Source organism: Medicago sativa, chromosome 4 (assembly GCF_051527215.1).
Source record: "Medicago sativa cultivar Bolivia chromosome 4, Bolivia_mono, whole genome shotgun sequence".
NCBI classification, from domain to species: domain Eukaryota; kingdom Viridiplantae; phylum Streptophyta; class Magnoliopsida; order Fabales; family Fabaceae; genus Medicago; species Medicago sativa.
The window spans coordinates 29836499-29901409 of record NC_140752.1 but is presented as its reverse complement, the minus strand read 5'-3'; the positions used below and the strand labels follow the sequence as shown (position 1 = coordinate 29901409).

At 33.8% G+C, this 64911-nt stretch overlaps 6 protein-coding genes and 3 pseudogenes across 35 annotated transcripts; 7 read left to right on the top strand and 2 right to left on the bottom strand.

The window, feature by feature from the left end:
* Positions 1-2684: 2684 nt before the first annotated feature.
* On the top strand, positions 2685-4070 carry LOC146927649 (SSUH2-like protein). Its single transcript, XM_085700907.1, has 4 exons — positions 2685-2870; positions 3350-3412; positions 3554-3600; positions 3853-4070. The coding sequence occupies exons 1-4, from the start codon at positions 2715-2717 to the stop codon at positions 3938-3940; spliced, it is 354 nt and encodes a 117-aa protein (XP_085557033.1). The 5' UTR covers positions 2685-2714; the 3' UTR covers positions 3941-4070.
* Positions 4071-6471: 2401 nt separating this feature from the next.
* LOC146927648 (uncharacterized) lies at positions 6472-7067 on the top strand. Its single transcript, XM_085707101.1, has 2 exons — positions 6472-7007; positions 7061-7067. The coding sequence occupies exons 1-2, from the start codon at positions 6472-6474 to the stop codon at positions 7065-7067; spliced, it is 543 nt and encodes a 180-aa protein (XP_085563227.1).
* A 5455-nt stretch (positions 7068-12522) lies between these two features.
* Positions 12523-16012, top strand: LOC146927647 (pentatricopeptide repeat-containing protein At3g09040, mitochondrial-like). The gene is made up of 2 exons (XM_085700905.1): positions 12523-15686; positions 15768-16012. Exon 1 carries the CDS (start codon positions 12686-12688, stop codon positions 15560-15562), a length of 2877 nt encoding a protein of 958 aa, XP_085557031.1. The 5' UTR covers positions 12523-12685; the 3' UTR covers positions 15563-15686; positions 15768-16012.
* LOC146927646 (protein RTF1 homolog pseudogene) lies at positions 15626-21258 on the top strand (annotated as a pseudogene). 3 transcript variants are annotated; one of them, XR_015005796.1, is made up of 3 exons: positions 15626-15686; positions 15768-15816; positions 18864-21258. The product of XR_015005796.1 is annotated as a protein RTF1 homolog pseudogene, transcript variant X3 (transcript). The 3 variants fall into 3 exon arrangements; XR_015005794.1 differs by lacking the exon at positions 15626-15686 and having other exon boundaries at positions 15702-15816; XR_015005795.1 differs by lacking the exons at positions 15626-15686; positions 15768-15816 and adding an exon at positions 16643-17861.
* A 1558-nt stretch (positions 21259-22816) lies between these two features.
* LOC146927645 (serine-type endopeptidase inhibitor) lies at positions 22817-24271 on the top strand. Its single transcript, XM_085700904.1, has 2 exons — positions 22817-22882; positions 23794-24271. Exons 1-2 carry the CDS (start codon positions 22840-22842, stop codon positions 23991-23993), a joined length of 243 nt encoding a protein of 80 aa, XP_085557030.1. The 5' UTR covers positions 22817-22839; the 3' UTR covers positions 23994-24271.
* Positions 24272-28008: 3737 nt separating this feature from the next.
* LOC146927644 (pentatricopeptide repeat-containing protein At3g09040, mitochondrial pseudogene) lies at positions 28009-37031 on the bottom strand (annotated as a pseudogene). 24 transcript variants are annotated; one of them, XR_015005789.1, is made up of 9 exons: positions 33637-37011; positions 33492-33539; positions 32241-32385; positions 31110-31215; positions 30824-30931; positions 30238-30366; positions 29330-29437; positions 28761-28791; positions 28009-28248 (listed from the first exon to the last, which is right to left on the bottom strand). The product of XR_015005789.1 is annotated as a pentatricopeptide repeat-containing protein At3g09040, mitochondrial pseudogene, transcript variant X20 (transcript). The 24 variants fall into 24 exon arrangements; XR_015005786.1 differs by having other exon boundaries at positions 32241-32418; positions 33726-37011; XR_015005771.1 differs by lacking the exon at positions 31110-31215 and having other exon boundaries at positions 28704-28791; positions 32241-32418; positions 33637-37027.
* Positions 36705-40546, top strand: LOC146927643 (uncharacterized; annotated as a pseudogene). The gene is made up of 4 exons (XR_015007954.1): positions 36705-36892; positions 38587-39045; positions 39622-39754; positions 40151-40546. The product of XR_015007954.1 is annotated as an uncharacterized LOC146927643 (transcript).
* A 3349-nt stretch (positions 40547-43895) lies between these two features.
* On the top strand, positions 43896-45490 carry NDHT (Chaperone DnaJ-domain superfamily protein). Its single transcript, XM_085700900.1, has 2 exons — positions 43896-44305; positions 44985-45490. Exons 1-2 carry the CDS (start codon positions 43911-43913, stop codon positions 45400-45402), a joined length of 813 nt encoding a protein of 270 aa, XP_085557026.1. The 5' UTR covers positions 43896-43910; the 3' UTR covers positions 45403-45490.
* Positions 45491-45568: 78 nt separating this feature from the next.
* RANBPM (SPla/RYanodine receptor (SPRY) domain-containing protein) lies at positions 45569-57348 on the bottom strand. 2 transcript variants are annotated; one of them, XM_085700898.1, is made up of 10 exons: positions 56873-57348; positions 55628-55774; positions 55057-55143; positions 53814-53859; positions 52801-52877; positions 49838-50000; positions 49018-49086; positions 47810-47869; positions 46485-46571; positions 45569-46174 (listed from the first exon to the last, which is right to left on the bottom strand). In XM_085700898.1, exons 1-10 carry the CDS (start codon positions 57277-57279, stop codon positions 45899-45901), a joined length of 1419 nt encoding a protein of 472 aa, XP_085557024.1. In that variant the 5' UTR covers positions 57280-57348; the 3' UTR covers positions 45569-45898. The 2 variants fall into 2 exon arrangements, with proteins under 2 accessions (XP_085557024.1, XP_085557025.1); XM_085700899.1 differs by lacking the exon at positions 49018-49086.
* Positions 57349-64911: the final 7563 nt, after the last annotated feature.

Genomic DNA, 64911 nt, shown 5'->3' with positions numbered 1-64911 from the left:
TACGTAGTTTATGTAAACTGAGTTTACATACACCATGTACACTGAGTTTACATAAACTACGTAAACTGAGTTTACATGAACTAAAACTCAGTCTTAACTTACTTATGTAAATTCAGTTTACACAGTGTATGTAAACTTAGTGTATGTAAACTTAGTTTACTTAACTCATGTAAACTGAGTTTACATACACTACGTAAACTGAGTTTACATACACTATGTAAACTGAGTTTACATAGTTTATGTAAACTGAGTTTACATACACCAAGTAAACTGAGTTTAGGTGTATGTTATTCTTTTTTAGAATATGTACGTAAACTAAATTCACGTGAGACCTATACGTAAACTTAAATTACGTTACCTTTCTACGTAAACTTAAATCAAACAAATTGATGTAGATAGACAAACGTGAAATTAACAACAACTATAAACATCCATAAATCATAGAGCAAACGATAAACAGAAACTCGAAGAAATTTATGAAATTCACTAACTTGTATTAATCGAGTACGTATCAATGGAAGAGATGTTGATTCAATTGACGATTTTAGTAGGTATTGATTGCATATCCATGGTGGTTTGTGGGTGAAAAAGGGGTGAGGGTTCAGAATGATAGTAAAAGAAGGGTTTTTAGAAATTTAGAAGAGGGTAATTTTGGTATTATTGTAAAAAATTTAATAAATTTGGGTGTAACTATGATTATATGGGGTGAAACTAGAAAGAGTCTTTTATACTTCAAAAACAAAATGTTATTTGAAAGAGAAATCTTATCTCAAAATGAGTTTTCTTTATCTTCACTTTATTTGAATAATAATTAAAATAATTTTAACAAATATTTTTTTAAGAAATAAATTATTAAATGTATGTGAATATGGTGGTGTGTCGGTAGTGGTGCACGACAGAGCTCCAGGAACCGCCAAAATGGAGGACGATGATACTCCAATAACTTTTTGGCGGCAGATAGCGAGACTTTTAAGAATAGAAATTAATATTCAATTTTTATTATGAATTTAATTTATATTAATGTTTTAAATTAATATCAATATAATTCTTTTTAAAATTAATATTTGCTTGTTTAAATATTCAACCTTTTCCAGATTTTTTTTCTTGTTTTATTATAAATTAATTAATATCAATTATTTATATTTAAGTCAACAAATTTTATCTGATGGACTTGTATTATCATTTGAGGTGATATATTGGATCTTTAAAATAAGTTGGATGGATTATTCATCAAAATTTAAATGGATGGTTTAAGTCCAATTCATTCACTAATTTTTTATATCGAAAACATACTCTCTCTGAGGAAAGAAAAAAAAAAAAAAAAAGACTTTCACCTCTCTCTAATTTTACTCGTGCGCACCTACCCTTTTATCCAAACTTTCTCCTTTCAAGATGTAGAAGGCGGTGCGATGATGATCCGGACATCTGCATCCCACTTGTGCCGGTTCTCTTTGGCGACGGTTTTGTGTAGTGTTCTTTGTTTTCTATTGGTGGTTGTTGTTCATTTTTTGTGGTCGTTGCAGCACCGATGGCTTGTGGTGGGTGAGATCTGGTTATGTGTGGCTCAATTATGGGTTTCCAGATCCATGGTGTTTCCTGTCGTGTTCTTAACGGCGACATCTTGGCTTCAAGACGTTGTTGTCGTTGTTTATGTTCTTTTCGACGTACAAGCCTCAAACGGCTCCTAACCTTCTCTAGTTGTCCTCTTGATCGTCGTCGACTTTAAGATCTATCATGGGTCATGAAGTGGCATTGTTTTGTTGGTTGGTGGTGATTTGTTTTTAGATCTACCGCCTCCGTGTCGAGGGGTTATCGTTGTTGGTATTCGTCGTGGTTGCTTCACGTGTTGTCGACGGATGGAGTTTTGTCGTTTGTCCATCCCTCAATTTGGGTTTTGATTGGTGTCAGTTTTTATTGTGCTCGTGGTGCTTAGACCCATTGATTGACCATCCCTTGATCTGGATTTCAATTGGTTTTGGGTTACTTATGTTTGATTTAGCTAGAAATGATTGTGGATGCTTACCGCATAGTTTTAAAAATCAGACCGAAACGGCTAGTTGAACGAGTTGGACCATGAACCGGACACATGACCGGTCCGGTCCCTATATCAGACCATTCATGTAGTTGAACCGGTCAAACTTTGATTAAACCGGTCAAATTCATGTAACCCCGTGCGGACTGGTTCAATGATAATAAGTCAGCGCTTTCATATTTACAAAAATCATACGATACAAGTGACAAGCGAGAGAACCAAACTCATGTCAATTCATTGAAACAAGAAATCTTTATGCTAGTGAGCTATGCGTGGGAAGACACAATCTTTAAGCGAGAGAACCTAGCATCCACCCACCCAATCTCTTACAAACACGGACAAAGATAAAGATAATATGAGATTGAGGGACTAATTCCACGAACGAATGAAAATAAGGGATCAAAATTATAATTAAACAATGTCAACAAAAAAAAGTTAAGTTTAAAATAATAATATATACTTTATTGAGTCTAACAAAAGAGACAATCAATTATTTCGCAAATGTGGCGAATTAAGGTGCAAATAAAAAATGTTTGACACACCTTTAGCTTTGATAGGATTATGAAAATCGGAACAATTTAAGTAAATTAGGAAAAAGAACAACCACACGTGACAAACCCTCTTATTATCCATTTCTTTGCAAGATACACACACAACCACTGATCACATTCACAGGGAAAAAATGTCCTCCATCTCTGTTTGTTGCTACAATGGTGCTGTGGCTCCACCAACTTTTCTTCATAAAGCTCCACTTCAACCAATCACACTGACAAGAATTATACAACGAAGACAGAGCACAATCACTACTTCTGCTTCAAAAGGATTCTCATTTAATTCGGTTTGGACTATACCTTATACAAACTATATGGTTTTTTTTTTTCCACGAAAATGTTCTTGTAGCATTTCATTAATTAAAGTATAATCATTATAATTTCGTACAACGATAACAATCAAACATTATCCTGCTAATGTAACAAAAAAAACATTATCCTGCTAAGTATCGTCAGTATTAATCACAACACTAACGGTATTTGTCGCCGCTTTAGCAAGATCACAGACAATCTTATTTGCTTATCTTTGCACAAACTTTACACTAGAGTTTCCAAACCATATGGTTGAAAGGGTCGATGTTGTTTGGAATAATCTTTTCTGTTAACTAAGTAATTGAGCTCAAGTGTTAACAAGTTCTATCAAATGACAAATCATTCGAGAAAATATAAGTTCGATTATCAGATGAAACAATTTTAATCGGACTTTACTAAACCATGAGCTACATCAGCTTATTGTTGACTTTCATGTTTCATTGCTCCTGTGCAGATATTTTTTAAAAGTTGTAAAAGTTGCGAAGGCAAAGGGGCCATCGAATGTCCAGGATGTAAGGTGGTATTATTATTTATCAAATGTCCACAAATTAAATCCTAAACAATTTATACATTAGTAAAAATACATTGATTATTTTCATATATTGCAATTGAAGCTATGTTTTTAATTTGAATGGTTGTTTAATTTGGACTTTGACAGGGATCAGGAAAGAATAAAAAGAATGGAAATATGTTTGAACGGTGGAAGTAAGTTCTTCTCCCTTGCATTATCTTTGGTATCATAGTAATCCATCGTGATTTTGCAAAAGCTATAAGTGCGGTTTTTGGAAAATGACAATAAATCACCATGATTTTGACATATTTACTCTGACACTAAACATAGACTTTGTATTGTAATATGTGTCAATAATTGTTTTAGAAACTAAGCTTATTAGATATATATTTTATAAAGATTAAAAATATATTTAACCTTTCTAATACAATAGTATGATGGTATAGATGCTTTGGCTGCCAAGGATTTGGGTTGATCAGTTGCCCCAGCTGTGGAAAGGGAGGGTTGACCCCAGAGCAAACAGGAGAAAGATAAAGAAGCTTCAAAACAACCAACTTTTTTTTTACTAGAGTGAAGAATGCGGGGATGGTGTAAAATTACATATGAACTAGTGTGTGTGAATATAATAATTATGTTTTGATAATTTACAAGGCAAAAAGAAAAATAGAAACCATGGCAATCCAAGTCATTTATTATGAGTTTATTTACTTGAGATTCAGATGTTTTAGGATATTTATGTGAGTAATAGTAAAAGCTCTCTTGAAATCAGCTGACACATTCACAATTTTTTTTTTATATAAAACATAATAATAAAATAGAATCTTCAATTGGTTTTTATAAAAACAACTAAAAACCTTTGAAAATTGCAATCGCAACTATGAGCAAAACTGTCTTGGGTTAGAATCGATCATTTTCTAGTTACTTATGAAGAGCTAAATGATGAGACAATTAAACTTAGAAGATTGGTTTCTTCTTCTAAAAAAACCATCAAAGAACCATCTCCTTTCTTGAATCAATTTTTTTAAAAATAAAGAGATCGATAGAAGTTTAAACGACACCGAAAAGAGATGTAATGTCAAATTTGTGATCAAGATGAGGTTGTGGAGATGAAGAAATGATAAAATATTTTGGGTTTTTGCAGCATTGATGCAAGATTTGGTTGTCCGTAATAAGGTATATTTTTTTTAGCTTAATGGAAATGTTGTTGCTGATTATAGTAGTGGGTCAAGTTGTGGTGGGGTGATTCGCGGCGCAGAAGGTCTGTTTTTATTGGTATTTCAACTAAAATCCAGGCTTGTTTGTCATCATGGGTTGAAGATTGCCTTGGAGATTTGGTATAGGATGGTTGAATCAGATTCAGCAGCAGCGGTCTCGTCGTTTTAAATTGGTGTGGTAGAGATTGCCTTAGAGACTAGGTATGGCAAAATTATGGTTGAATCAGATTTAGTAGCAGCCGTCTGTCGATGTTGAACAATGAACATATGTGGCAGGGATCATCCTTACCAAATGATTATTTCACATATTGGTGGATTGCTTTCTAAGTTTTGTGACTATAAATTCAACATGTAGCCAACTACTCCCGCCGTCCCAAATTGTATGACGTTTTGGACATTTCACACGTATTAAGAAATACAATTAATATTGTGTGGAAAAAAGATATTATGAATTGTTTTACAAAATTGTCCTTAATAAATAATAGTATGGGAAAGATAAATGAAAGAATTGAAAAAAGAGAGTAATAAATAGTTAATGTTATAATAGAAAAAGTAACATTAATGTTGCATTGGTATTGTAAAGTGACATATTATTTGGGATAATTTTTTTCCCTAAAACGACATACAATTTAGGACGGAGTGAGTAATTAGCAGACATATTTGCAAAGTTAAGTTTGAATTTATCTATTAGTCTGAAGACTTTTCATGTGGTTTATGATTTTCTCACTTTAGCGTTATAAGTTCATAAGAGTGGTTCTCTTATTGCAAGGAGTTTTTAGTATTTGGCAAAAAGGAAAAGACTCATAGAATGGTGGAGGCAAATAGTGTTTTGCACATTTCCGTTAATCCATGAATAAGATATATACAAGCACATAGATCTATGGATCTCATCACCCAAACATAGATCTATGGATCTATACATAATTGGAAAAGAATTGGAATTGATTACCAATGACGAAATAAATATGTTGGCTTAACTACGTACATCCTCCGGTCACTATTATAAGCAAAAATTAACATTTTACATTCATTCATTAAATGATGTATGTGGTCTATAATAAAGACCACATATAACAATTGAATGAATCCAAAATGTAGATTTTTGCTTATAATAGTGACCGGATGGTGTAATTTAGGGGCTTGCTTAAGAATAATAAATAAAGAGGAATCTTATGTAAGTACCATGAAACATGAAATAAGGTTTGGTCCTATTAAAATCCACTCTTATTAGACGTAACTCATGTGAGTTTTACACTTTAGAATGGATATCACATAAACTCGTAAGACCTTTTCCCCAAATAAAAGAATGTGTTTTAAAGAAAATGTTATAAAGACAGTGTTCATAACGTTTTTAAAAGGTCTAACTTTTATCTAAACCACTGTTAAAGACAAACACATAATTCTGATGGTGTGAATTGTGTGTGATTTATTAACTGTTGATTAATTGACCAATAAAACTTTTCTGAATACTTTATTAATTATGTTACTTAATTGCTTATGTGTGTAATCATTTTAACTTGTTTTTGTTAGTAAAACTCTGCTGCACAAGTAAGGTTATCTGCACAAGTTAAGTAGGTTTATGTCATATGACATCAGCTAAGCATAGGCTGAGTCATTACTAAGTATTTGGCTATAAATATGTAAAAAGGATGTATGGATGGTATGAATCAAATTGCAGCATACTAAACATTGTTATTGTCCCTTCTCTTTCACTTCTTTTCCTCTAATTTCTGTTTTCTGCTTATTGCTTCTGCTGCCATTACAAAAGCTAACAGTGGTATACAGAGCAGTGTTCTTAGAGGCTGTGAGAAAAAGAAAAAAAACACACCCAGAAAACTTGTTAGAAATCAAATGGCTTCTGGTAGTAATGTTGTAATTTCTATTCCTCAATTTTCTGGGGAAAGTTATCACATATGGGTTGTCAAAATGAAATCATGTTTGAAGTCTTTTGGCTTATGGGATTATGTAGATGAAGACAAGCAGGTTCCACCACTGCAAGCTAATCCCACAGTAGCTCAAATGAAACACCATGAGGAGGAGAAATTGAAGAAGGAGAAAGCAGTTTCAGTTCTTCATTCAGCCTTGGCAGATGATGTGTTTACGGGAATCATGCATCTCGAAACAGCCAAGCAAATATGGGATGAGCTGGACGAAAGGTATGCTGGTGATGAAAGGGTAAGATCCATAAAGTTATTGACTCTTAAAAGGGAGTTTGAAATGCTGAAAATGAAGGAACATGAATCTGTCAAAGAATACACCTCAAAGCTATCTCACTTGGTGAATCAAATGAGACTTCATGGTGAGGTTGTAGATGACAGCAAAGTAGTGGAAAAGATGCTGATCAGCTTACCCGACAAATTTGAAGCCAAAGTTGCTGCTATTGAAGAGTCATGTGATCTCAAGAAACTAACTGTTTCTGAGATGGTCAGCAAATTGTCAGCTCATGAACAAAGATTCTCTATGAGAATGGATGATGTTTCTGATGGGGCTTTTCAGGCCAACCATAAGCAGTCTGGGCAGAAGAAAAGGAACTACAAACATGGTGGTGATCAACAAGGAAAGAACAAAGATGATGGTAGTTCAAGTGGATCTGCAGCAAAGAACAGGTTCCCTCCTTGTCTAACTTGTAAAAGAACAAATCACTTGACAAAAGATTGCTTTTATAAGGGAAAACCCCAAATTAAATGCAATCACTGTCATCGATGGGGTCATAGAGAGAAGTTTTGTCGATTAAAACAAAACCAATCTCAACCACAACATGCACATCAGGTTAACTTCACTGATGAACAAGCCCATGAAGATCACTTATTTATGGCCACTCATACATCTAGTTCTTCTTCAAAAGATGTATGGTATGTTGATAGTGGGTGCACAATCCACATGGCAAAAGAACCAAGTCTCTTCACCTCTTTGGACAAAGCTGTACGAACCAGAGTGAAGCTTGGAAATGGAAAAATTGTTCAGGCCAAAGGAAAAGGTATTGTTTATGTTCACACTAGCAAAGGTCCAAAATATATCCATGATGTTTTGTTGATTCCAGAACTGAGTCAAAATTTGCTAAGTGTTGCTCAGTTATTGAAGAAAGGATATTCAATTTCCTTTAAAAATAATAGTTGTGTCATAATGGATTCAACTGATTCAGAAGTTGTGAAGGTTGAAATGTGTGGAAATAGTTTTCCATTAAGTTTGAATCAAGTGAATCAAACAGCACTTGTTTCCAAGCATGATGATTCTGCACTATGGAATAAAAGATATGGTCATTTTAATTTTAATGCATTAAAATTTCTGCAATCTCATGATATGGTGAGAGACATGCCAGAAATTAATTGTATTAATGATTTATGTGATGCTTGTCAACTTGGAAAAATGCATAGAAAGTCTTTTCAGTCAACAAATGTTACACGAGCAAAGGAAAAATTGGAGCTTGTTCATACTGACTTGTGTGGTCCTATGAGTATGCCCTCTCTTAGCCACAACAAGTACTTTCTATTGTTTATTGATGATCTGACTAGGATGACATGGGTGTATTTTCTGACAAGTAAAGCTCAAACTTTTAATGTCTTCAAAAAGTTTAGAGCTATGGTGGAATCTCAAAGTGGCTGCAAAATCAAAGCTTTGAGATCTGACAATGGAAAGGAGTATACTTCCAATGAATTTAATTTGTTTTGTGAAGATATGGGCATTGTACATCAGCTGACAGTGAGCTACACACCTCAGCAAAATGGAGTCTCTGAGAGGAAAAATAGAACAGTTATGGAGATGGCAAGATGTTTGATTGCTGAAAAGAAATTACCAAAAAGTTTTTGGGCTGAAGCTGTTTATACAGCAGTGTATCTCTTGAATAGGCTTCCAACAAGGGCTGTTCAAGAGAAAACACCAATTGAGGCATGGATAGGTGTGAAGCCTTCAGCCAAACATTTGAAGATCTTTGGATCAATATGTTATGTTCATGTTGTAGCAGCAAAAAGATCCAAATTGGATGACAAAGCTGAAATGGGGATTTTTTTGGGCTATGCAGCAAGCTCTAAAGGTTATAGAGTGTACAATTTGAAGACCAAACAAATTGTGATCAGCAGAGACATTGATGTTGATGAAAATGCATATTGGGATTGGGAAAATGATGAGGTTCAAAGAAGTACAAAATCTGCTGAAAGTGCTCCTGACAAACAAGAGCACACAACAAATGAAGATGAAAATCAGATAGCTGAATCTGATTCCCCAATTCTAAAGAGCAAATCTTTGGCTGAAGTTTATGAAAATTGCAATTTTGTTGTGAATGAACCTTCTAGTTTTGAAGAAGCTTCATTGATAACAGAATGGAAAGATGCAATGAAGGAGGAGCTGCTAGCCATTAATAAAAATGGTACATGGGCACTCACTCCAAGACCCAAAGATAAAAATGTGATAGGAGTTAAATGGGTTTACCGAACCAAGTTAAATCCTGATGGTTCCATTCACAAACACAAAGCAAGGCTTGTTGTGAAAGGATATTCTCAAATGGCTGGAATTGATTATGGTGATACATTTGCACCGGTTGCTAGGCATGAAACAATTCGGTTGATTGTTGCTCTATCAGCACAATGTGGATGGAAGATCTTTCATTTGGATGTCAAATCGGCATTCTTAAATGGAATCCTGGAGGAGGAAATTTATGTTGAACAACCTGCTGGTTTTATTGTTGCAGGTCATGAAGACAGTGTTTATAGGATTCACAAAGCCTTGTATGGGCTGAAACAGGCGCCTAGAGCCTGGTACAGCAGAATTGACTCACATTTTCTGCAAAATGATTTCAAGAGGAGTCAAAATGAGCCTACACTTTATGTTAAAGATTGTGGCAATGGGAAGAGGATTATAGTTTCTCTTTATGTTGATGACTTGCTGATTACCGGTAACGACATTGATGAGATTAACAAGTTTAAGAAGAGCATGTTGCAGGTCTTTGAAATGACAGACCTGGGATTGATGAAGTATTTTTTGGGAATGGAATTGCATCAGCTTGATGATGGAATATTTCTTTCACAAAAGAAATATGCTAATGATGTGCTGAAAAAATTCAAATTGGAGAGTTGTAAATCTGTTTCAACACCTCTTGCTGTAAATGAAAAACTCTCAAAATCTGATGGAGATGCTAAGGCAGATGTTACTCAATATAGGAGTTTGATTGGTTGTCTTCTTTACTTGACTGCAACTAGACCAGATTTGATGTTCTCTACTAGTTTGCTTTCAAGGTTCATGCATTCACCAAGTGTAACACACTTAGGTGTGGGCAAAAGAGTGTTGAGGTACATAAGAGGTACTACTGATTTTGGTATCTGGTACAACAAAGGCGATGGTAAGATTGAAGGCTTTGTTGATAGTGATTGGGCTGGATCTGTTGATGATTCTAAAAGCACAAGTGGTTATGTTTTTTCACTTGGTAGTGGCGTATTTTCATGGAATTCCAAAAAACAAGATGTGGTTGCCCAATCCTCAGCTGAAGCTGAGTATATTGCTGCTGCAGCTGCATCAAATCAAGCTATTTGGATCAAAAAGGTATTAAGTGATCTGAATTATGTACAAGAGGAACCAATTGTGCTATGGTGTGACAACAAATCAGCTATCGCAATTGCCAAAAATCCAATTCAACATGGAAGAACAAAGCATATCAATGTCAAATTTCATGCTATAAGAGAAGCTGAACAGAATGGAGATGTAAAACTGCAGCACTGCAGTTCTGAAGAACAATTGGCAGACATTTTAACCAAGGCACTTCCTAGTGCCAAGTTCATGGAGCTAAGAAGCAAGCTGGGAGTATTCCAGAAAAGTTTTAAGGAGGAGTGTTGATTAATTGACCAATAAAACTTTTCTGAATACTTTATTAATTATGTTACTTAATTGCTTATGTGCGTAATCATTTTAACTTGTTTTTGTTAGTAAAACTCTGCTGCACAAGTAAGGTTATCTGCACAAGTTAAGTAGGTTTATGTCATATGACATCAACTAAGCATAGGCTGAGTCATTACTAAGTATTTGGCTATAAATATGTAAAAAGGATGTATGGATGGTATGAATCAAATTGCAGCATACTAAACATTGTTATTGTCCCTTCTCTTTCACTTCTTTTCCTCTAATTTCTGTTTTCTGCTTATTGCTTCTGCTGCCATTACAAAAGCTAACATTAACCTTGTTAAAACTTTTGCGCATTAAAATTGAACTTAAAAATAAATAAGCAGTAATAGTTATGGTAGTCATTATAGTTCCTTTATCGAAATTTCAAAATAGTCATTGATTCTCCATTCCATTAATCAAAATAGTCTTCTGTGTTAAAATGTTCGTTAATAATATCATCAGTCATTCAATATATTTTTTTTCAATAATCATTAAATATATTTATTTAGAGTTTTTCTAATTACACCCTGTATAATCCTGGTTACACCGCAGGATGACAAAATTATCCTTGTATAAAATTTATTTTTTCATAAAGCCTCTTCCTCCTTTCTTGGTTACACCCCAAAACCCATCTTCCGTCTTTCCTTCTTCAAGCACATTTATCTCTTCTATGCAAGATCTCAAAGAAAATTCGAACCAAATAAGGTTAGCAAGTTGTGTTCTTCGATCGATTATGTTTTCCTTGTCATGGTTTCCCTAATTCTAAGCTTTTTCTGGGTTCAATTTGTGTTTTTCTTGTTTATGGATTCTACTGTAATTTAATCTAAAACTCAGTTTAAGTAGGTTCATGTAAACTTAGTTTAAGCAGGTCAATGTAAACTTAGTTTAAGTGTACATGCTTAAACTCAATTTAAATAGGTCATGTAAACTTAGTTTAAGTAGATCATGTAAACTGAGTTTAAGTTTACATCTAAAAGTTCAACCTTGTTCAATGATTATACGTAATCTCAGTTAGTATTTACATGTATACTTAGGTTTTAAATGATTCTATGTAATCTCAGTTTAAGTAGGTCATGTAAACTTAGTTTAAGTAGGTTATGTAAACTAAATTTACATGAACCTACTTAAACTGAATTTAAGTTAACCTCAACATGTAAATTGAAATTGTCGTACAGTGCAGTTGAACAAGAAGAAGAAGAAGAAGAAAAATTGAAACTAGTATTATTGAAAAAGAAAAAGAAATTCACTTACTTATATGCAATCAAATATGAATGAAAAATATTTTGATTCACTTTTTAATCTTCCACAGAGATTGATTGAACATCAGGATTGTTTGATCGTTTGAGGGTGAAAGAGAGTGACAATAAATGAAATCAAAGTTTTAAAAGAATTTATATAAAAGGGCAATTTTGGTATTATCAAAAACTTTTAAGAAAATTTAGGTGTAACCAGAAATATATGGGATGTGAATAGAAAAATTCATTTATTTATTGTCGTATCAATCGTAGAAAATTAGTTTTCATCAATAAAATGTGTTATCAATGAGTATTTTGAAATTTCCATTGTTGTGCCACCGAAATGACTATTATTCGATAGGTCAAATACCTCCGTGGGTCCTTTAAGTTTCACGTTTGTTTCAGATAGGTCCTTTAAGTTTCTAAGGTTTCAGATTGGTCCTTTAAGTTTCGAGTTTGTTTCGGATAGGTCCTTTCTGTCAACCTCCGTTAAGGCAAAGTTGTTATGTCCGTTAAGCAAAAGTTAATATGTCCGTTAAGTGGGTGAGGTGGTTCTCTCTAACACTTGGCATCAATTTTTCCCCAACCAGATCAACTTTGGCTTAATGAAGGTTGATAGAAAGGACCTATCTGAAACAAACTCGAAACTTAAAGGACCTATTTGAAACCTTAGAAATTTAAAGGATTTATCTGAAACAAACTCGAAACTTAAAGGACCTATCTTAACATTTGAAATTTAAAGGATCTATCTGAAACAAACATGAAACTTAAAGGACCCGGAAGATATTTGGCCTATTCGATACATAAAGTCATAAACTCGTGCGGCTGCATTAGTGGAAAACGAATACCCGCCGCCGAGCAAAGGAACTGTGATTCTGGGAACACATCAAACAAACGAATGAATCATTCATCCAACTGTAATTACCTTCATTAGTTACATACCTACAGCAGATACAACATAGATGCGCGTAGCAGTTAGAGCAAAATGTTTACTCACTACTCATCATTTCAGCTTCATCATTCACCCTCCAATTTCCCAATTCTTCAAAACCAACCATGTCCTCCACTACCAAATTCCCAAGCTCATTCACTCTCAATTCCACTCCAATACCCACGTGGCATTTGAAACCGTTACAACAAATTCAAATTCCCTCATTTCCACATACTCACGCCAAGGCTTATACCTCAAAGTTCTTCAAACTTACACTTCATTGATAAACTCATCTCAACAACCAAACCAATCAACATTCTCAACAACATTATCATCATGTACAAAACTCGAAAACCTCGAATTCGGAAAATTACTTCATACCTCCATTATAAAAAACGGATTCGAATCTGATCCAGTAATCGCATGCCACCTCATTCATTTCTACGCGAAATGCAAATGTTTGAGCTCAGCTCGAACATTATTCGATTCTGTGTCGAGGTTACATACCCTCGACACAGCTACATTAACTGCTTTAATTGGCGGTTATGTTCGTGTTGGTTTGAACGATGACGCACTCCAACTGTTTGATGAAATGCGGAGTAGTTTTGTTTTGGATGAGTTGGTGATTGTGACGGTTTTGAATGCGTCTGTGAATTTAGGGAAGTTGGATTACGCTTGTAAATTGTTTGATGAGATGGATGGTTGTAGTAATGTTGTTGCGTGGAATGTTATGATTTCTGCTCATGGTAAGAGAGGTTATTATAAGGAGGCGGTTGAATTTTATCGCAAAATGAGGATGAATGGTGTGATATCTTCGAGGTCTACATTGGCGAGTATTTTGAGTGCGGTTGCTGGTTTGGGTGATTTAGGGAGTGGTTTGTTGGTTCATGGTGAAGCGGTTAAATTAGGGTTTGAGTCGAGTGTTTATGTGGCGAGTTCGTTGATTAATATGTATGGGAAATGTGACATGTTGTATGATGCAAAGAAAGTGTTTGATGTTGTGTGTGATAGAAATGTTGTTATGTGGAATACAATTCTTGGAGTTTATGCACAGAATGGTAGTTTAAGTGATGTTATGGAGTTGTTCTCTGAGATGATGGGGTGTGGAAATGACCCGGATGAGTTTACGTACTCTAGCATTTTGAATTCATGTGCGTGCTTCGAATTCTTAGATATCGGTCGTCAGTTGCATTCAACTATTATCAAGAAAAGGTTTACGGATAACTTATGTGTGAACAATGCGTTGGTAGATATGTATGCTAAGGCTGGGGCTTTGAAGGAAGCACGAAAACAATTTGAGCGCATGAAATATCGAGATAATATTTCGTGGAATGCCATTCTTGTTGGATACGTACAAGAAGAGGAAACTGAAGCTTTCAACATGTTTCGGAGAATGAATCAGCATGGCGTAGTACCGGACGAGGTATGCATGGCCAGTATTCTCAGTGCTTGTGGAAATATTAAGGTACTAGAAGCAGGACTGCAGTTCCATGGCCTTTCAGTTAAGTTGGGTTTAGACACAAACCTTTTCGCTGGAAGTTCTCTTATTGACATGTATTCCAAGTGTGGGGAAATTGAAGATGCGCGTAAAGTTTATTCTTGCATGCCCGAGTGGAGTGTGGTCTCAATGAATGCTCTGATTGCAGGATATGCTATAAAAGATACAAAAGAAGCAATTAATCTTCTGCATGAGATGCAGATATTGGGATTGAAGCCATCTGAAATCACATTTGCCTCCCTCATAGATTGTTGTAAGGAGTCTCCTAAGGTGATTTTAGGGATGCAGATTCATTGTGCTATATTAAAGAGTGGTCTTTTATGTGGTAGTGAATTCTTAGGTACCTCTTTGTTGGGCATGTATATGGATTCACAGATGTTAGCCGAAGCAAACATTCTTTTCTCGGAATTATCTAACCTTAAGAGCATTGTACTGTGGACAGCTTTAATATCTGGACATACTCAAAATGATTGCAGTGATCAGGCCTTAAACTTGTATCGAGAAATGCGTGACAACAATATCTTACCAGACCAAGCAACATTTGTTACCGTTCTGCGAGCCTGTGCACTCTTATCCTCGCTGCAAGACGGTCAAGAGATACATTCTCTGATTTTCCATACTGGTTTTGACTTAGATGAATTAACCAGCAGTGCCCTTGTAGATATGTATGCTAAATGTGGAGATGTAAAAAGTTCTGCAAAAGTTTTCAAAGAATTGCCTATAAAAAAAGATGTGATTTCTTGGAATTCAATGATTGTTGGGTTTGCGAAAAATGGTTATGCGGAAAGGGCATTGAAGGTCTTTGATGAGATGACTTTATCATCTGTTTCACCGGATGATGTCACATTCCTTGGAGTGCTCACTGCCTGTAGTCATAGAGGGCTGGTTTCTGAGGGTCGACAAATTTTTGACAACATGATAAACTATTACGGCATTCAGCCAAGAGTAGATCACTACGCTTGCATGGTTGATCTACTTGGTCGATGTGGTTTTCTTGAAGAAGCTGAAGAGTTCATTGACAAACTAGATGTTGAACCCAATGCAATGATTTGGGCTAATTTATTGGGTGCTTGCAGTATACATGGAGATGAAAAAAGGGGACTGAGAGCGGCTGAGAAACTTATCGAGTTAGAACCGCAAAATTCTTCTCCATATGTACTACTTTCTAATATGCATGCTGGATCAGGACATTGGGGTGAAGCTAAATCTCTAAGGAGAACAATGGTGCAGAATGAAGTCCAAAAAACGCCCGGGTGTAGCTGGATTGTAGTTGACAAAACGAAAAACTTGTTTGTCGCCAGCGATATGTCACATCCTAGTTCTGATGAAATTTCACATGCTTTGAAGCACCTGGCAGCACTAATGAGAGACAACAGATTGCAGGAAGATGGAATTTCACAGGCCAGTTAAATTTAGTTGCTCAAAGGAATGGGAAAAGAGAGAAAAGATGGAAATAACTCTTCTTTATGTTATTTTTAAAGTGTTTCTTGTTTGTGGAAAGGAAAAGAAAAGAAATGAATAACCATTTACAAAGGTTGAATAGAGTGTATTCTTATAGTTTTTTTTTTGTAAATAGGTAGACATCATTTACATTATGTGATGCTTATTTGAACAGGAGATTCTGTTTCATCTTTGCTTGGACTGGTTTCTTTCAGCCTCCTGAGGTCAGCTGCTTTAATTTTTGATTTTTAATATCATTTTTTTTGGTTACTCTTCTCTTATATGGTTAATATCATATGATTTTTAATATCATTTGATATCAATGGCTGGCTTTAATTATGAATTATCTTTGAAGCTTTACATTTTGATATTTATCATTGGTTGATATGATGCTATATGATATATTTACTATTTTTATTGTCTCTGAAATGCCTTCATTTACAACAAATTCAAATTCCCTCGTTGCCACATACTCACGCCAAAACTAGTTCCAAAAAGTTCTTCAAAATTACAACCCCTCATTGTTCCAACTTGAATTATTTCGAACAATTTGTTATTTGGCAGAGCTCATCAACCATTTGAGTAGAGTCAATTGATTTCAATAGAATTTTTTTTTACATTAAAATATTTTATGAAAAATTCTAGTCTCTTTTATTTTTTTGGACAAGAATGAAAAGTTATACTACCTCTGTCCCTAATTATAAGACTTTTTAAGAAAAAAATTGTCCCTTTTTATAATACCCCTTTGGTATTTTCATTTATTTACCAACATACACTTTTTTATTTTGCATCTTTTTTTTTTTAATCAACAATAAATATTATGTTGAAAACATAAATTAACTCTCTCTTAAGGATAAAATTGTAAAAACAATAATAATTATATACAAATTTAATACTACAACCAACTTTCTTGATCTCTGTAATTTTTGCAAAAAACTCCTATATTTAGGGACAGAGGTGGTAGTTAATAGACAAAGCTAAAAGTATTGTACTTAGCATGTATTCCTTGATCTCAAATATAAGCCAAGATTACTTTATTTCGGATACATTGAATAATCGATGTATCGTTTACAATATAGATCTGATATATTAATTAAGGGGGCTGCTAACTTACACCCACCTAAAAGGTGCAAGTTAGCAACCTACACCCACTTGATTATTTACACTCATTTTTATAAGTATTATTAAGATGCAAGTTAGCAACCTTCACTAATTTACATCCACTTTCATCATTCCAAATATTATTTCCTTAAAAGTTTGTCTTTATTACATGTTTTGTACCTTAAGTATGTCATTGTCTTTTTTGTTTCTTTTTTTAAGGATCTTTTTTAAGCTAGTTACAAAATTGTCCTTCTATTTAAAATTAATTAGAATATAAACAAAAAGGTGTTTTAGTAAATTATAAGTGGGTGCAGCTTGCTAACTTACACCTTAGTGTTTTTAGGTGGGTGTAAGTTAGCAGCCCCATTAATTAAACAATAAATATACAAAATGAATATTTGTTTATAATTGAGATCAAAGTGAATATAAATTTGTATTCAAACGAATTAAACTTTCACTAAACAAAACATTGTGCTTATTTAGCATGCATAATTTTTATACGCAATGCTATTGGAACGCACCGTTTTGATAATAATGAGACACCTACATTTTTCAACTCAAATTTTGTGCTACAAAAATTCTCATCTATATTAAAAAAAAGTTCATTTTTACAAAACTTAAAAATAAAAAGAAAAGGTGACAACAAAAACATTTTTCACCGTATAAATATGTTGAATGGTGTAGGTTATCTAAATGGTGTGTTCCAATAGTTATATTTTTTCAATTTTGCTTTACGACCACTTAAACTTTTCTTAAAACAAACGGAATCCACAATCTAATTCATCAATAAAAATTGATAGCATTTTATATAACATGATAATAATGTAGACAATAAAATGTATAAATATTTTTTTTTAACACTTTAGAAAAATATATCTCATATAATTTCAGTAATACAAACATGCACTCCCATTAGATAATAGACTATTTTGTTGGAAGAAGCAGTCAAACAATATGTGTGGAATTTGTACGTAACTATAGGAGTTAGTTTCCAGAAATAGTGAGTTCTAATTATTTTACGGAGTTTTGATTGCATGAATTTCGTATCTCAAATAACTCTTGTTGAATGTTGTTATAATATATACAACCATAACATTTTTTACTTTTTATGTTCTTGAGCCATTCCTTGTGAGCTTGGTATTCCATTACACATTTGCCTCTTGCTAAGGTTTGTTTATCTTTTGTTTTTCTTTCTCTTTTGCCATATTTGCTTCACTTTTATTGAATGCATGCATATATTGCAACATTTCTATATACTTCAATGTTAAATTTTGATACCGTCAAAAAAATACAATCAATCATATGTGTGACTTTAGATGTAATTATGATCAACGCCGAACTTTAAAAGGTGGATGTTTCATATAAATTGCAACATTTATATATATTCTTCAATGTTAATGTTGAACGTTTTTTTTTTTTTTTTGAGGGATGTTAACGTTGAACGTTAAAACGTGTATATTTCATATATATTGCGACATTTACAATTTACATATATGTTCAATGTTTAATTTTGATATTGTCAAACAAGTGCAATCAAATATATATTTTAGAAGTAATTTTGATTAATGTTAAATATTTTTTAAGAATCTGAGAATTATGATAGATTAACTTTGCAAAAAAGTATTTACATGGATAATGTACATGAATAAAATCCAACTTCAATACTAATGTCTAGGGAAGACTAAATTTATTTATTAGTATATATGCATTTGGTTAGTGGTTCCCTCGATGAGTGTGTATAGAAAAATATATGTTGAGAGAAGTCAAGTCGTTATATTGATTATAGTTATCTTAAGAGATTAGTCTCTGCAATTACATATTATGAATATGATATCGTTACAACCAACACGCGTTGGCTCAATTGGTAAGGAACGGGTCACTTCCTTGCAGAAGGTTGTGTGTTCGATTCCCTCTGCCGATGTGAGGGCAGTGTTGGTGGATGATCTGTAAGTACCTCTATAAGTGCCCTTTGGGCCCGGAGGCATGCCCTGACCCTGGTGGTGACCGGAGCCGAACCCACCTAAATTTTTTGTAACCAAAAAAAAAAAATGATATCGTTACAAACTAGATGGCCTTCATTATAATCAAATAAAAAGAAGTTTATTTCAATGATTTTCGAAACTCCAAAGTGAAAAACTAATTGCATATTTGTGGATGTCTTGCATAACAGGAAAACCGATATATAATAACTTGAACTGCACACCACAAGAAAATAGAGGATGGCAGACTTGGAAAACATGCTTCTAGAGGCAGCAGGTGTGACAAAGCGACAAAAGCTTCGAAACACGAGACAGACACACGAGGATGCATCATTATCTGATAATGAAAGTGATTCCAAAGAGGAAGATTCCGATAAAGGTGTTGGTAATGGAAACAAAAGGCCAAAAACAATCACATCTCAAGTTCCATTGAAGAAGAGGTTAGAATTGGAAACTACCAAAAGAGGTAGCAATGAAGACAAAAACAAAGGAGAAGGAATCGAATTGACGGATCGTGAAGATGGTGTTAGAGAAGATGATAGCAGTGAAGAATCTGAGGGTATTGGTAGTGATCTTTACAAGAATGAAGATGACAAAAAAAGGCATGCTAAGATGACAGAACTCGAAAGAGAAATGATTTTATCTGAAAGAGCAACCAAAAAAGGCGATAAAGAGCTAAAAGAGAAAATGATCATGAGAATGAAGAGAGAAAACAATAATTCATCTGCAAGAGCTTCTAGTTCTAATAATCAATCATCACCTCTTCCTTCGTCTACCAAGATTCGTTCTTCAGCTAGACATGCCGAGAAAACAGCTGCAAAAGGCGATGCCTTAAGCGAATTGCGCGCGAAAAGAATGAAGCAACAAATCACAGACAATCATGGAAAATCAGAAGTGAAGAAAAAGAAGACAGAAACATTGGACACTAGTCCAAGTAGCTCAAGTGAAAGTGAGTGTGTTGTGAGATCTGAAAGTGAAAAAGAATCTTCTTCTGATGATGGCGAATTAGTTGACAGGGATGATGATAAGAACATGGATGAATTAGATAAACCATCATTTGAAGATATCAAAGAAATTACCATAAAGAGGTCAAGGCTTGTGAAATGGTTGAATGAACCATTTTTTGAGGAACTAGTAGTTGGTTGTTTCGTCCGAGTTGGTATAGGAAAATCGGAAAATGTACCTGTTTATAGACTCTGCATGGTTCAAAAAGTTGATTGCGGTGATCCAAATAAACACTACAAAGTAGAAAATAAAGTGACTCATAAGTACTTAGTTTGTGTTTGGGGAAGTGAAAATTCTGCTAAAAAAATTCAAGTTGCTGTAGTTTCTGAATCTGCACCATTAGAGAAAGAGTTCAAATATTGGATTAGAGAAGTTGAGAGAACATGTAGCTATATGCCAGGTAAGGTAAATATAATGGAAAAGAAGGAAGCTATAAAAAGAACAAACACATATGTTTACTCGGCTGCTACGGTGAAACAAATGTTGGAGGAGAAAAAAACTGCACCCTCTAGGCCATTGAATGTTGCAGTCGAAAAGGATCGGTTGAAGAGGCAGTTTGAATTAGCGGAAAGTAAAAACGACGAGGCATGGATGGAGAGGATACAAACAAAGTTGACGGAATTGAAAGCACTGCGTCGTGCGAGAGAGAACGATGTTAAGGCTATTCGGCTTGAAGAGATTAACAGAAAGAATCGCATTGAGAATTATAAAATCTTGTCTGAGCATAGAAATATGATGAATGCGAATTTGAAAGCGGGAGAAGAAGGGTATGATCCTTTTTCTAGAAGTTGGACAAGGTCAAGAAACTACTACAAAGAATATCAAGGTAAAGAAGAAAAGGACGATAAAATAGTTGGTGTCGAGGCTACAAAAGAATCATTGAAAGAAGCTGCTAATGCAGGAAAGTTAACTGATACTATTGCTCCTGTGGATGTTGAAACAGAATCAAATATGTTGCATGATTTTAAGTTGGAAATTTCATTGGCTGAACTTCAGAAATTTGGTAGTGGAGAAGAACAAAGAAGAAATGCGTTTTTTGCAAGGAAACAAAAAATTGAAGCAACAATTGGTTATCAAGTACCTGAAAATGATGGGAGAAAACATCATCTTACATTAACTATTAGTGACTATAAGAGAAGAATGGGGCTTCTTTGACTAAGAAGTTTTATGCTAATGCAACTAATTATTAGTGGCAATTTAATTTCATTATTTTACTAGACTGTTTGTAAAATCAGCATTGCTATTCATCACGACATGCTTTGTCCCGACGCTTTCCCGAACAGTACAATGCCACAATAAAAGGGAGGGCCCACAATACATGGGAGGGTATTCTTGTAATTAAGGGAAAAACATTTAGTTGAAATAAGCTTGTCGGGACTATTTCGGGAACAAGCTTGTCGGGACATGCAGCATTATTCTTGTAAAATTTACATTTAGTAGTAAATTTGCAAAAATAAAATTTATTAATTTAGCGGTCCACCTGCCACCTATGCTACAAGTGAGAACTCTAATTTTCATTCCTTGTTTGAATTGTCAAATCTCTTACTCATACTCAATCAAATGCATCAGCTCTTACAAGTACCTTAAGCGCGAAGGCTTGAATTTGTGTTTATGTATTATCATAAAGTTTTTCTCTATAAGCTACTGGTAGGTATTTTTCATTGAGTCAAATATAAACAAATACAATTGAAAAAGAAAAAAAAAATTATGGATGAGTATCATCGAAAATTTGAAAGCAATTTTAGAGAAATAATATTTTGACATCAAATAATGTATGTTAAATACGGTGTCAACTAATTGTGTGTATTTTTTGAATATTGAATGTATAGGAGATAAAAAGGCCAATTCTATGATGACATGTGGACTGAACGTCCACCGCATTGAAGCACAATGCTTGGAGGAACACGCCAACATCAATGCACCATGTCACATTCAAGCACGCCTCCACGCGACGATCACCATACACGTGTCCTCTAACCGCTCCTTAATCACACGCCGCAAAATTCGGAGACGATTATCCTCACGCACGCCTATATAAGGGTGACTTAGCTTCACCCTCAAGGTATGATTTACTTTTCACCACACTTTTTACACACTCTTTCTCAATTCCATTATTGACTTGAGTGTTGGAGTGTTAATGTGCCCGCAAGCACCTTTCGTTACACCGCGAAGATTCATCACCATCGTACCGGAGCACTTTCCGCCACCGTTGCCTCTCATCCATCCTCACCGGATAGATCAGGTAGGGAGAGAGATAAAGGTAAATACATACTATGTCACATATTGGGATTTGGGTGTCATTATTTTCATGCACTTCGTTTTATTCTTCGCATCAATCAAATGATCAGGGTTAATTGGATGTTATATGCAATTCTTGAATCAGATAGGACTAGAATAATGACAAAGCTCTCTCAACAGATTACATTTTGATGTTGTTGCTCTAAGCTCCAAGGGGATGAATCTTGAGTCAAATAGAACTACAATAATGACAAAGATCTCTCAACAGATTAAATTTGATGTTGTAGCTTCTAAGTCCCAAGGGGTTGAATTTGAGACTTCTAACAAAGTTTAAAGACACTCATGTTATCACATCTGATCTAATTTACACTCGAAGATGGTTTGCATTTTATTTGTATATGTAGATGAAGCGACAATCACAATTATAAATTCACACACACAAATTAAAAGATTCCTATGTTCGACCCAAGATTCATCTCCATAGTATGAGTTTTGCTACATAGCTTTTGTTATCTTCTCTTTTGTTGTTCTTTATTTTGGTCCTATGACCTTTGTAGCTCCTTGAATTCTATACTTGCACACCTTGTGGCGGACATAATTCTATGTCAGTTGTAATATATCTCATTTTAACTTCTTAAAAAAAAATGTTTTTTTAAATTCTTTTTTATAAAGGTAAATGCATAAAGAAATTTCTTATCCTACCATATTGATTTTATAGGATAAAATTTTCATTAATGGATTTAGGATAAAGATATGACTTTTGCTTCAGCGGTTTAGTTAGACTTTAGAGCTTGTCCATGCGACTATCCTTTATATTTTTAATTCAATAATCAATAGACGATTTCCTATTGTATACGTATGTTATTAAATTTTATGCTATAAATATGAGACTTAAGTTTCATCAGTTTTACCAAAAACAACAAAATGGCTTTAAAGGTTGCAACTATCCTTCTTGTCTTCGTTTGTGGTAAATCTTGCACTCACTTCTCTTTCTTTCAACACAATGTTTTTGTTTCTTTTAGCCATTTATGGTAAACTTTGTTTAGATATAGACATATGTTGCACTAAATTTAGATTAACATTAAGACTAACTTGCTAATTATTCCCCTAAACTTAATGCATACATCTCGAGTTTATGTGATATACTTTATTTAAGATGTGGTCAAATTTTTTAAGGGACTACAAATTTGATTATGAAGTTTATTCTGTGTAAGTTTCTAAATAAGGTTAAACAACTATAACTAAACCGGTGCACTGTCCCCGTGAGCATATCTCCGTTGGCAGGGACATGCATTGTTATATGCAAGGGTCGGGGTTCGAACCCCGGACACCCCACTTATTCACTTTGAAAAAGGTGAATTCTAACCACTAGTCTACCTGACAAAAAAAACTAAACCGGTGCACTGTTTCTAAATAACAATCCTTCTTAGAAAGTGGGTACAGTTTTTTCGCTATTCTTAAATAATAATTTTGCATAAAAAAAAAAACTTAAAAAAGTTTTTGCTTGGCATAAATATGATATGTTTAACTAAATATGCTTCTTTTAAAAAAAGGTCTTATTATTAAGTAATTAAGGTTATATAACATAAACAGAAACTCAAGATAGGCTGGATCATTAACTTCATACCTAATTAAGTTGGACACAATTGGTTCTCTTACGTACTTCCCTTGTTCTTCAATATATGTGCTGAAGATGAAACCTATACAATATTCAACAACAACAAAAAAATAATAGTTTTTTTTTTGAAAGAAAAATATAAAAATATTTGAAAGCTATACTTCTGTGAGATTGCTCATTTGAGTAATTTTTTCTTTCTGAAAATAAAAATAAATTGATCAAATAAAAAAAGTAATCTAATTTTCTTGTTTATGATCCAGGTGCAATTCTTTTAGGAGGCAACCTGAAAAATGTCGATGCACAAAAAATTTGCCCACAATTTTGCTATGATTCAGTTGCATACATGACTTGCCCTTATACAGGTGATAAACACCTCGATCCAGCATGCAATTGTTGCATTGCATCAACTGGATGTGTACTTTATGAAGCAGATGGAACTCGTATTTGTACTGCTGATTGAAATATGGTTGTGATGTGAATGTCTATTCACATACATAACTATTAACTACGTAGCACTTTTCTGAATTTCAATAAATATGTTGTAATATGTGTGATAAAAAAAATTGTAATCATTTGAAAGCATATGGAACTCCTATTTGTATGTAATATGGATATGGATATGGATGGATGTGATGTGAATGTGCATTCACATACACAAAGATCACTTCTGAATTTCAATAATTATGTTGTAATATGTGTGATAAAAAATTATAATAAATTGTATTTATGAAAATACAACAACTCTAGGCTTTAATTTCATGCTTTATGTCTTCAATATTATCATTTTTATTTTGTAAAAAAAATGTCTCTAATAATTCATTGTGTTTTGAGTCCAATATTGGATACAAAACCTCAATTTCAAGGTCTTTGAACATAGCTCGGTTAATAGTTAAGCTAGAGTATGTTGGTGTTGAGGTTTCAACCTTTGATTTTTCACTTATCTCCTTCAAAGAATGAATTTCTAACCACTATAGTGTTAAAAAAGAAATTCACGGAACAATCTCAACCGGAAAAAAAAGTACATAGACCAAACCGACAATGTCTAAAACAAATATTACTCTTTATTTATTTCGTTTTCCAACTAGTATAGCGAAAATACTATTTTCATTACATAATTAATTGTTTCAAATTAATACAATAAAAAATCGATTTTTCTATTCACACCCCATATATTTGTGGTTACACCCAAATTTTCTTAAAAGTTTATAATAATACCAAAATTGTCCTTTTATAAATTCTCTTAAAACTGATTTCATTCATTGTCACTTTAAAATTTCACCCTCTTTCACCCACAAACGATCAAACAATTCTGATGTTCAGTCAATATCTGTGGAAGATTAAAGAGTGAATCAAAACATCTTTCATCCATACTCGATTGCATATAAGTAAATGAATTTATTCTTATTGTCCTTTTATAAATTCTCTTAAAACCTTGATTTCATTCATTGTCACTTTAAAATTTCACCCTCTTTCACCCACAAACGATCAAACAATTCTGATGTTCAGTCAATATCTGTGGAAGATTAAAGAGTGAATCAAAACATCTTTCATCCATACTCGATTGCATATAAGTAAATGAATTTATTCTTTTTTTCAATAATGTTAGTTTCAAAAAAATTCTTCTTGTTCAACTGCATTGTACGATGGTTTCAATTTACATTATTGAGATTAACTTATATTCAGTTTGAGTAGGTCCATGTAAACTTAGTTTACATGACCTACTTAAACTGAGTTAAGTATGTACACTTAAACTCGGTTTACATGACCTTCTTAAACTAAGTTTACATGACCTACTTAAACTGAGTTTAAGATTAAATTAGTAGAATCAAGTCTTCTCCATTGTTAACCCATGACAAGAAAAACACAAATTGAACCCATAAAAGCTTAGAATGAGGGAACCCATGACAAGAAAAACATAATCGATCGTAGAACACAACTTGGTAATCTTATTTACTTCGAATTTTCTTTGAAATCTTGCATAGAAGGGATAAATCTGCTTGAAGAAGGAAAGACAGAAGAGGGGTTTTGGGGTGTAACCAAGAAAGAAGGAAGAGGCTTTTTGAAAATGAAATTTTATGCAAGGGTAATTTTGTCATTCCAGGGTGTAACCAGGATTACACAGGGTGTAATTAGAAAAACTCTAAAAAATCATCATTCAAACATAATATCTACTTTTTAATTTAAAAAATATCTAAAAGTATTCCAATTATAATTATATAGTAGAGATCAATTTCTATGGAATGAACTTTTAGCCATACATTCATTTAAATTACATCATATTTGCAAGACTCATAGAATATGGTAACTAAAGTTAGCACACCGTCGAAAAACAATTCGATCGATTTCTCATGGACATGGAAGACAATGGTAGGGCAGGGGAGAATGGATTGAGGTGAGACCACGCTGTTGAGAAGCAATTCGATCGATTTCTCATGGACATGGAAGACAACAACATGGCAGGGGAGAATGGACTGAGGTGAGACCACGTCGTCGAAAAGCAATTCGATCAATTTCTCATGGACATGGATGACAACGACATTTCAGTCGGCATGGAGGTTTCATGTCCAATTATTGAATAGATTCACAACAACAGGAAAGGGATAGGAGGTTAGGAAGAATCAATAGAGGCTTAGGGTTTTCCCTAGTGCAAAACGCGATGAGTATAATGTAGTCAAAATCGTTCATCGTGCTAGGGCTTCAACTTTTAGGGGGTGATCACGAACACATAAGGCTTTTTACTTTTTGAGGGTAGTTGTTTTTTTTAGCTTTTTACTTTTTGAGGGAAGTTGTTGTTACCCCTGTCCCTACCAGTGCACTTGAGTGTGTATCAGTTTGTCTCGTGTTCGAGTACGTCATCTTTTGAACAAAGTATTACTCAAATTTTTGTCACTTTACTTTTGAGTATTGACTAATGAACAATTTAGTAATGTTAGTTTGTGATATATTGTGCTAGAACATTGAACACATATATGAATCTAGTTTGTATAATTTTGTTTCTAACAATGAGCATTTGTTTACTCTTGAATTATTATTCATTTTTATTTGAGTCTAACATATATTATTGAAAATAAATTTTACGGATTTGAATTTATCTCAAACTCATTAAAAAAATATTAAGTTTGTGGCAAATCTGTAAAAAAAAATAAGCTTATAAACTCGTCCGAAAATAAGGGTTTGCTTAATTCCGTCCGGAAATCGTTGGAAAATTTAACTTAAAACTGTTTGAAAATCGTATGAAGTTTTAATTGAATTCCATCCGAATTGTGTAGGAAAAGTTTAACTTCATTCCGTTCGAAAGTCGTAGGAAATTAAACTTAATTTCGTCCAAAATTCGTTGGAAGTTTAGTCCAATATCCCACAAACTTAAATTTTAGAGTTTGTGTGAAAACCGTACGATATCCGTCTGAAATATATTTGGGATGGAATTTGGGACGGAACTATGATTTACGCCGCGGCTTTTTCGGACAATGCCCTGTCTGTTCGAATATCGTCCTAAAACATATTTTCTTCCGAACTCCGTGGGAAATGTCCGTAAATTTCGTCCCAAAACCGTACGAAATTCAGTTTGAAAATGACCTTTTTTTTAGTAGTGTCGGGTTTGCTCGATATGTCTACAAAATTGATAAAGCTTTAAATAATGTCTATTTTGGTCATTATAGAATGCTTATGAATGTGGCTTGGTATGATAGGTTTGATAAGCATGTTAGAGGGAACAAGGGAGGAGATAGTGATAGGTGATAAGAAGTCAATTGTGGTGGGAAAGGATGTGACGTATGCAACCTTAGTTTCCAATAAGGTTAAGATGGATATTATGAGAGAGGAGTGGGAGGGATGCACAAACTTGTGAAGGTTTTACTGAAAAATACGAAATGATGTTTGTGTTCCGGTGTTACAACATACTATTTCAGATGTGGGGTTTACGGAATTTATGGTTGTCCCAATGAGACGGGATAATAGTTTTTTGTATCACAAGGCTAACATGGAGGAGATGTCTGTTTTCAACGAAGAAGCAGTTTTTTTGGTAATTTTTTTTATAATTGTTGTGAAAAAAATAAATGTGGTGGAAGATTTTTGAATTGATGGGAAAAAATCACTAGTACAAAAAACACTTTTTAAGTGGGGTGAAAAAGACTTTTTAAGTGGGTTGGGGATCCCACTTATAGGTGGCCGACTTAATAACTATTTTGATTTTAAGTCAGAGGAATCATTCGACTTAAAAACATTTTATTAAGTTAGGTCACCCCACTTAAAATATGTTTATTAAGTCTGGTCACCCACTTAAAATATGTTTATTAAGTCGAGTTTTCCCACTTAAAAAGGCTCAAAAAGGATAAAAAAAAATCACAGTATTTAAGTCTATGATGTGATCCCACTTAATAACCTGTTTAAATTTTTTTTTTAGTATCAATTACCATTGTATATATGATTATAATTTTGAATTTAACAAATTAATCTACAATTTCATACACGACCACTAATATAAAATATCACTAGATCAAATTTCATACCATACGGTAAACAAATTCAAAGTTACAAAATCATTCATTAATACCAGAAATCTAAGACGTAAGCTGATAATTGATTGTCATTATTCCAAAGCATGTTCATTGGTAGACATATAAATTACATCAAAGTCTTTCAAGAATCAAACTTGCACAACATTCTCGAATATTCATAATTTCATCATCAGTCAACGGGTTTTGGTCTCCAAAAACCTGAAGAAAAAAAAAACAATTATAATATCATATTAACTTACTAAATAAAAAAAAACATTAATTATAATTTTTAACTTAATGTGGGAGTCTCCCATGTTGGCTTTCTCGGATTTCTCAAACCACTCATCTTATTATACCCCGCAATAGCACTACAATATAAAAATGTTTGACCCAAAGAGCAACTTGGGAATAACCCAAAGAGTAAAGAGCCTTCACTAGAACAAAATACATCATAATTAAATGAGAAATGATATTTTGACATCCAATTTTCAACAACTTTTAGGGACAACTCTCTTTCATACTCTCATTACACTTTTATTCTCTCTCTTCCTTTTTCTCTCTCTATTGTCATTGTCGAATAAGAATAGAGGAAAAAGGTTGCCCCTAAAAGTTGTTGAAAATCGGATGTCAAAATATCATTCCTCTAATTAAATTTCATAAATTGAATTATTAACTCGTTAAAATGTTTGACCCTCTCAGAAATAACAACAGAACCATCAGAGCTGCAATACCCCAGAAAAGGCCAATCTGTTCATAATGTTCCTGTTCAAACATAACCAACATGTGGGCCATTAATACTAGCATTACACTCACACATAAGAGCTTAATTTATTAATAAAACCATGTAGTAAATTATAAAGAATAGAGATATAAATTATAATTAAGCACATCAGATTGCTAATAGCATTACATTTTTTTTTTTTTTTGAAAGATGCTAATAGCATTACATTGAAATTTGAATGACACGATTAGCGTAGGTACTGGATAAACAAGCAATCTTACATTCGATTATTTCTTATAGAGATAGCTTTATACATAAGAGAACAAAGCATTCATTTAACATAAGATTTTGAAATGGAATTTTAGTTAGTGAAGAAACTCAAAAAAATTAATAAAGTGAAGGAAAGAGATATTGCACTTACATTTAAGACAAAGTACATACTGTGAAAATGATTTTTTAATAATATTGGTCAAACCATTTTTGAACAAAGCTTAAACAGATTCATCTATTGTAGCAAATTTAAAAATACAGTTTAAAATATAACAATGAAATAATCGAATGAGAAAGAATTTCACTAACCTGAACACAAGCATGCAGAGTATCGACAAAATCCAATGAGAAATCGATCAAATTCAGTGACAATCGACCAAATCCTTCTCTGCAAATCATGTAACTTCTATCAAATTCCTGAAATGTAGGTCAATAGCATGTGAGGCACGTCAACATCAGGTGTGGCATAAGTAAAGTTCCACATTAGAATTGAGAACAGTCAAGGCCTATCTCAACCCAAACTTAGCTCAAGGGAAGAGGATTAATGAAGCCATTATAGGAGGGAGTATTAGTACAATATGTGATCTTAACAATGTTGATAAAATGCAGTTGAAATTCTCGTTGTCTTGAAGTAGGAAAACCTTGTTGGTGGCGCACCAACTTGCATAGCTAAGTTAATGCCTACTACAAACTATGCTTAAGAGCCTAAAGGATTGCAAAACCAAAACTTAGTACTGATCATTGAAAATATGAAAAGGCACCAAAATATCAATTACAATTAAAATTTGTCGCACGTGCTAGGATAATTTGGTTTGTAACTTATACATCTGCTACATAAGTGATGCTAGTGATATGTAATTTGTTTAGCACATGACTTAGGAACACATTCAAAAGCTATTTTAGCATAAGCTGTTATAAACTAGTCAATTAAGCCCTTTAGCATAAGTGTTTATCGTGTAAGTGCTTATGTATAAGCTATTTTTGTAACAAAATATAAGCTCTCCTAAAGAATTTATGGAAATAAGCTGAAAATATAGCTTGCAGACATGTTATAAGTTGTTTTCATAAGCTCTGACAAACACTCTCGTAAGTGTTTATGCCAATAGATAAGCTCATATAAATCAATCCAACTGACCCTAAGTCTAACAACTAATTAACAAAGAAAAACTAGAAAAATTATAGACAAAAGAAAACATGAAGCAATTTGAAATGCTTACCCTTTCACAACCATCTACAGTCAATTTGGTCAAATTTTGAAAGCAAGAATGAGCTAAAAGTTGGTCATCCCGTATCCTCTGGACATTGATTGAGAAAAGTTTCAATGTCTCCAAACTTGAAAATTCAACCTGTCAACAGTTATGAAAGTTTCATTATCTGCACTATCAAAAAAAACTGTAGCAACATTTTTGAATTGTTGAATTAGAGAGAACAAATGCATATGGTGAAACCATGTGTTTCAACTAGATGATTAATGTAGTTCAAATATGCAGTTAATTACGATCATTGGATGGTTAGTGACTATAACAAGGTTTCGTAACTCACTAACCATGCATTAAACAAGTAACCACGATTTTGAACACCTAGAAGTTATATTTGAACACCTAGAAGTTTATGAGCTTCAAGACCATATTTAACTCATAAGTAATAACAGCTAGTCATCTACACCACTAAACCAATACATATCTCACCACCCTAACTAATATAAGATGCTAACTCTTTTAAAGTTTCAACTGAATCCCCTAAATAAAAATACAGCAAAATGAGAGAAAAAAAGAGTGTATCAATACAGAAGGTACACTCTACCTTTCACTAGTTCTGAAAACAGCTCCAGCATTCTCCAACAAAATTTTCAACAACTCCAACACCACAATCGGATGAATTGGAACAGTTGATGAATCTGCCTCCATTCTCCTAAAATGTAACATCAAAATTGAATAAATATCAAATCCCTAAAATGTAACATAAAAATTAAATCTGAAAAATCAAATCCCTAGTAGGTGAAAATCACAAATCATAAACATAAAATCCAAATCAAGAAATTATGAATACCAAAAAATAGAAAAAATTGGAATCCATAAATATATGTTACCAGAAAAGCGCTCTAGTCACCGATTCTTCAGTAAGTTCCCCTTCAACTCGCCTTTTCCGATTCTTCAGTAATCCATAAATATATTTATGGGTTCTCTTTCTATTTTCTTTTGAGAGATATCAGACAAAAAAATTATATTTGGGTGAGGTTAATAGCAAAGGCCAAAAAGTAAGGGGGCCCTTTCAATTTGTCAAGGGTTATGATATATTGCTCCTGGCAAATGCAAACCAGGGGATATGACAGGGTCTTACTCCTGGCAAATTTACCAGGGATTTCTGCCCCAGGGAAATATCCCTGTGAAAACAGCACTTTTTTGTAGTGTTCCAATCCCATAAAATTGACCGAAATCAGATGACTCGTGCAACAATTGATAGGAAATACGGCTGAATTCCTTTTCCAACCAAACCAAACAGTTGGAAATCATGAACTGTCCAGTTCAAAAAACAGAAAATAACTTGTTTAACCATGGCAAGACAATACGAACTTAAGGAAACGCGGCTTCGAGGTGGAGAAGACTGAGGGTACAAAAGACGGCATCGAGATAGAGAATACAGAGGGGAGCATCACGGCAAAAATAGAAAATGTTTTTTGAAACAACTTGGTAAGATTTAAGGACCAATTTGGTAGCTTTGGTCTTTTGACATAAACAACTTAATTAAGCACTTATAGTACATACACACATATAAACTATTTTAATACCATTGCTTTCCTATAAGCTCTAAGTGGTTTCATAGATTATCATGTAGAGTTCATGGAAATAAGGTGAAAACATCTCATGGACATGTCACAACTCACAAGCCTCACAAGTGCATAAGCCAGAGATAAGCTCAAATAGGTCTATCAAATTAAGGTTCCCATTTAGTTTTCTTCTCACAGACACACGAAAAAAGAAAAAAAACAACAGAAAAGGTTATCAATTTCAAAATCATAACCTCAATTCAGCAATACTAAGTGATCACTACCAGAATCCCCTATTTTGGTCCCATAATTCTATAACTTATTATAAAATAAATAAAACAAATTAAATAAAATAAAATAATAAAGATAAAAGAGAGATCATGTGAATAGTACATAAGTTAAACTATATCAAAATTCAATGGTTGAATGAAACAACAGACATAAAAATAATACCTGTTGTGTTGTGCAAAGAGATGACGGCAGAAAACGGTTTCACGGCGACAATGAGAGTTGACGGTCCGTGGTGAAAGTGACAAGAAAGGAGCTGAGAAGGGTTTTCCCAACGCTGGAGATCACATGAATCCCGTCAAAAACAGCTCTGCATTAATGTCACCTCTTTCAGTTCTAATTCCTACAAGTAACTGAATCCAATTAATTCAAAACATAATCAAACATTCAATATTATCAATTATCCAATTCAAAACCTTATACAGTAATCAGAACACTAAACGCAACAAACAGATCAAGTAAATTGCAATATTGAAATCAAAACCAATATAAGAAAAATTCTCAAATTTAAATCCTAACACTTCCATAATCACTTTCAAACAACAAAAAACTATTTAAAAATAAAATCAAACCCCAAACAAAAAATCAAACATTCATCAAAATTTTCCAATACCCAGATAACACTAAGTTCATACAATATTCAACAACAACTTAGTCATCGTGATTATGAAAGAAAAATCAATATAAAAAAATGAAACAAAAACTAGTGAGAAAAAAATTGAATGTGATAAAGCTATAAAAGATGTACCCTTGAAGTGAAAAAAGAGTAGAATCGAAGTTAGCTTTGCTCGATGGGTGTGACGGTGGTGAAGCTTCTAACAACGGTGGTGACGGAGAAGCACGGTAGTGATCGATGGGTTTGGCTGAGAATATTTGGTGAAATCAATGGGTTTGGCTGAGAAGCTGTGACGGTGGTGAAATCGAAGGGTTTCACGGTGGTGGAGATGGATGGGAAATTTGGGTTTCACGGTGGGCAAGGAGAAGCTGTGACGAAGGGTTTACGGTCAAATTTGGGAAAGAGAGAGAGAGAACTGAGATTGGTTTGGTTTGGCGCTGAATTGGTTTGGGAAAGAAAAAGAGAAAGAGAACTAAAGCGGGATAGATTTGGGTATCGAATTGGTTTGGAGCAGAATTTGTTTTTTTGGCACTTATGGTTTGGTTTGGCGCTGAATTCAGAGTTAAATTTATGGTAAATTTTGTATAGATATAGAAATATATTGCACTAAAAATATTGTATCCTAAATTACAAGCTTAAATTAACTTAAATTTATGTTCAGCTTGTAGCTTCATATCAATCACATAGCATCATATCAACCAATGATAACTATCAAAATGTAAAGCTTCAAAGACAATTCATAATTAAAACCATTCATTGATATCAACAAATGATAAAAATCAAAAAGTAAAGCACCTGACCTCACAAGCCTGAAAGAAACCGTCCAAGCAAAGATGAAACAGAATCTCCTGTTCAAAATTCAAATAAGTATCACATAATGTAAATAATGTGTTTAGTGTTTACCTATTTACAATAAAAAAGCTATAAGAATACATTCTATTCAACCTTTGCAAATGGTTATTAATTTCCTTTCTTTCCCTTTCCACAAACAATTAGAAACACTTCAAAAATAAAATAAAGCAGAGTTATTTTACATCTTTTCTCTCTGTTCCCATTGTTTTGAGCAACTAAATTTAACTGGCCTGTGAAATTCCATCTTCCTGCAATCTATTGTCTCTCATTAGTGCTGCCAGGTGCTTCAAAGCATGTGAAATTTCATCAGAACTAGGATGTGACATATCGCTGGCGACAAATAAGTTTGTCGTTTTGTCAACTACAATCCAGCTACACCCGGGCTTTTTTTGGACTTCATTCTGTACCATTGTTCTCCTTAGAGATTTAGCTTCATCCCAATGTCCTGATCCAGCATGCATATTATAAAGTTGTACATATGGAGAAGAATTTTGCGGTTCTAACTCGATAAGTTTCTCAGCCGCTCTCAGTCCCCTTTTTTCATCTCCATGTATACTGCAAGCACCCAATAAATTAGCCCAAATCATTGCATTGGGTTCCACATCTAGTTTGTCAATGAACTCTTCAGCTTCTTCAAGAAAACCACATCGACCAAGTAGATCAACCATGCAAGCGTAGTGATCTACTCTTGGCTGAATGCCGTAATAGGTTACCATGTTGTTGAAAATTTGCCGACCCTCAGAAACCAACCCTGTATGGCTACAGGCAGTGAGCACTCCAAGGAATGTGACATCATCCGGTGAAACAGGTGATAGAGTCATCTCATCAAAGACCTTCAATGCCCTTTCCGCATAACCATTTTTCGCAAACCCAACAATCATTGAATTCCAAGAAATCACATCTTTTTTTATAGGCAATTCTTCGAAAACTTTTGCAGCACTTTTTACATCTCCACATTTAGCATACATATCTACAAGGGCACTGCTGGTTAATTCATCTAAGTCAAAACCAGTATGGAAAATCAGAGAGTGTATCTCTTGACCGTCTTGCAGCGAGGATAAGAGCGCACAGGCTCGCAGAACGGTAACAAATGTTGCTTGGTCTGGTAAGATATTGTTGTCACGCATTTCTCGGTACAAGTTTAAGGCCTGATCACTGCAATCATTTTGAGTATGTCCAGATATTAAAGCTGTCCACAGTACAATGCTTTTAAGGTTAGATAACTCCGAGAAAAGAATGTTCGCTTCGGCCAACATTTGTGAATCCATATACATACCCAACAAAGAGGTACCTAAGAATTCGCTACCACATAAAAGGCCACTCTTTAATATAGCGCAATGAATCTGCATCCCTAAAATCACCTTAGGAGACTCCTTACAACAATCTATGAGGGAGGCAAATGTGATTTCAGATGGCTTCAATCCCAATATCTGCATCTCATGCAGAAGATTAATTGCTTCTTTTGTATCTTTTATAGCATATCCTGCAATCAGAGCATTCATTGAGACCACACTCCACTCGGGCATGCAAGAATAAACCTTACGCGCATCTTCGATTCCCCCACACTTGGAATACATGTCAATAAGAGAGCTTCCAGCGAAAAGGTTTGTGTCTAAACCCAACTTAACTGTAAGGCCATGGAACTGCAGTCCTGCTTCTAGTACCTTAATATTTCCACAAGCACTGAGAATACTGGCCATGCATACCTCGTCCGGTACTACGCCATGTCGATTCATTCTCCGAAACATGTTAAAAGCTTCAGTTTCCTCTTCTTCTTGCACGTATCCAACAAGAATAGCATTCCATGAAATATTATCTCGATATTTCATGCGCTCAAATTGTTTTCTAGCTTCCTTCAAAGCCCCAGCCTTAGCATACATATCCACCAATGCATTGTTCATGCATAAATTATCCGTAAACCTTCTCTTGATAATAGTTGAATGCAACTGACGGCCGATATCTAAGAATTCGAAGCACGCACATGAATTCAAAATGCTAGAGTACGTAAACTCATCCGGGTCATTGCCACACCCCATCATCTCAGAGAACAACTCCATAACATCACTTAAACAACCATTCTGTGCGTAAACTCCAAGAATTGTATTCCACATAACAACATTTCTGTCACACACAACATCAAACACTTGCTTCGCATCACACAACATTTCACATTTCCCATACATATTAATCAATGAACTCGCCACATAAACACTCGACTCAAACCCTAATTTAACCGCCTCACCATGAACCAACAAACCCCACCCCAAATCACCCAAACCAGCAACCGCACTCAAAACACTCGCCAATGTAGACCTCGACGATATCACACCATTCATCCTCATTTTTCGATAAAATTCAACCGCCTCCTTATAATAACCTCTCTTACCATGACCAGAAATCATAACATTCCACGCAACAACATTACTACAACCATCCATCTCATCAAACAAATCACACGCATAATCCAACTTCCCTAAATTCACACACGCATTCAAAACTGTCACAATCACCAATTCATCCAAAACAAAACCACTCCGCATTTCATCAAACAGTTGGAGTGCGTCATCAAACATCCCAACACGAACATAACCGCCAATTAAAGCAGTAAATGTAGCTGTGTCGAGATTCTCTAACCTCGACACAGAATTGAATAATGTTCGAGCTGAGCTCAAACATCTGCATTTCGCGTAGAAATTAATGAGGTGACGTGTGAGTAATGTATCAGATTCGAATCCGTTTTTAATTATGGAGGTATGAACTAACTTACCGAACTCGAGGTTTTCGAGTTTTGTACATGATGATAATGTTGTTGAGAGTGAGTTTATCAATGAGGTGTAAGTTTGTGGAAGTTTCTGGAATAAGTTTTGGTGTGAGTATGTGGAAATGAGGGAATTTGAATTTGAGTTGGTTGCAACGGTTTCGAGTGCCACGTGGGTATTGAAGTGAATGAGTTTGGGAAATTGGTTGAAGACATGGTTGAGTTTGATGAATTGGGAAATTGGAGAGTGAATGATGAAGCTGAAATGATGAGTAGTGAGTAAACATTTTGCTCTAACTGCTACGCGCATCTATGTTGTATTCAGTTGGATGAAGGATTCATTCGTTTGTTTGATGTGTTCACAGTTCCACTTGCTCGGCGGCGGATTTTCGTTTTTCCACTAATGCAGCCGCACGAGAACACTCAAAAGCGCGTCCTGTCCATGAAAAGTGCTTTCAGCGTGTTTGGTTTTCCAACAACAACTTACCGCCGCCGCACTTTTTCACCTTCAAAATCGATTCTTGGAGAAGCTGCTCTCCCTAGCTTCTTGAAATCGATTCTATCTAAAGCAGAAGTACACAACACCCATTTGTCTATTTTACCCTTGAAACTTATCCCTTCCTTTCACATACCTTTTAATATTTGGCAGAAAATTCAAGGAAGAAGACACTGTTCTTGGAGGAGAGAAGACACTGACGGTGTTGTTTGTTTCTTCCTTGAATTTTTGTTTCTTGCTCTATTAAAGCCCATAAAAAATAAGATTTTTGGAGCCCAATAATTTTACTATTGTTGTGTAAATTTTATAAAGTAAATGTCGATAGTTTTTTTAATAATCTATTTTTGGTAGAAAGTTTTTTTTTTTTATTAAAATTGTATTAAATTTAATAAAGTAACATAAAATTAAATAACTAGCTATAAATGAAAATGAAATTTGTAGAAAAGTTAAATGAAATATATTTTAAGTGCACACAGAGAAAAAAACCCATTTTGGTCATTTACACATCCAAAATCAATTATGGCACAAAATAGCCAAACAACATTTTTTATATAAATCACTTCTATCGTAAAGGTGTCCAAACATAAATCACTTTTCACTTAACTCACTTTTAATCAAAATCAATTCTATAAAATCAATTCTATCAAAATCAATTATATCCACCGCACAACCAAACACACGATGTCTCGAATAATAGTCATTTTGATGGTCACAAATTTAAAAATAGTCAGTGCAGTTTTTTAATAAACTAATTATACACTTTCTTAGCCAAAATAATTTTTTTTGGTAAAAAGCCAAAATAATTTTTGACTTTATACATGTGTTTTGTCTTTAGGTGTGGTTTAGATGAAAAGTTAAACGTTTTAAATTACCATTTTTTATTTATTTTCTCTTTTTAGAATGACATATTTGCAAAATTAGCATGATACGAATATAAATGTTATGAACAATATCTTTATAACATTTTGTTTAACACACATTTTTTTTATTTGGATCCATACAGTTTTTAGGAGAAACGCAGAATTTGAAAGAACTAGAAACTATTTTTTTTCATCTTATATTATGTATGAAAAAAAATAGTTTCTAAACAGAGATATATGGATCCATACATAATTTGAAAGAACTAGAATTGATAACGAATAACGAAATAAATATGATGGCTTAACTAAGTGATTTTGGGACTTGCTTAAGAATAAATAAAGACGAATCTTATGTAAGTTCCATGAAATATGGTTTGGTGTTATTCTTGTTTTGAGAAGTGTTATGAACACTCTTTTTTTTAACTCTTTCACTTTTTTATTGGATGAAACTTTTTTAACACTTATACTCTCTAACACTCATTCTCTGATTGAAAGAAACTCATGTGATTTTCACACTTTTGAAATAAATCTCTGTACCTTCTGTATTGATACACTCTTTTTTTCTCTCATTTTGTTGTATTTTTATTTAGGGGATTCAGTTGAAACTTTAAAAGAGTTAGCATCTTATATTAGTTAGGGTGGTGAGATATGTATTTGAAATCCATTCCTTAACCAAAGGAACATCTATGCAGGCGAAGCCGTATTCTGGAGCTGTTTTCTTGTCATGTAGCGTGGACACAAAACAGAGTAGTGGAGAAGGTGGTTGTACAGTTCGTACAATAGTACAATGTCAACGCTTTCGTCCAAATTGCAAGCACATCTCTTGAAACACTTGTGAAATGACCGTTGCAAAGTTCCACTGATCTTTTGTTGTCCTTTGATGAATTTCGATCCATGAAACAACTCTTGAATCCTTGAATTTCTCCTAGTTCTTATGGCTATTTTACTTTTGGAAGCCTTAAAGTTCTCAACTTGTGTGCTATTATATTTACCATTGAGGAATTTCTAGTTATTCATTTACCAGTATTGACAAAGTTTAAGACAAAAAACTGCTTATGGTTAAGTGCTTATGATGTCACTATTGAAGCGCCTCAGCTTAAAACTGTTTGCATAAAAGAAGACTTTAAGCTGTCAACTCGGGAGCTACGTAGCTGCCAAATCAAATTTTCAGCTTCATGTTTGAAAGAATTCACTTATTGTGGTCATGATGGCATAATGCAACCCATTGTTTTGTCAAATCCATCAGTAGCTTATAATGCTTATGTTAACATCATTATCTATAAGCGTGGGAGAATTGTTGATCGAGAAATCGGATCAGGTGCTTGTCTCCTTCTTAAAAAATTCAGTCAAGTGAAGTGTATCAAATTTCATATATGGGGAGAGGTAATGCTATATCATTTAACCTAATCTAATCGAGAATATGTAGGTGGCACAAGTGTCACATAGATTGAATGTAATTACAAGTGTCACTGTTAGACACCATACGACATACCTTTGATCCGTGCATGTTTGGATTGATGGTGAGGTTGACAATCATGGTGTGCCGAAGTAAATTTTTCAAAAGGTACTACTCTTTGGAGCTTACCAAATCTTAGGGCCACTACGATTTTGCAAAGTTCACTGTCAATTCAAACACATATACCAAGTGTTGTCGCAACATAGGTTGGTGCTAAGCATTGAATATATTCTTAATAATGAGATCAAGATTTTAATTATGAGCATCAATTGAAAACTTGCTATCAATTTATATATCCTACACAAACAACTTACGTAATATTTAGTCAATAGTAGCACCCAAATAAATTGATTTGAGTTCAAAAGCTAGAATTGTAGAATGTTTTGGCATAAATTTGTGAGAGATGTTTTATTAAGCATAAGTTTGTTCTCTTCAAAGGTTTGAAGTTTTTGTTTTTGGCATTCAAAAACAAAAATACAAATAAGTTTGCTTAATTTTTGTCATCCAGGCGCTGACAACAAAAAATAGCAGTTTTACCTACATTTGCAATGTTGAGTCATTTGGATCTTGGCTTCGTTAGTGGTGGAGTTTTGTTGAGCTTTCTTCAAAAGACTCCATTTCTCAATACTCTAGTTTTCCAGGTTGGTATTTAGCATATTTAATATACTTTAACATGGTAATAGTCATTTTAGTTTCTGAATGCATAACAAGTAGCCACAATTGTCCAATATGTATGTCAAAATAGTCCCTTATGTTAAAAGCTTCATTAATATCGTCACATTTGTCCCTCGATATACTTATTGTCATATCACTCCCAATATGTACTTACTTGATGTCATGTAAGTCCTTATAAAAAAGTTAATATCAGCATTGAGAGACTATTTTAATGTCAAAGACAATTTTGACTAACAAAGTGTACAATTAATGACTATTTTGGAATTTCGTTACACATTCAGGGACCAAAATAACTATTACCCCTTACTTTAACCTTTAATGTCTCCCTCTTGTTTGAACTTTGTTTGATTAACACTTTGTAGGGAATATCCAAATTCAACCAAGAGCTTATGAATTCTGCTGTTGTGCCCAATTGCTTGGCATCCACTCTCCAATTTGTGAAATTTGATAATGCCCGTGTATCAGAGCCTGAGCTGATTTGCGCTAAATTTTTTATGGAAAATTGTAAAGTGCTTGAGAGGATGAGTTTCTCCCTTGTTAATGGGAGGAAGGGAAAATCTCAGGTCATCGAAGAATTTAAGGAGAAGCTGTACTTGTCCAAGAAAGAAGTCACTTCTGCCATACTTGAATTTGATTAGCAAGGTTCGTTGCCGAAACAAGTTGTTCAGGTCTACAATGTTTGTTATGTTACAAGATGATATAGTAGGCTACTATGTTTCTTTTGTTTAAAATATGTTATGTTATGGTGTAATTTTGTACCTGCAAGTAATTGTCTACAAATTATTGCTATATTTTGCCCAAAAGATAGGTTAGTCAAGTAGTAGCAAGCAAGTTTGCATTGGTGCTTGATGTTTCTTGAGCAATAAGTAACATTTTATAATTATCATCAAATCATATTCCTCCCAACTAGGACACTAATTATGATAGTCTCCCATTTTTCACTACAATAGAAATGACATTTCACATCGGGGGAAATTGACTTTTCACATCGGGTCCCGGCCGATGTCCCTAAAGGTGAGGTTATATTCATCTTTCTCACGAGTTTCGAATTAGATCGCTTTGATCCATTTTTCACTCCATCTGTCTCAAAACTCTATCTCTCTTTTAATCTTACATTCTATCTCATAGCTCTCTACCTCTTTTAATCTCTCTTTCTATCTCATAGGTCGGTATTGTGATAGAGCCTTTGTTTTTTTTTGGTTACAGATAGAGCCTTTGTTTGTTATATAATTCTATTTTGGCCCGTTAAAAAAATTAATATTATATTATTTTCTTTTTATTTTTAATTTAACCGGTGCACTAAACTTAAAGAAAAAGATCTCGGCATAAAATATGATATGTTTAGTCTAGAAGTCCTAACTCAAATGGTAAAATGCCGAAATTGTTAGGCCGGACGTCATGACCGGGGTTCGAACCTCGTTACCTCCACTTATGTGTGAGTTTATAATGGCTTTGCCATTTCGTTTACCAACCAAAAAAAAATAATATGATATGTTTAGCAAAATATTTTCGGGACAAAAGGTATAATTATTAAGTAATTAAGGGTCTTTAAAAAAAACAAGTAATTAAGGTTTTTTCTGCGTTAACCCTTCGGTTTTTAGGGAAAAATGACCCTAGTATTTCAGAGTTTATCCTTGAGGTAAAGATAGTCTGACCAAGAATTGCTTCATCCAAGAATCAAATTCGGTTTCTTCCGAATGATTCGTCATTGGTGAAACTCGTTAATCAATTGGACTCAATTGTTTGGTTTAAGTAATTAAGGTTGATGTAACATAAACACGAGCTCAAGACAGGCTGAGATATAAATCGTGGACAAATAGGCTAACTTAAATCCATACCTAATTAAGTTGACAATTGCTCTTCTCTCTTTTGCTTTTATTCATTCACCGATCTAAAAAGCCGAGCGTTAACTCACGCTGAAAAATGTCAAGCGTGAGTTAACTTACGCCGGACATTATTAAGGGAATGAACAATTTTAAAAGGGAGAAAGCAATTATCAATTAAGTTTGAAACAATTGGTTCTTTTAAGTACTTCCCTTGTACTTTAATAGGGGCCCAATATGAAATTACCTAATTAAGCTTTGGTGAGATTGCTAATTTGAGTCTCTTTTCTTCTATGAAAATAAAAATAATTTGTTCAAATTATATATATAAAAAAATATCTATCTGACTTACTTGTTTATGATCCCAGGTGCAATTCTTTTAGGAGGCAACCTGAAAAATGTCTATGCACAAAAAATTTGCCCTCAATATTGCTATGATACAGTTGCATATATGACTTGCCCATATACAGGTGATAAACACCTCGATCCAGCATGCAATTGTTGCATTGCATCAACTGGATGTGTACTTTATGAAGCAGATGGAACTCCTATTTGTACTGCTAAATGAAATATATTTGTGATGTGAATATCTTGTTCACATACACAAAGATCACTCCTTTGAATATCTTGTGATGTGAATTTGCCCTTATAATTATTTAAAACTATAGGTTTAAATTATTTCCTTGCATCAACTGGATGTACAATTTAAAAGCGTATGGAACACTTATTTGTAAATTGTAATATGGATGTTATGTGAATGTCCATTCACGTACACAACAAAGATTACTCTTCTGAATTTCAATAATTATTTTGTAATATTTGTGGGAAGAAATTATAATAAATTGTAATATTAAAAATACAACGATTATAGGCTTATATTTCATGCTTTATGTTTTAATATTTCATTATTTTTTGGCTTCAATATTGAAACTGTTTCGAAGAATTTATGAAGTTGTTCTCAACTTGTTTTCATAAGTTCTCAAATATAGCTTATAAAAATAATTTATAGTATATATAAAAATAATCTAAAGTTATTTTATCTTTTGTTATAAAAATAGTTTATACAAACTTATACATAAGTGTTTACCATGATGAGCGCTTGTGCTATAGCCTATAAGCTGCAAATTAATAAGTTGTTTATCCAAACAGGCTAATGTCAACCAAAAATAAAAGTATATAGACCAACTTGTCAATATCTAAACAGCTTAATACTTGATAAATAATTCCTGTAATTAATCATATTAGCAATTGTGGCAGACATGTTTTCGTTAATCAAATCAAATTAGCAGTTTTAGCAATTGAAATAGCTTATTACTTATTACTTGGAAATAGCAATTTGATACCAATTGTTTTGCAGGCTGATAATGACATGTGGATTTGACAACTTCATTCCTCTTCAAAATACAATGTTAATAATGTCTACAACTTTTTGACATCAAGGGATCAAGCTTCAAACAATGATCATAATACTCTTTATTTGGCACTAGGAGGTTCCTCTAAAAGTCAACATCTTTGTATAGCGTCTTTTGCAAAATTGTGTTCCAACAACCGATAACTTAATCAGACGAATGGTCCTTCAACCAAATACATTTTTTTGCTCAGGAGGATGCGGCTCACAAGAGGATTATGATCATCTGTTTTTGACCAGTGACTATTTTGGACAAATTTGGTATGAAATTTATAATTGGCTCGAAGTGGTTTCAGCTAAACCAGCTCGAGTAAAGGATCACATGCTTCTTTTCTGATCGTTAGGTGGCTTCTCAAAAAACATTTGTTCTGCATTTTATTTAATTTGGCTTTCTTGTGTTTGAATTATCTGGCGTGACAGGAATGCTAGTGTTTTTCAACAAAAGAGGAATTCAATCATTCAACTTATAGATAAAATTAAGTTTCAATCCTTCTGTTGGTTGAAAGCAAATCATCCTAATTATGTTTTTAGTTATCACATGTGGTGGTTTAATCCCCTTTTATGTTTGGAAGTTATCACTTAATTTATTTTAACTTTTGTATTTTAAGCGTGTCTACATTATGGCTATATCGCTTTTTTTTTTCTTCCATTGTTAATCTAGTGTAACAAATATTTCTTCTACCTTAGTTCTTCTGTGGCACTCCTTGTGCTTGTGAGACTAAGTTTTGGTTAATATATTTCATTTTAACTTTTTTTTTAAAAATTAATCAAAAAATATATGTCCACATATATTGGAATATAGTTAAATAATTCGTCTTTGATTAATTAAAATTAATATTACAAATTCCATGTCCCAGATTTATTGTGAACCACAAAATATCATAACAGAACATGGGGCATGTATTGAACCTGAGCATTCCAAAATCTAACCATAACTATTTCTTTTGTTCCACCCTCATGGCTTCAACAGCAACACCTTCTCCACAAATTCTACTATTCAATCCAATCTTAGGAAACACCAAAACAATAAGAAGAATAAGATTTTTTAGGATAACAACAACCTCAAACTCTCACTACAGTTTGCAAGTTCATGCTTCTACTAAGGACACTCAAGGACCACAAAAAGCACCACCTGGAGTTGACACAAGAATCCATTGGGAGAATGATGATGAAGGTTGGATTGGAGGTAGCACCAAACAGCAACAAACAAATGCAGAGGAGAAACCTAAGAAGCTTTTGGGTGAAGACTTTGCTGATTTGCTCAATTTTCAAGGTTCTCATTATGAGTGAGTTTCTTTATAACCGTTTCCTACAAAAAGTATAAAACACCAAAAACCACTTCGATTTTCTATTAGGTCCGATTGTAAACTGAATTTTGCCTTGAAATTCAATTTTAAACTAAAGTTCGTATAAGTATGTGTTTGGACTAGCTTTTACAAGGCAAATATCACGTCCCGAGGCAAGCTATACGTGAAAATCCCGAAGCTACAAAAGCAAGCTTTTGTAAAAACGTGAAAATTTACCGTGATTTTATAAAAACCACCGGCTAAACCAAAAGAGCACTAAGTATAACTAAAGCATTTCAGCTAATGTTGAATAGTTTGGATACGACTTGAGTTCAATTGTTGGCTAAAAGACTAAAACAACTATTAGTCGGACTTTACTTCCTTTTTGATCAAACTCTGACATAATCGGTACATGTTTTGGGTTAAGATAAAAATATTAAGAGTTTGTTGCATTGTAAACTGATTTTTTCAGAATGAAGTTCATTTAAACTTAAGTTTAGTCAAGATACTATTATTAAATTCTGTTTTTCTTCAGGTAACATGAGAATTTTCTTTTCGTTTTAAAAAAAGAAAAACTGGTGCATAAGTTGCCAACTTACTAGTTACCAGAGATTTGTATCATGAGAAAACTTGTTTATTTAAATGACAAGAGTTACTGAATAATGGAATATTTGTGCAGATTCTTAGGAATATCACCAGAAGCTGATGTAGAAGCAATCAAAGTAGCATTCAGGAAACTTTCAAAGGAGTATCATCCAGACACAACTTCACTCCCTCTAAAAACAGCCTCAGAAAAATTCATGAAATTAAAAGAAGTTTACACTGTTCTGAGCAATGAAGAAAGTAGAAGATTCTATGATTGGACCCTTGCTCAAGAAGTTGCAAGTCGCCAACAAGAGAAACTGAAAATAAAATTAGAGGATCCTTATGAGGTAGCCTTGAAGAATTATGAACCTGTTCCAGACATGGTTGATCGTCTTGGTGGGAAGAATATGAAGCTTAGTGATCAAGCTGTTTCTGCTATCACTATTGATATTTTTATCATTATTTTTTCCATATGCTGTATCACTCATGTAGTTTTCTTTAAAGAATACTGATAGATAGTTAATCAATTAGAATCTGTATCTGGAAAATTGTATATGTTATGCTATAGAATTAAAGGAAAAAATAACAATTGAGGACCTATTTGATTTCTGTTTTCAACTTTACTTAAAAAATAGTTTTTATTTTTAATATAAAAACATGTTTTTTGCACAGTAAATTAACGAGTATAAGTAGCAATTTTATTTTACAGCTAAAATTGAATACAGAAGCACAACAAAAACATAAACAAAAGCTTGTATATTTTACAGCTAAAATTGAAATCATGACTAGTTCAATTTCTAATTTCCATCGTTTTGATTATTAAAAAGTTACAAGCTTACATGCATATACACAACCCACCCCCTTAAAAGATAGTCAACATAACATGTACATAGATGGGAGGACTCCACAGCATACAGACCCGAAGATCAATATGATCATTTGGCATTGTTACAAAACCAAAAAGGGTGATATGAACAGCAGAGTTAGAAGATCAATAGAGATATAGCACTAGCTTCTTTTACCACTGCTAAGCACTCTTTGAAGTTGAAAAGCTTCTCCTTGCTCTCCACTCAACGATCGTCTCTCTAAGTAACATGCAGTGAGCTGTCTTAGTAACCTCTCAAGATTGGAGTGCAGGCAATTTTTCGTTTCTTTTATGTTGGGATTTGTAGACAATATCATTGCATTTACTGCATCGGCTACAACTTCGCGCTGCGAGTCTTTCAGAAGATAACCAACGGCAGATTCCAATGGTCGTTCATAGGCCAGCAAAGCAACACAGTCCTAATAGAATAAAGAATCTTGAATTAAATTTAAGTATTAATACCAACAGGAAACATAGACATGCAAAACTCTGATATGATCTTGGACAGTCTTAACTAGTAATGTGTTGAATGGAAATGAAATTGCACATGTTTATCCCTTGCGATACAAGATTAGAATGATTATATGCTTTGAGCAGCAGATTAAACACCCCTTATGAGAGTTTGGTATCAACTTGAGATACTAGCAGTAAATCAATAATCAATAGTAGTACCAATTTTTTATTTTTTTTTGAAACAAGTAGTACCAAATTATCGGTAAGAAAACCCACCTGAACTAAATCCTCAAAGAGAGGCAACCCAAAAAATCTTGACAATTCTATTCTTCCATATTTGACAGCCTCCTCCAGTGATCCCACCTAAATATCACATGGAACAAATATCAAGGTCTTGAAAGTTATACAACTTACATATAAAGCTACGTGAACAAAAGGACAAATTTTAAATGAGTAACAATAACTAACAAGAAAAAATGTATAATGTCAATCAAACCAATAGCCTAAACCCATACTTTACTACTAATATTAAATGAAAATAAAGAATATTACAGGAAAATAACTCTAATGGCTTAAATGCGTTTTTGGTCCCTTAACTATATTATTGGTATCGCTTTGGTCCCTTAACTAAAAAAAAGATTATTTGAGTATTTTATCTTTATCTCCGTTACCTGTTTTGGTCCCTTCCGTTAAATAAATTCAGAAAAACGTTAGGGTTCATGATCTTCATCACCAACCCAGATTTTGGGACCAAAACGATACCAAATAAATACTTAAGGGACCAAAATAAAATTTACATCCAGAAAAAAAAAACACAGAAAATCCAAAAAACCCAGATTTTTGAACCTTAATTTTCACCCATTTCGAATTCATTCTGCATAATCTTACTCTTTTCCTGTTTCAAATTCATTCTGCAGAACCTTACTCTTCTCCTGTTTCGAATTTTTGAAGGATGGGTTTTTCTAAAGGAGGTTTTTTCAAATTTGAGCATTATGCATAACTCTTCTAAAGTTTTGATTTTGATAATTTCCAGGATGACCCAGTTGAGGACGGTGACTGTTTTGAGGATTTGAGAAATTGGGTGTGTTGTTATTTGACATGGTGTGAATATAAATTCAAGTTTTTGAAAGAGTGTGTGTGTGCATGGGGGTTTGAAGAAGTAAAGAATAAGAAGAAATTGAAGAACTCACAAAAGGAAAATGATACGGTTGTTTGGATTGAAATGGATGTTTTTGAATGGAAAAATTGGAAGATCATGAAGAAAATTGGTTTTTTTTTTTCTGGATGTAAATGTTATTTTGGTCCCTTAAGTATTTATTTGGTATCGTTTTGGTCCCAAAATCTGGGTTGGTGATGAAGATCATGAACCCTAACGTTTTTTTGAATTTATTTAACGGAAGGGACCAAAACAGGTAACGGAGATAAAGATAAAATACTCAAATAATCTTTTTTTTAGTTAAGGGACCAAAGCGATACCAATAATATAGTTAAGGGACCAAAAACGCATTTAAGCCAACTCTAATTGCAGATATACAAATGATGTACAAGAATATAGGACAGGATTTCAATAGTAATAAAACCAAATATTGAAAGGAACATACCCGAACTAGTTCGATAAATTTTTGGCAATGAAGCAGAAAACACATAGCTGATGTATTGTCCTGCAGTAGCCAGAATTGATTGTTATTACTCAGAAATGAGATTCTCAAACCAAGACAAAGTATTAACAATGCATTTAATTGGGTCCCGCCAAATTTATATGGGACTCACATGATTTGGTGGGAACCATGTGAGTTTTTCCAATAAAAGAGTGTTAGAAAGTGTGTTAGAGAATGTGATGCTAGCACTCCTCTTTGATCTATGATAGTTGGATCTTTTACAGAAAAGGGAAAAAAAATTGGAGATATAACTGGATCTTAATCTTATTCAGAATGGCCATATATGTTGACATTTTGGAAAGAGGTAGTTATTTCAAAAAGACTATAAAAGCAGAATGAGTGACCATCAGAGGATAATAATAACAACGCGTGACATAACCTCCATAAGGGGCGGATGCACTTGTAGTGCGTTGGGGGCACAAACCCCCACAAAAAAAAGAATATATTGGTAGTACTATTATATATCTTTTCACCCCCCATAAAACTAACTAAATCCACTAACTTAGACATATCCCCACTCACCATAAGTCTAACTTTTCAGTTTCCTAAAAATGATTGTTTGATTATATATATATATATATATATATATATATATATATATATATATATATATATATATATAGACACACACACACACACACGGAGAGAGAGAGAGAGAGAGAGAGAGAGAGAGAGAGAGAGAGAGAGAGAGAGAGAGAGAGAGAGAGAGAGTAACATATTGATAATGTTGACAATGAAAAAATCATTGAACATTTTTCAGAATATGAAAACTCGTAAAGGATAATTGTAATTTATATAAACTTTTATGTATTGAGTTTTTTTGGTCATTTGAAAAAGTTACATTATGGTTCCACCAAAGGAAATTTCTGGATCCGCCACTAACTCCGTTACATTATGGTTCCAGCTTTAAAACAGAACATAACAATTAACAATTTTATGTGCAGCAAAACTCTAACAGCTACCCTTACAATCACTACAAACATTCCCTCTATCAAGACTTTGCATTAAGCAATTTCTAGTACAAGTTAAAGATCGCATAATACCCCATGGTGGATTTAATTTCAATTTTAGTAATCAGTATAATTGAAGTCAAATTAGAACCAGGATACAAACAACTTTGTAGACAATCATTATAATCTGAGATAGCACACCTCAGCAATCTGGGGATACCATTCACGCAATTTACCAAATGCAGCATCAATCTCCCCATCCCTGATTAGCTTCATTGAAACAAAATAGGTAAGGCCGTGTAAGTTCGTAAATCAGCAACTATATGCAGCAAGCATATCAGAATAACAGTAACAACACAAATGTCAGCAACAATAATGCCTATCAATAACAATATAGGCACTTGATATGATGCTGACAGTATAACTCGACGGTCCTAACTAATCAAGTAATGACAATTTTCTAACAAGATATTGGGACTCCCCTTATAAGAGGACTCTTTTGCCTGTATTTTAATTTGAGTGTAAACATTATATCCCTCTCTCCCCTATTCATTTACAATTCATGCCATTCAGAAACTGAACAACACCAACGCTCATACTTTCCAAATTTAATAGAAGATATTTTCAGAGGGGCAAGTATCACCACAGGAGTCCTGACCAGTGCCAGAAACAATGATTACAAGCAAAAATGGTTGTTGGAGCATGATGATGGCAATGGTTTTTGAAGTAAGCAACAAAATCATATGATAACAAGAATATGATATTGATTTTAACTTTTATACTTGGTGCTAGAAATTGTTAACTTAGGGACTAAGCTGAACATTATAAAATTCGTCCTTTTTAGTGACATAACATTCCCATTCAACATGAACACCAGGAAAAGGCTCAATTTGAGGTCTAATTACATACTTCAGTAAAGCATATCAACTAAGTTCCTCCTACATTCCCTTGTTTCCTATCATAACTATAGATAGATCACAATTCTAGAAAGACACCCAAAAGCTGTGAGAAAAATAAGTACCTGCCGTAGAGTCTTTCTGTGATTCAACGCATATGTTGTTTCCTGGTCATCAATACCGTTTTCTTGCACTATATTTATAGGAGGAATGGTACTCCTGCTAGCCTCGTCAAATGAATTCAATGTATCTTCATAGCCATAGTGTAGCAGGTAGGAACGGACAATTCTGGTGACAAGCAGTGTTAATTCAAAAATATTAATACATATTAATGACGTTCTTATATTAGTATTAATTCCCACAAAAGCCATGAATGTCAGAGCCTAGTGAAATTGATTAACATCAACCTTCATAAAGTAAGTTTTTGGGTCTGCATTAAATACTTGAGTCATGGAGATAGAAACTGGTACTAAAATACAAATTAATATTAATATTACAATAGATTTCCCAGAAATTCGAGAGTTGGGTCTCTCCCAATCCTTTACCAAATAACTGAATTCCCCCTTTCCATTGTCCCATAACTTCCAAATTTATAATACAAATACATAACTGCCACACATAACCATAACTGTACTAGTTGAAACAATATATAACTGCCCTCCTAATTAAAATATGATATAACATAACTGCCTTATTTCAATAATCAGAACCGTCTAACCCATGGTTTGTGTTTGGAGAATAAAGCAGTCTGAGTCATGTACATTTTAAATCGTTTTATATTTTGTGCATCATTTATTCTTGTGTTATGTTTGTCGGCTAAATTTAGGATCTGATCCTAGTCCATATATAAAAAGTACTCAATCTGAGACATACTGCTAGTAGCAGTACACTGTCTATTCTACTCCTTTCTCCACTCATGATCACCGTTGGCAACCGAAATATAAAGCCATAAAGCAAACACGAACACTTGAAAATAATAGTCATATTCATTTCGAACATGTATTCATGACATGTCAGACACTTCACAAATACTGTCAATTGTATATCACAGTTTTTTTACTTACAAACTAATATAGATGGGAAAACCACGATAATTAGATAAATGATGGCAATTAGGAGTCTATAATGACTCATGCTAACTGTAATTTTAAAATTTTATCTTGTGCATGCCTATCATACGTGTCCTGTATCACATCATTTTTTTGGTGACCTGTCCTGTATCGCATCAGTGCTTTCTAAATAAACACCCCTGAAACCTATGAATACTACCATTTTCTTTCTACAGCTACAGTAATTAACCATCATAATGAAACCTAAAGTCCTGTAACCAGTTTCATGTTCTAGTGGCTGGTGCTAGCTTTTCTGCATCCAACCCATCATTTTCTTCAAAATCTTAATCCTTCCGGTAACAATTATAAATGGCAGGAAAACATAACTCAAACCACGTGGAGATTGAAACAAACCAGTTACACAATGCATTCCCCACTAAAAAATTTCTTACTTTCGGAGCAAAACACCAGAAGAGAAATTTGAGATGAGAAAGGTAAATCTACTTCAACACACGCAGGTAAACCTCGGGCTCTCTTACAAATGAAATAATTTTATGTTATAAACTCAAACTATTTTGAACAAGTCTAGAATCTTTTGATAACTGATTTATCCATAGGAGAAATTGAATTAGGAAACAATGGTTTGTTAGTGTTTATTTTATATACAGATAACTGCAATTTCATCAAACAGGATTAGGCTTCAATTTGTACAATTACATAAACAGAGCTTTAACTATATTACTTTTAGCACAATCAAAATACCAAGAGCACTGAGGTTCTACGAACCACATAATCGTACTACACCTTGAGATATTAATTTTTCTGTTGTCAATAGCGGTCAAACGCGACGCGATCGCGGCGCGGAGCGGCTGAAAACAGCCTAGCGCGTCAGAACGCGACCGAGTCGCGCGTTAGGCAAAAGCGGAACAAAACCAGGTTTCGCCGCCGCTTTTCATGGAGCAAGGCGGCCAAAAAGCGGGTCAACGCGGGTCAACAAAAAAATCTCATCAGAAACCACAAAATCTCATCTCTGTTCTCTGTTAATCATCCTTTTTTTACAGTCAAAATGAAGAAGGGGAAGAAGTGAAAGAATGATTAGAGATCTAGAGATCTAGGAATTAATATGATCAAGATGAAGACGATCTAGGGATAAATCTCATCCGTTCTCTGCTCTCTCTTCATTGTCCTTTTTTTACAGTCAAAGTTAGATCTGTCAAAAAGTGTGGCGGCTGGGAGAGAGAAAGACAGTAGGGGAACTAGGGTTAGTGTATTGTATTCTTGATTGGATTGGGTCCTTGGGCAAGGCCCAATGACATTAGCTTACAGATTTTAAATAAGTAAATAACAATGGTAAATAACAATGGTATTAATACTAAATGTGAACGCAAAATAAAATTTTCATTTATATTAATAAATTAATAAATATATTTGTTAAAAAATAATAATAAATATATGCTTCATTTATATTAATATTAATTATTAAATACATTTTATAATAGTATTTAATACTAAAAAATTAATCATCTTTAATTTCTCATCTATATTAATACTAAATATATTTTTTTCATACTTTTTTAGTCCTTAATTAATAATATAATATTTAGTTTTAGTGTCCGCGTCATGTAATAGCGCCCGCGTCGCGCCTGCTTACCGCGCCGCGTCAATTTTTGGGGTGGCCGCGCCGCGCCGCGTTTCCGCTTTGACAACTATGTTCATTTATTAAATTTAGAACCCAGGAAGCTATGTTAACATTGAAAATCTGTGCAGTGAAAAAGAAATCTGCACTTAAACATGTGCATTATAAGCTCCTAAGGAATTAGTCCTGAGTTACGTAATATTACTCTGCTACCAACATACCAAGTACCAACGACAGATACAAACACTAAATATAATCTACAATAATAAGATCCTTTAGAACTCATAGTAAGCTTGCATTACGCTTAAAATGATTGAAACTGAATAAAAAAACTAATCTAAATAAAAATATAATAAAAATAAAGTTCAATAACAAAGTAGTTTTAAGCGTAATTTTTTCTCACCCATAACTGGCATTTGGTGACACAGGAATTTCCTCTGTTTTGATTTGTTGCTTCATTCTTTCTTGTGCTTCAAATTCCTAAACCAACAAGATAACTATTTAAGAGAAACAATGAGAAAGACTTGAAGCCAAGTGCATCCTACAGACTTTAGAAACCATGTGAATTGTAAAGCAAAAAGGGTTATGGGCTATGATGCACGGATACGGACACGGGACACGACACGGACACTAACACGCCGACACAGCTTAAAATTTGAAAAAATCACATAATCCAGTGTAATTACAAGTGTCGGTGTCGTGTCGGTGTCGGACACGACACGTGTCCGACACCGGGACACGCCTAATCCGAGGAGTGTCCGTGCTTCATAGGTTATGGGACATTGATCATAGTGGCTGTAGAAAATCACATTGAAATTATTTAGTCTATTATCCAACCCTTGTATGATCTTAGATTCATGGGATGGATGGCAAGGTTCTCTACATACCATCCTCCCAGGGCCTACAGATGGTAACCACTTATGCTACTGGATAACCCCTTATGCTACTGGATAACCTCTCACATATACACTTACAGGCATTTTTTTCATTTTAAGGAAATTAAACTTTAACAAGAAAAGGACAAATCAATTTAAAAATGTGAAATAGAGGCCCTAGAAAACCAACATGGTCATCAAATTGTGAATCAAATCACTGATGCCAGTCACTGAATCTTGAATCAAGAAGTATCATAAATTATAAGATTCTTGGTCAATTATTAAATGGCATAAAAAATATTATATACCACGTGATGAAACATTTTGCAATAAAATAAGTAGACAATTTTTAAAACAACCGAAATCTACTTTACCATGGTGCTAGCTGAAAAGCAAAGTTTTGCAATAATAAATCACTGGGTTGGAAGAAAATTTAACGGTTTGACCTATTTCAATAATTGCAATAGAGAGTATGGTAACATGCTACTGTATACACTAAGATGTACACAAGGAGAAACAACATATGGAAAAAAGTTCACACCTTTAGGTCAAAGGTGAATGGTTTCTGCCCAAAGTTGACATGTACCCTGTTAGAGATAAATGAAACACAAGATTAAACACTTCAACTATTGATCAAATGAAGCTGCTATTTGAAACTAAACAGAAGTACTGTTTGAACTTTGGAGAACCATCGAAATGGAAGTAAGGAAAAAAAAATCATGGTTTTAAAAATGTACGCATAAGATCAAAATGACAAGTCACAAAATAAATAAATAAAAATGCTGAAGATAGGAGTTAAACCTAGAAGAATCATACTCAGATAAATTTAACATAAGAATAATTACACTCCCCAGTCCCCTCACTAAAATTTTCATTTACTATGAAGACCTCCCATCTATTATGACATTAACATTCAGATTCTACACACTCTCTAACACACTTTCCAACACACTCTTTTATTGGTCAAAATTTATGTGTCCCACCAAATTTATATGGGACTCGCAAGATTTGATGGGACCCATGTGAATTTTTCCAATAAAAGCTAGTGTGTTAGAAAGTGTGTGTTAGAGAATGTGATGTTAGCACTCCTTGAATATACTACAACCAAGCCTTATTCCACTAAGGGGGGTCGGCTACATGGATCAAATTACGCCAGTGTTCTATCATAAACCATAATCCGATTCAACTCATTAATCTTTATATCTTTCTTAATGGTTTCTCAAATTAGCTCTCCTCGAATATGATCTATGAAATTTGGATCTTTTACATAGAAGGGAAAAAATTAGAGATATAATGGGATCTTAATCTTATTCAGCATGGTCAATATGTTGACATTATGGACAGGTGGTTTTTTCAAAAAGTCTATAAATCCAGAATGACCATCAGAGGATGGTAAAACCCACAAACCTTTCTTGTATATAAGAATGGTACAACTAACTCCAAAACATTGTCGGTCATTGAGTTAGCTGTTAGCTCATTTATTTTTCGTCGTCGAATGTTATTCACACACTAGTTCAGTTTTATGAGATGAGAAAAGAGAATGATGCTTCATTTTGGTGTTCAGAACTTAAACTACAAGAACAGTCTGTGAAATTTGAAAACAACTTTTATACTAAAATAAAATTCAATGCAATTGACTGCTAAAATCTGATAGATTACTTTACACATATACACAGAACATAGATATCTAACTATACATCTGTAAAATAAATAAAGAACTTGAATAAAGAAGCATGTAGCCATCCATTAAACAAATAAGGGAAAAAACCAGAAGTACAACATACTCTTCATTCTGGCTATGAACAGCAACAGTTGGGAAAAGGGGACCCTTCATTTCTTTACAAACTGTGCCAACAACTTGTCCATTTTTACTGCAACAAACAAAAGGAGTAAAAAAGATCTTGTCATCAAGGAGACAAATGGGGATAATTGTGTAAACAAGCAAAAAAGAACAATCAATCATAGAATAAAGTCAATAGTGCATTGAAGAATGGATTGTCAACATGCAACTGTACACTATCCACGATTTTGTATAACCAACCACATGAAAAACAAACAGCATGCTCACTTTCTGAAAACATTTGGCAACTTCATTTCTTGTTTTCCCTTTTAGTTATTATAATGAAAATATTGAACTGTATACATTTCAGTTTCTGTTCACAATATTATGAACAGGAAACAACAAAAATAAACAAGAAATGAAATGAAAACAATAGGACAGTTTTGTAATTAAAAGTGACAACATCAGGAAAAGAAAATAAAAGGGGGAACAAAAAAAATATTCTCGAACTATATACAGACCCTAATGGTTCCGAAAAGGATTCAACGGAGAAAGTAAAGAAACAAGTGGATTACGTGAAGAAGAATTCCTGAGCAGCATAGTTAATTCCAGCACCAACTATATCACCAGTGGTATAGGTTGGACCAAAAGCTTCCCCTTTACCCTGTCCACGATAAAGGAAACCATCATCCCCGTGATATCCACAGCTATTAGCCTCCCACCTATCATCAAATAACAACAATAATAATTACATTTAAACATATATTCCCCTCCAATTGATTCGCATAAACAAAACAGAGTGAAAACACAAACAAGTTTTACAGCTAAAAGTGAAAACAATTTCTCAAACCAAACAGACAACAACAATAATAGTAAGTACAGTACAAATATATGTAGTTAGTAGTTACATTCAATCAATTCTACTTTCTCACATTATAACCGGAGTTGATGCTTCAGACAGTGTCATTTGTACCAGTGCTTCATATATTGTAAACATCACAAAAACCAGAACCAGATTTTCAATTAAAAGTGAAAACAAGAAATGAAAATATAAAAAAAAAAAGGGCAACCCGGTGCACTGAAGCTCCCGCATATGCAGGGTCCGGGAAGGGGTCCCACCATTTGGTGTATTGTACGCAGCCTTACCCTATTTTTACACAAGAGGCTGTTTCCAGGACTTGAACCCGTGACCTTACAGTCACATGACAACAACTTTACCAGTTGCGCCAAGGTTACCCCTCAAAACAAGAAATGAAAATATAAAATATAAAATACTTTTAAAAATACATCCTCATCCAATAGATTCACACAATGTCACTGTAAACTGCATAGCACCAACACTTCAAATTAAAGACTTGATCAATGCCCGACACAAACACAACACCAACTCCTTTAGTTACATTCAATCATTTCCATTTTCACACACTTGTCTCAACATCACAAAAGCACTAGCCAATTTTGCAATTAAAGTTTGAAAACAGCATCGACACTTCAGATTGAAAGCGTGATCAATCAGTGTCACCGATGTGTCTCGGTGCCTGACACAAACACAACACAAACACATTAAGCTACATTCAATCATTTCCATTATCTCAAATTTGCCTCAACACCACAAAAACACTAGCCAATTTTGCAATTAAAATTGAAAACAACACCGACACTTCAGAGTGTCTGACATGTGTCTAGTGTCCGACACGCACACAACACCAACTCATTTAATTACATTCAATCATTTCCATTTTCTCAAATTACTATCAACATTGCAAAAACAACAAAACAATAATAAAAAACAGATTTGTCCAAAACAAAGAATCACTCACCCAGGTTGTCTCCTCATCTTAAAACTCTCCGTCGTAAACCCAATCGAAACCTGCCCTTTAACACCAGCATCCTTAACAAAAATCTCAAAATAATAAACAATCCTCTTCATCGGTGCAACTTTATTCGCTTGAATAACACCAACATCATGACCATGAAGATTCACACTCGTATACTTCACCGAAAGCTTATCAGTAGCAACAACAACAAAACCACCTGATGAATTTATCGTATTCAACTCACTCGGTGATTCCTCTTTCTCTTCATCATCAACTTCGAAATCTTCTGAATCTAGTTTCGCTTTTCTACGACTCAATTCTAAGAAATGGAAACCTAGATCTTGATTTTGAATTTGATTTTGATCTTGATCTGGTTTTTCGATAGTGTTTTTTCCGTTGGTTTCTTTCATTGATTGGTGAAATTGGGAGAATGTGAAACCCTAATTTTGGGAATTGGGTGAAAATGGAGATTCGATGATGATTCAGTTATGGAGATGTGTAATTACTTATTTAACCTTTTGCTCTGTTTCGGTTGGAACGAAATGAAATCAGATTCTTTTCTTCTCCTTTCTGTTTTTCTTTTTACACTTTAATTTGTACGATTCTTCGGTCACCATAATCGATGTGTTTGATAGTGAGCAACTCTTACATAGGCACAAATTAAATAAAATTCGGAACAAGTATATATAACTGATAAAATTTAACAGAAAAATGATATTAAGTGATGTGGCTTAATTATTTCTCTTTAAAATTTATTATTTATGTGTGTATGCTCAAATACTTTTAATTTGAGATTGTGACAAACTAAATATTTTGAAAAATATACATATTAGATAGCATATACAAGGGAATCCCATACTTTTCATACTTTTTTAGCTGAACTGCCTTCTCTCTCTAGAAATTTTCCTCCTCCTTCTCTCTAAACACAAACAGTAAACTTCAACCTCCTTCTCCCTTATCCAAATTTCAACGCAACGATGAAGATTATGGGATGGTGGTGGTGCAACGAGATCTGTTCTCTGCACCACCGTCACATCCTCTATCATCTAGTGCTTCCTTCAGGCTCCATCTTCGCTCCTCTGATCTGTTCGTTCGTCAACATCTTCGTCGTTCATGGGGTTCACGAGTTCTTCAGATTTGTGGGTGTTTCAAAGGTCTGAGTGTTCGTGAGGTGTGGTTGTTTGCTACTGTGGGTATCCGATGGTTTTTTTGTTGTTGATGTTTTCTGTTTTTGCTTTGTTTTTCTCTTTTGCTACAGGAAGATGAAGTTGGGTGGCGGGATATCTCGGCTTGTTTGGTTCGTAAATCTCGAGCCAGGTTTTTTCTAGGTTTGAGATGGGTTCTCTGTGCCCTGATGTGATCAAAAGAGTTAGGTACATAGACGCTCCGTGTTTACGGTAGTTGTTGTTTATCGTACCTTAAGGACTTTATCTGTCGCGGTTGTTTCTTGCAATCGATGGTGGACTGTGATAACAAGACCTATGCGTGCTTCAGTTCGTGTTGGTTGGTTTAGCCTGAAAGGGCTTTTAGCTTACTTCGTCTAGAAGGGAGTTGTTGGAACTTGGATCGTTTCTGTGTTGGCAAACGATTCATACGCCTTTTAGAAGCTCTAAATGCTCACTCCGCGTTTTTTTGCAATTCGATTTCGTGCCCACACGTGGGTTCGTTGGATTGTCTATGGTAGTGATTGTTTAAGGTCGTGTCTTTTTTATACCACTTATGTGCTGATATGTTGTATACCCACTACGGGTTGTTTTTGTGGTTTACTAGGTCAAGTACATGTCCCCCCCGGCCTTATACTTCCTGTCTTTTTTAATTTAATTCCTATTTTGGCTTTAAAAAAACTAAGTATTTCTCTTGGTCGGGTAAAAAAATAAGTAATGAACAAAACAAGAGACAGAGCAACAATTCACAAAGTAGAATAGTATTAGACAAACTTGTATGGTATTGAACAATTTATTGTCTTATAAATTTTTTGTCGACAAAAAGTTATGTTGGTATTTTAGACAACTTATGTTTGGGAAACAATGTAAAATTGAAGTTGTCATGTCATATCCTTCATTTTTTTAGCAGATCTGACACAATCAAACTCTTCTTCCACTTAGTGTATGTTTGATTCATGCAAGAAATAATTTTAAGTTAATTGATTATAAAAAATTGATTATGACTAATAATGAATTAACAATAGAGTGATTTGTGTTTGGTTACATTCATGTATAGGTAAGTTAAACCATAAATTTGTATGTAAAAATCAATTTTAAAATCAAAAGTTATAAATCTCAACTTCAAATAGAAATAATTTTTTAGCCAAAATTAATTATACTTGAAAGAAACAGAATCAATTCTACACCTAGAAGATAAATATTGGCTCATCTACAAATGTTGAAGGAGACAAAATTGATTTTACAAATGTTGAATTGATTTTGACATGTTTGATCGCTTTCGACTAAAGTTGACTTTATCTCTATAATTGATTCTAGTTGAAGCTAAGATTTGTATGCTTTAATTCTGAAATTGATTTTTATATTCAAATTTATTGTTCAACTCGTTTTTACATGAATATATCCAAACACAAATCACTTTACTTTCAACTTACTTTTAAACATAATCAATTTAATTCATGACACAAATTTTGTCTCTAAACTATTCCTAGATTCGTACATTCTCACATATCTGTTTATTTGTAGTTGATACGTAAGGTCGATATTATAAAATCAAGAATACTCATTAATATTTTTAAATTGCCAATATTATTGTAGTATTTCAATATAATACTTGTGTATTTTATTTTCAAAAATCCGTTAAAATTTGCATCACGCTCGACGCGGATTTATGAATTCATATCATCGGAAATTAAATTTTGTTTATTGTGAATAAGTTCACTGGACTTGGTAAAACTTTATCTAATGCTGAAAATTATAACAAGATTTTTGAGATGTTTGACTAGGGAATTGCAACCCAAAGGTGTCCGCCATCAAGAAGTCACAAATTGTTAACACTTTGGACTTGGCAACTCTTTTTGGTCAATTGGAGGAGCATGAGCAAGAGCTCAAAGCTTGGCTAGACATGGAGAAAAGGTGAATAAAAGTAAAAAGAATAAAGAGAAGAAAAACATTGAACTTAAATCCTCAATGTCTATGGTTCAAAAGATAATTCAAATGAAAAATGATTATGATGATTGTTACTCCTCATGAGATGAGGAAATGAGGTTGTTCTTGATAAGGTATAATATGTCTGTACCAAAGAATGGTGACATAAGGAATCTTATCAACTTTATAAAAGCTACTCTAAAGGAAGATCAAGCAAAGAAGAAAGCTAATTCTCTACAATACTTTGGGTTTGGTGAATTTGGTCGTATTAAGAATGAATGTCCCAAGCGCAACAACAAAAAGGGAAAAATCACAGTCAATTAGCAAAAGTTTGGAGGCAAAGCAAAGAGAGCTTATATAGCATGAGAAAATGATAGGGTCCGTTTGATGGTCAGGATAAGATAGAAGCAGGATATGATATAAAGATGGATAGAGATAGGATATGATAAGGACATGATAAACATTATCCTATCATGCGTTTGATGCGCACATGATAACAAACAGGATATCATTATAATTAAATGAAAAAACTGCTCTCATAATTAATTAAATATTATAAATATGACATGTTATTAATTATAATAGAAAATACATGCTATAATTATTTTAAAAATGACAATATTTTAAAAGTGGCAGAATATCAAGGTAATAAATAAGGAATGATCTTCTAATCCCATCAGGATAATTTCTAACTCAACCTATACACAAGATAGAACTTACAAAGGAAAGTCAGGATAGGATAGGAAAATGGTTTATTTTATCCTATCTCTTTGGTGCATCAAACATGAGATTTAATCAGGATATGATTAATGTATCATATCCTGTCTCCCTATCCTGACCATCAAACGGACTGATGTTGAAGTTTCTAATCTATGTCTAATACCACGTCATTGTGACCGTGAAGAGGTATATACGACTTCTAACTTACCTTTCCTATAAAGATCTTCAAACGAGCTTTTTGTGAAATTCACGACGAAGCCTAAATAGAAATTAAGGAAATAACTGTTGAAAGATTATGAAAGAAGGGTCATATTTCCTTTACAGGCAAAGATTTTAGAACTTGGAGAATAATTTAAATCCCTTAATGCTTCATATGAAAAATCTCAACAAAAAAAAAACCTTGAAGTGAAATATATGATTATGCTGCTAGACTTTGCTAAGTTGTGAATGTTTTTTTAATTTCTATAAGTATATTCATCTCTAAAATGCAAATTAGAACAAGATTCAAAACCCAAAATGGATTTCGTTATCGAATATAAGAATTTTGATAAGCCATCAAGAAGGCCGTATAAAAAAAAATATTATTTTTCACAAAAAGGTTGATAACAAAATTTACGGTCCAAGTATTGTTTGTCACTATTGTTGTAAGAAGGGTTCCACATTGATTTGTAAGAAAATATTGAAAATTGTTGTATACACATCTAATAGGGCTGAAAAAACACATGTAAAATACTAAAATATCTTTCGGCAGTTAATTGTCGAGGAATTTAAAAACCGACTGCAGTTAACTGCCGAGGTTTTCTTTGGCAGTTAACTACCGAGGCGTTATTTCATTAGATGAAACAGCCACTTGCACCCCCTACACACTTCCATACCACTTCCATCTAATCCCCCAAATCCAATATTTTTTTTGAGTTGTGTTATTTGAACATCCATATGTTTTATCTTGGTTTTCGGGTGTCAAACATTGATTACGTTTGAACCTTTTTAACCTTTGATATCTCATTTTTTCTTGGGAAGGGAAAAAATAAGCAAAACCCTTGAGAATCGAGGTCCGGGAGTTGTTTTCGCTACGGGAAGGTGTTAGGCACCCATAACGACTATAGTATCCTATAGGAACCGTCTTTATTCTCTACGCGCGTGCTTTATTTTTAAATGCTATTTGAAAAATGATATTCACACCTAAGAGTTTACTAAGTCAAGAATTGGAGGGAGAAGAAAGTGTTTGAATTTTTATTTTATTTGAATTGAAGGAATTTTGATTCCTTGCCTACGTACCCTTTTAAGGGATCAAATCCACCGTAGTTCTCTTCCAAAAGATGTTTTTGGTTTTTTGTTGATTGATTTTAAGTTTGAAAATTGGAATTTTGGAGAATGGGAGAGAGAGGCCTCAAGGGCATAAGATTGTAAAATTGTGAGGTTGACTTAGTTATTTTGCAAAAAAGTCTAAGTATGATTAAGAATTTGTTAAGATTTTGTTTAAGAAAATAAAAGGAAAATCAATGGGATTTTGATCCCAAAGTTTATTTAGAAAATTATTTGAGTGATGTTGTTCATATTTTTTGGAAAAGACAGTTTTTTCTAAGTTTCAAAGTTCCTAGACATACATCTAAGCATACATTCCCTAAACATACATCTAAGGCGTGCATATCCTAAACATACATCTAAAGTATCTATGTGATGTGTGTGCATGTGTCGGTGCTTGTGTCGGTGTACATCATTAGAGTCCATTGTCCTTTACATCATGCCCTAATTACATGCTATGGTCTTGCAAGAATTTAAAATTGCATAAAAGTAAAGTACAAAAATTCCTAAGTGTTACATTCTAATTTTTGCATGAATTTTGAAATAAAGACCAAGAATAGAAGATGGAGGATGAGATGCTTTATGGATGAATGAAACATGAAGTGAAATGGTTAGTAAAAATAAGGCATAAAATGATAGAAAGATGGGCAAGGAAATACTAAACAAAGAATAGCAAAAATAACAAGAATAAAGTGTCAAAGTGTGGTAAAAATTCACCATAACCTCTCAATATGCACATGACCTATAATTCTCCTATCATAACAATTTTCAAAGGCTTCTTTGCATTATGAGTGTGAAAATTATAGGGCATATTCAAGTCAAGGATCATGATATATTTTTAGGCACACTTGGCACTTTATTTTCACATGCTAACATTTACATGACTTGTAAAGCAAGTAAACTCATACAATATATTCACATGCAGTAACAAACACTCCAAAACAGCAAGAAAACCATTCTAAATTCACACTTCACAAATTAACATCATGTATCATGATTAGGGATCAAGAACATGTGCTTTCCACAAATTTTTTAATACAAAACATCACAAAATAGCAAGAAAAGCATCATATTATTTTTTTTATCAATTTTTAATATGCAAAATTATCACAAAAATATCACAAAACTAATCAAGAAATATACATGAAGATTTTTAGAATTTTAAAGGATTTTTAGATGCACAACTTCACAAATTTTAACAAAAACAGTAAACAATTAGCAAGAAAATCCACATATATTTTCCCTCAGGTTTTAACACATAACAATACCACAAAAATATCAAGAAAATTGTCAAGAACATGTAGAAAATTTTTAGGAATTTTTACCAAAATTTTTGAACATATAGGGGTGCAAACAGCAAGAAACAGTATTGAAATAGCAAGAAAATGAAAGAAAACGAAATCCAGTACAAACAACAGGCCCAAACCCACACACACATGGATCCTGGATCATCAGGGAGCTTCAGGGACCGTTGGATTGATCCAGACGGATCAACCCTAGATCCAACGGTCAGGGTGCCAAAGGGAACGAACCAGTTGAACCAGACCGGTCCAAGGGCTTATATAAATGCCTGGAGACCGGTCCAATTCATTCTTCACCTCTCTTTCTCTCTCTTCTCTCATTCTAGTGAGAGAAGCTCTCACTTCTCTCTTCCTCTCCGTTCATCCTCCACTGCCGGTTTCTGGAATGAAACGGTTGGAGACGATGAAGATTCATCGGAATCTTCATTGTCACCGCCGTGAATTCTAGATTCCGGCAACACTCAAACTTCTCCGATCTGTTTGGATCTAAACCCTAACTTGTTCTATCTTTTGTGCTGGTTACGAATATGAACTTAGATTTAAAAAATAAACGGTGAATCTTCGTAGATCTACATCTTAGGGTTTCGGTTTCAAACTTTTTCAATCTTTCTCAAACTTTTTCGAAAGAACAAGTTTTAAAACTTGTTGATCTACTCTGTTTCACCGTTTATTTTTGTTTATGGACCTTCGATGAAGATTTGAGACGAAACGAGAAGGTTTTTATGTGTTTACCTGTTGGAAACTGGAGATTCGAACCAAAAGAAAGGTGAGAAAGATGTTGAAGCTTCTTCTTCGTCTCTGATGTATATTTTGATTCAAACTTCAAAAATAAATCGAAGTTTCTTCGTCTTCTCACTCTTCGTCCTCTTCGAACCTTTCTGGTGCTTGATCCTTCTTCGTTTCTACTTCGATCCTCTTCTTCTCTTCCCCTACCAAATCCTTCGTGATCGCAAGGAATTCGTCTTTGACGAATTTTTGCTTGAATTGCGAAGGTGAAGATTCGGTGATGATAATTTTTCTGAGAATCTTCTGTGAATTCGAACCAATTTTGTGTAGTAATTGTTGAATTGAGTTTATTTGTGGTGAAATTGGTACGAATTTGTGATGAATTGAGGTTGAATTGAGTTCTGGACAGTTAGGGTTTGTGTGTGTTCTTCGTGTTCTTGAAGAATTCTGAGATTTTGATCTAACTGCCAAGAGAGAGAAATTTGTTTGTTGTTTCTGTGATTTGATGATGTGTTGAATTCTGAATGGGATCGTCCCTGTGCAATCAATGACGTGGCCTTATATAGGCTGCCATGTGGCCTCTGAGCCACTTAGAACTTGCCACGTATCTGGACTAAAACCCTGGACTAAAATCTGGACCTTGAGGACTTCTCTGCAATTTTTAAGAACTTGGGACTAATCTGCAATTATTTAGAAACAAAGGACCAAAATGCAAAAGACAAAAGGGACTAAAAAGCAAAAAACAGAAATATTAAAAAGGACCAAAATGAAAATAACTAAAACTGAATTAAAATTGAATTAAAAATGAATAAAATGGAAAAAAACTTAAAGTGAAATGAAAATAAAAAAACACCAAAAGGACTAAAATGAACCCACTATTTAAATGAGGTACTTCAAAGTA

Excerpts from the sequence above, each read along its gene's own strand:
- LOC146927648 (XM_085707101.1), top strand. The coding sequence starts at position 6,472 with ATGGCTTCTGGTAGTAATGTTGTAATTTCTATTCCTCAATTTTCTGGG.
- NDHT (XM_085700900.1), top strand. The coding sequence starts at position 43,911 with ATGGGGCATGTATTGAACCTGAGCATTCCAAAATCTAACCATAACTAT. Across the intron at positions 44,306-44,984 it reads TTTCAAGGTTCTCATTATGA|ATTCTTAGGAATATCACCAG; the intron begins GTGAGTTTCTTT and ends ATATTTGTGCAG.
- RANBPM (XM_085700898.1), bottom strand. The coding sequence starts at position 57,279 with ATGAAAGAAACCAACGGAAAAAACACTATCGAAAAACCAGATCAAGAT. Across the intron at positions 52,878-53,813 it reads CATTCACCTTTGACCTAAAG|GAATTTGAAGCACAAGAAAG; the intron begins GTGTGAACTTTT and ends TTGTTGGTTTAG. Across the intron at positions 46,175-46,484 it reads TCTTTGAGGATTTAGTTCAG|GACTGTGTTGCTTTGCTGGC; the intron begins GTGGGTTTTCTT and ends TTATTCTATTAG.
- LOC146927649 (XM_085700907.1), top strand. The coding sequence starts at position 2,715 with ATGTCCTCCATCTCTGTTTGTTGCTACAATGGTGCTGTGGCTCCACCA. Across the intron at positions 2,871-3,349 it reads AAGGATTCTCATTTAATTCG|ATATTTTTTAAAAGTTGTAA; the intron begins GTTTGGACTATA and ends GCTCCTGTGCAG. Across the intron at positions 3,601-3,852 it reads AATATGTTTGAACGGTGGAA|ATGCTTTGGCTGCCAAGGAT; the intron begins GTAAGTTCTTCT and ends ATGATGGTATAG.
- LOC146927647 (XM_085700905.1), top strand. The coding sequence starts at position 12,686 with ATGCGCGTAGCAGTTAGAGCAAAATGTTTACTCACTACTCATCATTTC.
- LOC146927645 (XM_085700904.1), top strand. The coding sequence starts at position 22,840 with ATGGCTTTAAAGGTTGCAACTATCCTTCTTGTCTTCGTTTGTG. Across the intron at positions 22,883-23,793 it reads CCTTCTTGTCTTCGTTTGTG|GTGCAATTCTTTTAGGAGGC; the intron begins GTAAATCTTGCA and ends TTTATGATCCAG.